The sequence below is a fragment of the Pelodiscus sinensis genome, chromosome 19, assembly GCF_052426305.1.
Source record: "Pelodiscus sinensis isolate ZL-2025 chromosome 19, ASM5242630v1, whole genome shotgun sequence".
Lineage (NCBI taxonomy): Eukaryota > Metazoa > Chordata > Testudines > Trionychidae > Pelodiscus > Pelodiscus sinensis.
In genome coordinates, this window is record NC_143070.1 from 21,838,234 (window position 1) to 21,890,678 (window position 52,445).

The 52,445-nt window shown below is 51.0% G+C and overlaps 1 protein-coding gene across 1 annotated transcript; it reads left to right on the plus strand.

The window, feature by feature from the left end:
• Nucleotides 1–5,618: 5,618 nt before the first annotated feature.
• On the plus strand, nt 5,619–26,094 carry LOC142821609 (uncharacterized). The gene is given in 4 exon segments (XM_075913115.2): nt 5,619–5,956; nt 16,779–16,972; nt 18,228–18,341; nt 18,623–26,094. Coding segments are annotated over 4 exon segments (2,052 nt in total). The 5' UTR covers nt 5,619–5,672; the 3' UTR covers nt 20,083–26,094.
• The last annotated feature ends 26,351 nt before the right edge of the window (nt 26,095–52,445 follow it).

Genomic DNA, 52,445 nt, shown 5'->3' on the forward strand with positions numbered 1-52,445 from the left:
AAAAGCAGGGTGCTTTGCTATGGAACTTTGGGTTTGTCTTGCCACCAACTCCAGAGAGGAATCCGATCGATCAACTGACTAAGGCCCTGCTCCCCCTCTCTGTGCGATCTAGCTGGCCACTAGATTGATACAGACTCTGGACTGGTAACTATGACATCATCTGGCGGGACTGTGTTTGCATGGTGTTTGTGTGTGTGAGTGATTGAAAAGCATATGCAACTGTTGTATTCTCAATAAATGCGGCGTACTGCCTTTTCCCCTATAGGGGTATGTCGTTAATTCGAGCTAGGTAGGTAAATCAGGCAACCGGAGTTGCATGTTCCTGTCCAGCCGCCATTTTCAAATCCCCCTTAGTTCGAACGAACTGCCTGCGGCTACACGCGGCAGTTTAAAGTTAATCCGAACTAAGTCCTTAGTTCGGATTAACTGTTACTTCTCATGGAATGAGGTGTAACAGTTAATTTGAACTAAGGAATTAGTTTGGATTAACTTTAAACTGCCGCGTGTAGCCGCGGGCAGTTCGTTCGAACTAAGGGGGATTTAAAAATGGCGGCTGGATGGGAACATGCAAATAAAGCCCGGGATATTTAAATCCCGGGCTTCATTTGCAACTCCGGTTGCCTGATTTGCCTACCTAGCTCGAATTAACGAGCTAGTGTAGACATACCCTAAGAGATCTTGTGTGCTTCGTTTAAGCAGATAACATAGCCACCTCCTTGAAGGTCACCGGCATCTGAAACAATAGGGGCCCCTCACTCAGCTCCTGCTGCCCCCGCCACAGCCCCACTAGTCACAATGGAGGAGGCCCAAGGGGCAGAATCTCACCTCGACCCTGTCCAGACAGGCCAGGAGGCTCCAGGGAAGACAGAGAGGAGAGCTCCTTGTGCCTCCCAGCAGATGCAGCAAGGCAGGGTCTTCACAGTCACCCACCTGCCAGCCACAGGCTGAGGTGGGAGCAGAGCTCTGTACAGGCAACAGGGACAGGAATCTCAGCACCTTCCTAGTGTATGGCAGCCTCTGCCTAGTGAGCTCTGTGTCCAGCATGAGAAATATCAATAGGAATGGCCAGGCTGGGTCAGACCAAAGGCCCCTCTAGCCCAGTGTCCTGTCTGCCCAAAGTGGCCAGTGCAGGTGCCCCTGAGGGAATGAACAGAACAAGGAATCCCCAAGTGATCCACCCCGTCGCCCATTCCCAGCTTCTTGTAAACAGAGGCTCGGGATCCCCTTCCTGCCCAGCCTGACTAGTAGCCATTGACGGATCAATGGAGACTCTGGTCAGTTTTCCCAGCCCTGTCCATGGGGAGTTTCCTTTTTCAGAAATGGGAGAACATTCATACACCCCCTTCCAATGGGCCTGTTCAGACCATTAGACCCTAGGCTGAGCAAGTCCTAGCATGTTTACCCCACCCTATCCCACCCTGTGTATTTCCTGCCCCTCCCCCTCTGCAATAACCCCCCTGCAGCTCCCCACGCAATCCCCTACCCGAGCCGGCTCCACCCCGGCCATTTCCCTGCACTGCCTTCTGCAAGATGGGACAACCTGGAGCAAAGTGGGGATGTGAGTCTCAGCCTGTCAGGGCGAGAGGAGCCTCACAGGGTTCTCATTCCCAAATCATAAAACAATTCTGTGGCAGGTGACATCAGGTGTGGGCACTGGGATTATTTACCAGTTTCCCTGGCCCTGGAGCACTGCTATGCCTGTGGCTATGTTGGCTGAGTGGTGAAAGTGTTGGACTTGAAATCCAATAGGGGTTTCCTGCACATATTCAAATCCTGCTTGCAGCATGTATTTTGGCCACCCCCTTCACCAGGGCAACAAGCTGAGACACTCTTCCCACACTCCCCGTCCCCCATCAATATCCTTCTGCTTCTTTCAGAGAGAAGCCTGTGATGGTGCCTCATGCTGGGTCCCTGACATCTCAGGCAAACTGTCAGCTTCCATAGCCTCTGCCCCTCACTCAGCACCCCATGACTCAGTTGTACCCCTGGGAACTTCTCTGCTCTAGAGTGTGATAGAAGCTGGGTGAGAGGCCAGGGAATCTGGGCCTGCTCCCAAAGGTCCATTCCTGCACGGGGGAAATTCTGGGGATGTGACACAGGTCACCACTCCCCAGGCACCCGGACCCCCTGCTACCTTCCCAGTGTTGGGAACGAAGGTCTAGAGAAGTCGCATGGGACAGGTGTTCCCTGCACTTGCTCTGCCTCTTCCCCCAAGGCCTTGGCCAGAGTTAGTAACAGAATATTTGTACAAGTTTAAGCACACATGGAGAAATACTGAAAGGAGTTTCTGTGGTGTAGTGGTTATCATGTTTGCCTAATTTACAAGAGGTCCCTGGTTCAAAGCCAGACAGAAACACAGCATCCTCTCTTATTGCCACTCCCCTTGGTGCCCAGGTAAGCGCAGCTCCTGCTGCCCGGCCTGTGCCTGGAATGAGCCAAACTCCACATGACAGAGGGTGGTGACATCAGCTGAGAATGCCTCTTGATGCCAGCCTAGGGAAGCGATATGAGTCGGGCCGGGCACCTGATGGAGGCTTGTGGCTGGGCCTCCCCTGGTCTGGGAGGCTGGCATATGGCTCTTCCTGCTGCTCCCTTGTGACTTGCCCAAGGAGGATGCAAGGCAGGAATGGGGCAGAGGAGGAAAGCCAAGCTGAGGGGGGCAGGGCAAAAGCTCAGCACCTCAGTGGGACTCAATGTGGTGAGCAGAGCCCCTCCCCCACTTGTTCTGCCAAAGCCTGTAGGGTGCAGCTGGCTGCGGGGAGGCAAGGTCCTGTTCCTTTCTTAGGGCATCCCAGAAGTGAGGGTGATGGGGCAGGAGATGGGATGGGGAGGGACACAATGAGGGGGTGGGATGCAGAGGGATGCTGTGAGGGAGGGTGGAGTGAAGTGGAGGTGGAAGGAATCCTGGGTTAGTTCAGGGCTTGGCAAACTTTTTGGTCCAAGGGCCACACTGGGAACAATAAATTGAGGGGAAGCTGTGACCCCCCCCTCGTAGAGCCAGACATCCTCTGGCCCATCTCCCATCCCTCCCTCCTGCCCCCTGAACTCCAAGCCCCCCATCCAGCCCCCATCTGCTCTCCACACCTGAGGACTTCCCTGCCCTTGGCCCCATGACTGCACCATGCCAAGCAGCAGGGCTGGCAGTGGGGCAGCCATGCCAGCCAGGCTCTGGAGGAACTGGGTGCGAGAGGGAGAAGAAGGGGAAGGGCTCAGGATGCCTCTCCAGGGAGCCTGGTCAGTGACCATCCCTGCTCACCGTGTTGCCCAGCAGCAGTTCCTGCCCTGGCCCAGCTGATGGGGCTGCATCTGCAGGCAGGGGGTGGGGAGCACATGCCCCCCCCCCATCTGCCTCAGTGCTAAGAGCCAGACATACTGTCTCAGGGCTTCCCCACAGGCTGCACAGGGGCTGGCAGGGAGCCTATGGAGCCACAAACTGGATGTTCGACAGCCTGGGCCAGTGGAGCTGCCTGGCACCTCCAGGAGCCTGTTGGGCCAGGGGCTTCCAGTCACAAACTGGACACCTGCCACCCTCATCTCTCCCCCTCGCACCCTGCCCCCAATCTCCTCATGGCTCCCCTCCCCCACCCTCGTAACTTCTGCCCCTCAGCTAGGGAGTCTCTGGCTCAGTCCCGCATCAGGAAGGCACAGGAGTGGACGAGGATCCCACATCCCAGGGATTCATGAGCCCATCCAACACTATGACATGGCTCCCCGTGATGGTCAGCGTGCAGTATGTATTGCACGGCTGCTCACCACAGACATGCAGCCTGGGTGATGTTGCCCAACCTGGTGCCAGCTCATGCTCAGTCCCCAGACCTCCCTGGGCACTGGCACATACTGGGTCAGTAGCCAGCTGGCTCCCCGGTATGTCCATGCAATTAAAACAGGCATTCGACTGGAAGAGATGAGGGCAGGGGCTGGTGTCTGGGAAATGCTGGGGGGTTGCTGCTGGTGCTGACCCCTCCTGGGACTGGCTGTACTTGTGGCACTGGGTGAGAGTTTGGTGCTTCTCAGGGGCTGTACGAGGGTTTGTTGTGACACCGGGAGCAACCCAAGGCCAGAAGAGGGGCAGAGCCAAGTATGCAACTCTGGTGTATCCGAGGAGGGAGGAACATCTCCTGCCTCGCACAGGAAGCTGCACACACCAGACAGGCCACCATGGAGCAATGGTTGCTCCACTCCTCCACATGCCCTTGAAGAGAAGCCAGGCCCCAAACCCTCATATCAGAGTGAGCTCTGGGGGAGGCACCCCCAGGAGGGAAGGACAAGGCAGGGCAGAAAGAACTTTCTCTCTCCCATGCTTAGACACTCGGGAAGGGGCAGGGAGCGAGGAGGATGGCGGAGGATAGGCAGACACAGAGGCATCTGCAGCTGTCCCATGTAGGCTGGTGCTACAGGACACACAGAGCTGGCGTCTCTGTTCCCTTGGGCCAGGCAGGAGCGCACCATGTGCATGTGTATGTCCGGCTGGTGCATTCATCCGGAGAGTAACTCTCATTCCCTTCTCTTGGCCAGTAAATCATTCATGACTGTGTCATAGACTGGCTGCAGGCACTGGATTTGCTTTCATCCCAGAGGTGCCAGTGACTTGGCTCCAGCTTCTGGCCAGGGTGGGGTGGCAGTGCCCAGGGGGAATGGGGAGGAGCAGAGGTGCCAGGACAGACTTGCCCATATTCAACAGTGGGAGGGGGCCCTTGGCCTTCTGTTCTGGTGCCCCCGAGGGGGATGGGCAAAGGTAGAGGTCACTCATTGTCACAAGTGTATCCTGTATCCATGGCAATATTGCACCTCTGCCCTAGGGGCTGGTGACAGGAAGGATGTGGCAGGGAGGGGCAGCAGCACATGGGGCTGGGAATGTCCCAGCCACCAGCACCTCCCAACCCTGGAGGAAAGGCTGGGGAGATTCTGGAGGGGAAAATGACAAACACCTACCCCATCCCAACCGCTGGGCCAGTCAGTGGGGGAGACAGGCCCCACTGGGGTGGGAATGTTCCAGCTCCTAGTGCACTGCCCAGGGGCTGCAGGGTGGGGGCTGGCAGAAGCAGCAAAGGGGAGGCAGCTCCCACCAGCTCCCACCAGCAACTCCAGAAGCAGGGAGACCTGGGGGTAAGAGGAACTGGGGAAGGTGGTTCCTGCAGCCCAGGGGTGGGACAGAGCAGCTGAGCCCAGAGCGTCTGTCTGCAGGGAGGGAGCCTGGGGGGAACTTTGGTGTGAAATCGACCCAACCCCCTTTGGAAACCTCCCCCATCGCCCCTCTCGGCTGAAGACTCACGTCCCCGCCCCCCTCCCCCGAGTGCCTGGTGGCCAATGGGGGCTGCGCCTGAAGGCAGCTGCACATGGAGACTCCCCCCTCATCCCCCTCCCCACCTAGGGATTGCGGCCAGAGGGGAGGTGAACCAGGAAAGTACCGCACCCCTCCCTCCTCCTGTGCAGAGCCTGCTCCCCGCCCCAGACCCTGTCCCTCTGCCCCCAGAATCCCTCCCACACCCACATTCCCTCTCAGAGCTCAACCACGCCCCCTCCTGCTCCCAGAGCCTGCACCCCGATCTCCTGACACGCCCCCCGTCCTGCCGCGAGGGGTATGTCCGGGAGGGCCGCGGGGGCAGCGCGCGGAGAGTGGTTACCTGTGAGATTGGGTTACGTGCGGGGGGAGAGTAATCGGGGCACGGAGCATGCGCGGTAGCGCCGCTGCCACTGTTCTCTACAGGCGCGTGTCCGGACGCTGGTACCGCGGAGAAAGCGGCTCCGGCCGCCCCTCCCCCCGTGCGTCTGACTGGGGCGCCTCCCGCCGGACCCGAGGGAACGACCCGGCCCCGCCTGGCTCCCCCGCTCGCCTCTGCCGGAGGAACCGCCCAGCGGCCCCTGGGCTGGAACACGGGGGGCGACTGTGGCCCTGGGCAAGCGCCCGAAGGGGGCGAACTCTGAGACCAGCTGCTGGTTCCGCTGCAAACCCGGGGTGCGTGCGTGCGGGGCGGTCACATGGGGGCAGAGGGGACCCCGGGCGGGGGGACCTATCCGTGGTGTTTGCAAACCGGCCCGTGGGGCGGGGCAGAGGTTTCCCGGGGGGGACATCTCAGGGCCCTTTCCAGGGCTGGGATCTGACGGGCACAACGTACCCAGGGCGACGCTTCCCTGCTGGGTGAGGGGAGCTCGCCTGCTAGCGGGGCTGGACGCAGGGAAATGTTTTAGCAGCAGCCTCTGCAAACCCGCAGTGGCCAAGCCTGGCTCTAGGGCTGGAAGAATCTCTGTTCGGTTTCTGGCTCACGATGTCGAGCAGGGGCAGGGAACCTAGGGCCCGGGGCTTGCCTGGCTCTGGCCACTGAAGCTCAGGGAACCCTCAAATATTGGAGAGCCTGCACTGGCTTTCACTCCTTGGGGCTTGGCCCACTCCCTGGGGTCTAGCCAATCAAAATCTACTAGACTGGACCTCCCCCTCCGCCCCCCCCGCCCCAGTGTGCTGAATGTGTGGAGTTAGGGGCCACATCAGGGAGGGTTTTACATTTTTTTCCTTCTCACTTCTTGGATGTGAGTGTGCAGCCCCTACCCCCCCCCCCAACTTTGTTTGTGGAGGGAATATGATGCATGAAATTGTAGGGGAGGCAAAACTTGTGCAGGGGCCAAACTGACCAGGTGGGTGTGGAGATCACACAACTGGCTGCAGAGCCAAGAGAGGGGCCAAAGGGTAAAATTAGGACAGGTAGCATGGTTAAAAACAGGATCTGCGCCCTGCCAGAAAAAAATTCCTGAAGGGGGGGCATTTGCAGTGTTTATAAAAATATAGGAGAGGAGACAGAAGGTTTTCTCCCTGCCAAGATGGAGGGTGGCAGCGCCCACCTCCCAGGGCTGTGTGGGTGGCCAGTGCCTGGAGAAGGTGCCTCTTCCCTTCCTGATAGGTGGGTGCTGCCCAAGGGGTGAGATTCAGTGGCTGAGCGCTGCCTGGGAGAGCTGTTGTTTTGCCTCCTGCCCAGCACTCTAGTTAGTGAGCAGACATCCCAGGCTAAAGGAACAGGGCTTGATTTAAGCCCGGCTGCAGGGTCCTGGCTTGTTCTTAAAATGGGTAAATTGTCCCATATTTTCTTTCTCCCTCCCCATCAGCAGTGGTGGGTCCTGCTGCTGCCAGATCCCTGCTCCCCAGCCACCCGCACGCCAGCAGGAAGTGGGGATTCCAGTGGCTGCTCCCCCAGTTGGTCCATCTGTACAGCCTCTGCTGGTTGTACTGATCTAGAACAACGTATCCTCTTCTCCTGCCCCCAAGCACCTCCCCTTTGCTTACGCTATCATAGAACTGGAAGAGACCTCAGAAGGTCATCAAGTCCAGCTGCCTGCTCTAGGCAGGACCAATCTCAACTAAATCAACCCAGCCAGGGCTTTGTCGAGCCGAGACTTAAACACCTTTTGGGATGGAGACTCCACTACTTCCCTAGGTAACCCATTCCAGTGCTTCACCACTCTCCTAGTGAAATAGTTTTTCCTAATATCCAACCTGGATCTTTCCCACCACAACTTGAGACCATTGCTCCTTGTTCTGCCATCCGTCACTACTGAGAACAGCCTTTCTCCAGCCTCTTTGGAACCTCCCTTCAGGAAGTTGAAGGCTGCTGTCAAATCCCCCCTCACTCTTCTCTTTTGCAGACTAAACAGACCCAATTCCCTCAGCCTCTCCTCATAGGTCATATGCTCCAGCCTCCTAATCATTTTGGTTGTCATCCGCTGGACCCTCTCCAATGTGTCCACATCCTTTTTGTAGTGGGGGGGCCCAGAACTGGACATAATACTCCAGATGTGGCCTCACCAGAACCGAATAAAGGGGAATAATCACATCTCTGGATCTGCTGGTAATGCTCCTCTTAAAGCAACCTAATATGCCATTAGCCTTCTTGGCTACAAGGGCACACTGTTGACTCATATCCACCTTCTCATCCACTGTAACCCCCAGGTCCTTTTCTGCAGATCTACTACTAAGCTGGTTGGTCCCCAGCCTGTAACAATGCTTGGGATTCTTCTGTCCCAAGTGCAGGACTCTACATTGGCAACAGCTTTTCATATGGACCCATGGGGAGGAGACCCACTGGATGTACTCACACTCACACTCACACTCACCAAACCAACCATCAACTTCAGCCTGGGCCTGTCCACACAAGAGATCTGCTTCCTGTACATGATAGTAGTAATCACTGATGGCCACATGAACACCAACCTATTCCAGACACCTACTGACTCCTCTTCTTACTTATATGCCTTATGCTTCCATCCAGGACACGTCACATGAGCCATTGTTTGCAGCCTGGCCCTAAGATCCAATTGGCTCTGCTCCCATCCCACAGACAGACACACCCACCATATCTTTACATGCATCTGACGAAGTGGGTCTTTGCCCACGAAAGCTTATGCTCCTACACTTCAGTTAGTCTATAAGGTGCCACAGGACTCCTCGTCGCTTTTGCAGATTCAGACTAACACGGCTACCCCTCTGATACTTGCCACCATATCTTTATCATCCATTCTTAACACTGACACGTAAGAACGGCCATACTGGGTCAGACCAAAGGTCCATCTAGCCCAATATCCTGTCTGCCGACAGTGGCCAGCAGCAAGTGCCCCAGAGAGGGTGGACCGAAGAAAATGATCAAGCGATTTGTCTCCTGCCATCCCTCTCCAGCCTCTGACAAACAGAGGCCAAGGACACCATTTTATCCCCTGGCTAATAGCCTTTTATGGACCTAACCTCCATGAAATTATCTAGCTTCTCTTTAAACTCTATTATAGTCCTAGCCTTCACAGCCTCCTCTGGCAAGGAGTTCCACATGTTGACTACACGCTGTGTGAAGAATAACTTTCTTTTATTAGTTTTAAACCTGCTCCCCATTAATTTCACTTGGTGTCCTCTAGTTCTTCTATTTAGGGAACTAATAAATAACTTTTCTTTATCTGCCCTCTCCACACCACTCATGATTTTATATACCTCTATCATATCCCCCCTCAGTCTCCTCTTTTCTAAACTGAAAAGTCCCAGTCGCTTTAACCTCTCCTCATATGGGACCCGTTCCAAACCCCTAATCATTTTAGTTGCCCTTTTCTGAACCCTTTCCAAGGCCAAAATATCTTTTTTGAGGTGAGGGGACAACATCTGTACACAGTATTCAAGATGTGGGCATACCATAGTTTTATACAGGGGCAGTAAGATATTCTGGGTCTTATTTTCTATCTCTTTCCTAATAATTCCTAGCATCCTATTTGCCTTTTTGACTGCCGCTGCACACTGCGTGGAAGTTCTCAGAGAACTGTCCATGATAACTCCAAGATCTCTTTCCTGATTTGTCGTAGCCAAATTAGCCCCCATCATGTTGTACCTATAGTTGGGGTTATTTTTCCCGATGTGCATTACTTTACACTTATCCACATGAAATTTCATTTGCCATTTTGTTGCCCAATCACTCAGTTTGGTGAGATCTTCTTGGAGTCCCTCACAGTCTGCTTTTGTCTTCACTATCCTAAACAGTTTTGTATCATCTGCAAACTTTACTACCTCACTGCTTACCTCTTTCTCCAGATCATTTATGAATAAGTTGAAAAGGATTGGTCCCAGGACTGACCCTTGGGTACACCACTAGTTACCCCTCTCCAATCTGAAAATTTACCATTTATTCCTACCCTTTGTTTCCTGGCTTTTAACTAGTTCTCAATCCAAGAAAGGACCTTCCCTCTTATCCCATGGCCATGTAATTTACACAAGAGCCTTTGGTGAGGGACCTTGTCAAAGGCTTTCTGAAAAGCCAAGTATACTATATCTACTGGATCCCCCTTGTCCACATGTTTGTTAACCCCTTCAAAGAACTCTTAACAAATTAGTAAGACAGGATTTCCCTTTTCAGAAACCATGTTGACTTTTGTCCAACAAATTATGTTCTTCTACATGCTTCACAATTTTATTCTTTACTATTGTTTCGACTAATTTGCCCGGTACTGAAGTTAGACTTACCAGTCTGTAATTGCCAGGATCGCCTCTAGAGCCCTTTTTAAATATTGGTGTCACGTTGGCTACCTTCCAGTCATTAGGTACGGAAGCCGATTTAAAGGATAGGTTACAAACCACAGATAATAGCTCAGCAATTTCCCATTTGAGTTCTTTTAGAACCCTTGGATGAATGCCATCCGGTCCCGGAGATTTGTTAACATTAAGTTTTTCTATTTGTTCCAAAACCTCCTCTAATGACACTTCAATCCGGGACAGTTCCTCAGATTCATCACACACAAAGGACGGTGCAGATTCAGGAATCTCCCCAACGTCCTCAGCCGTGAAGACTGAAGCAAAGAAATCATTTAGTTTCTCCGCAATGGTTTTATCGTCCTTGATTGCTCCTTTTATAGCTCGATCATCTAGGGGACCCACAGGTTTTTTTAGCCGGCTTCCTGCTTCTAATGTACTTAAAAAACATTTTGTTATTTCTTTTTGAGTTTTTGGCTAGCTGTTCCGCAAAATCTTTTTTTGCTTTTCTTATTACATTTTTACACTTGATTTGACAGTGTTTGTTCCTTTCTATTTATCTCACTAGGATTGGACTTCCACTTCTTAAAAGATACCTTTTTGTCCCTCACTGCTTCTTTTACATGGTGGTTAAGCCACGGTGACTCTTTTTTAGGTCTCTTGCTATGTTTTTTAATTTGGGGTATACATTTAAGTTGGGCCTCTTTTATGGTGTCTTTAAAAAGTTTCCATGCAGCTTTCAGGGATTTGGCTCTAGTCACTGTGCCTTTTAATTTCTGTTTAACTAACCTCCTCATTTTTGAATAATTCCCCTTTTTGAAATTAAATGCCAGTGTGCTGGACTGCTGAGGTGTTCTTCCCACCACAGGAATGTTGAATGTTATTATATTATGGTCACTATTCCCAAGCGGTCCTGTAATGGTTATATCCTGGACCTGATCCTGTGCTCCACTCAGGACTAAATAGAGAATTGCCTCTCCCCTTGTGGGTTCCTGCACCAGCTGCTCCAAGAAGCAGTCATTTAAGCCATTGAGAAATTTTATCTCCGCTTGTCTTCCTGAGGTGACATGTATCCAGTCAAAATCGGGGTAATTAAAATCCCCCATTATTATAGAGTTCTTTATTTTGGTAGCCTCTCTAATCTCCCTTAGCATTTCAATGTCACTATCGCTGTCCTGGTCAGGTGCTCGGTAATATATCCCTACTGCTAATTTCTTATTATTGGAGCATGGAATTACTATCCATAGCGATTCTATTGAACATGTTGATTCACTAAATATTTTTATTTCATTTGATTCTACATTATCTTTCACATACAATGCCACTCCGCCACCCACCTGGCCTGCTCTATCCTTTCTATATATTTTATATCCCGGTATGATTGTGTCCCACAGATTTTCCTCATTCCACCAGGTTTCAGTTTGTCAATCTTCTCATTTAATACGAGGTACTCTAGTTCACCCATCTTATTAGTCATACTCCTAGCATTTGTGTACAAGCACTTTAAAAATTTGCCACTGCTTATTTGTCTCCCTTCCCTGATGCATTGGATTCTTTGTATGCAGTTGTTTGTCTACTCTGGCCCATGGTTTGCCCTCTCCCCTCCTCTCTTTCTGACTACAGCTTAGAGAATCTCTATCAATGGATTCTCCTCTAAGAGAAGTCTCCCTCCGATTTACGTGCATCTCCGCACCAATCGGCTTTCCCCCATCTCTTAGTTTAAAAACTGCTCTGCGGCCTTTTTATTGTTTAGTGCCGGCAGTCTGGTTCCACCCTGGTTTAGGTGGAGCCCATCCTTCCTGTATAGGCTTCCCCTCTCCCAAAAGTGTCCCCAGTTCCTAATAAATCTAAACCCATCTTCCCTACACCATCGTCTCATCCACGCATTGAGACTCTGAAGCTCCGCCTGCCTACCTGGCCCTGCGCATGGAACTAGAAGAATTTCCGAGAATGCCACCATAGAGGTCCTGGATTTCAGTCTCTTTCCTAGCAGCCTAAATTTGGCCTCCAGGACATCTCTCCTACCCTTTCCTATGTCATTGGTACCTACATGTACCACGACCACTGGCTCCTCCCCAGCACTACACATAAGTCTATCTAGATGCCTCGAGAGATCCGCAACCTTCACACCAGGCAGGCAAGTGACCTTACGGTTCTCCCGGTCATCACAAACCCAACTATCTATGTTTCTAATGATCGAATCACCCACTACTAACACCTGCCTCTTCCTAACTGGCATTCCCTCCCCCTCAGAGGTATCCTCAGTGCGAGAGGATACCGCAACATCCTCTGGGAGGAGGGTCCCAACTACGGGATGGTTTCCCTCTGCTCCCATTGAATGCTCTGTTCCCTTGAGACTTTCATCCTCGTTAAGAGCACTGGGGCTTTCAGACTGGAGGTGGGACAGTACTACAGTGTCCTGAAAAGTCTCATCAACATAGCTCTCTACCTCCCTTAGCTCCTCCAGTTCAGCCACCCTGGCCTCCAAAATCCGAACTCGGTCTCTGAGGGTCAGGAGCTCCTTGCATCGGGTGTACACATACGCCACCCGCCCACAGGGCAGGTAATCATACATGTTACACTCAACACAATAAACAGGATAGACTCCACTCTGCTGCTGGGCTTCTGCCTCCATTTTTCTAATGAATAAGTTTAAGTATATACTGGGATTCTTTTAAAACCTCTGGACTATAGATTATTCTAAGAGTTATGTTTTAAAGTAGGTCAGAAGTCACTAGTGCCCTCTAGCCTCCCCCTCTAAACTCCCTCTCCAAACTCTCCTGTTAGCTGTTTCTGTTCGCGCTCTGAGACCAGGCGAATAGAAGTGGAAACACAGGAGAGGATTGCTAAAGCAAAGGCCCCACCAACTGACCATCCCACTCCCATGAATGTTCCAGTTCCTGTTCAATATCCCAGGAAAATCCAGACCCAGAGAGTAGAAAAACAACAGAGACTGTATCCTCCCAGGAGTTCAGTGTACAACTGGGTGGGTATGAGATATAATTGTGGCATGGCTAATATGTGTAATTGGGCTGGTATCTTCACCCAGCCCCAGAACATGTATGAGTGTAAATCTTCTGTGTTGCCTGTAGTTAACAGGGAGATTTGTGAAAGGAGTGAGTGTGAATCTGAGTTTTCTGTGGCTAGTCAGTACTATTGGGAGCCTGGCAGTTTGGCTGCTTGGAGGGGCAGTATGCCTATGGGGGAAGGGTTTCTTCCCAGTTCTTTGTCTACAGGAAGTGCCTGTCAGCTTGGGATGTCTGAGGAGAGTGCTGTGGGTCCAGATTTATTTCTGGAGACAGCTGAAGCCCAGAAAGGGGAGGACCTAGGTTTGTGTCTGCTGGGGACAGTGGTGCTGTAACTGGGGTGGGCTCAGTCAGTATCATGTCAGAAACTCAGGGATCAGACCAGACTGGTGCTTGTGTGTTACCTGTTGCTGGGAGGGAGGCGAGTGACTCTGTATGATCAGGGTACTACCCTAGCCAGGACACCCGGGGAGCAGCAGGGTGCGTGGGACCTACAGACAGTATGGAAGTGTGTAGTAGTCTAGAAAGCTTCAAGGGGGAGGGAGATGTGTCTGATCTCCCCCCAGATGAGTGTCTGTGTTTTCCTGAAAAGGGATTGTGTGGAGACTTGCCTGTTCAGGGGGTTAAGGAAACTCCAGGGGAGTTGATGATGGCTCAGCAGTTTGCTGTGCCTGAAGGGGGTGAAGGTGACTTGGGTATGGAAAGATCAATGTGGACAAGGGTGAGGAAGTTGCAGAGGGATTGGAGGTTGTTTCAGGTGGAGTGGAAGCAGCCAGGGAGATGAAACAGCCCTCTGGTGACCAAGTGACTGTGTTTGACCAGCTTGCTGGGAAGTGTGGGTTGCTGGAAAAAAAAGTGTTTCCAGTCTGAATCTGCGAAGGAACCAGAGATCCATAAGTCTATCAGGCCAGTAATCTACCCAGACCTGTTTCTGTGAGGCAGTGGCCTACTTGGAAAACTAGATTGAAAACAGCGGGGTGCCAGATTAATGTCTGGACTGCTTGCTTCATGATTAGCTGTGGGGAGCAAGGGAATTCCATAGCCATTGTGAGCAGGGGAGACACACTCAGACAGCCCTTTGTCTTTGGGATAGGGAGTTCTGAATTTGAACATACAGTGCAAAGGGGAGGGGCAAGACCTGCAACTTTTTAAATCTAAAAGGCCAGAATTGTCAGTGTACACTTGGGATGGATTTGTTCCTACTACTGTTAACTTTCATAACCACTGTACTGCTGGTACTAAGAATTGTAACAATGTCCATTGTACATAATCCTGTGCCAAAACCCTAGAAACTGTTAAGAAATGTACCCAAGGACACACTGTATGTTAAAAAGCCTTGTGACACTGGTATTTCACTGTTGATACCTGTACTTAGTTTTAGAGCTTCTCATCTGAGAAAGGGCATTCCAAAATTGGTGTGCTATGTGAAAGGGGAAACTGAGGCACAACTACATTTTGTTTTCATGGCTAAGTGCCAAGATACCTACATTATGGGGAATAAGGTTACATACATTGTCCCAGTATTAACTGGATTTCAAACCATTGCCAAAGCTGGCTCGGAGCAAGGGCATTGCTGTACCCACTAATGGGTGTTGGGTCCAAATTTTGTGAAAAGGGGCCCATGTAAGGTGTCTAATGAAAGCTTGTTCTCTGCTGATTCTATGTATGATACTTGTGTACATGTGTGATGTTTATATATTAAGTTATGGAATGGACTCTGTTCTTGTATATTATTTTTTTTTCTGTCTGGAAGGAAGCAATGGAAATGGACTGCTTGCATATGACCAGTTCCAGTTGGAAGATGCAAGGAACATCAAAGGGCCCTCTGAGGCTGACAATAAAGACTATTAAGCTAGATGTTTGTACTAGCCAGCCTGCATCAAGCACTCGGTGATTTATGTATGACAAGTGTTCTCATTAACAGGGCTCACCAAACCACGGCGAGCCCCGCTCGCCAGCCCCGCTCGCCAGCCACGCTCGCCAGCCACGCTGTCCGGCGATCTGCGCATGTGCAGATTGCCTAAGCCCGGCTCTTCCAGGTTACAATCTACTCGCCACAGGCGAGTAGTTTGTATAATTTGTAGAGCCCTGCTCATTAACAATCTTACTCTTAACCTTTTCTTTCTTTTATTAATATATCTTTAGAGTTTAGATTCTAAAGGATTGGCCCAGGGTGCTCTTGTGGGTAAGATCTAAAGTGAAAATTGGCCTGGAACTGTGGCTGAGTCCTTTGAACCAGGAGGATCTGTTTGGAGTTGGTGAGTGTGAGTTTTATAACCTCTCACCTGTGTGTGAGGCCTAAGTCTGATAGTGACACAGGGAAGTTGGGATGTCTAAGGGCTTTTGCTGGTGAGGCTTCCTGCTGGCCACAGTGTCAGCTGAAGTGCTCTGTGTTACTGGAGGGCTGCGTTGGGTAAGGACCCCAGTTGAGGGCAGTAAGTAGCCCTGGTTTTAAGCAATTAGCCCTGAGCTGATGCCCTCAGCAGTGCCAAGACCTGGCCTGGTGTATGATAGTGGTGTATTCCACAGGAGGCACAGAACCTAGTCAATTGAACTTTGGATCAGGACCTCATGCTACTCTACATTTGATTTTGAGACTGATAGTTTGATTGGTTAACGAGACGGTTCTGGACCCAATTACTTAAAACACTCTCTGTATGTCAGTTGTGATAATCCACAGATGTGGAAATACTTTTCATGTATTTCAATAGTCTAGTAAGATGTGCATGTACTTATTTACTATGTTTTATCTCAGACCTCCAGGAAGAAATCACATCCAGTGTAGCCAGAAGCTGTCCAGCACTGTCTGTGATTTGGTGCATGTGTCATGATCATGAGGGTTAGCCAGGAGCCTGGGAACTAAGGGGTTAACCTTACCTAAGTCAGGTAGATTCAGCCAATAGCAATGTAGGTAGGAATTTCAAACTGGGACAAAGGAATTTTTGGTTTTTCCCTCCTTTGTCCTGGGCAGTTCCCTCCAGCTACTGAAGGAGACAGACCTGTCTCTCTCTCCAAGAAATAATTCTTCACTCTTCTGTAAGTAGGGTAAAGTTTAAATCAATCCTTTAGGTTTTATTGTTTTATGGTTTGGGAAATGGGATCTGATGTCTGTGTACTTTAAAAAAATGTTTTAGCTTCCCTTTGTAACTAAGTTCTAGGCCCATGGTGGAGTTTCTCCATGAGTATTACTTTATTACTTTTCCATCTAGTCATTATGCTTGCAACAGGAATATTGTGGTGATAATAAAAGTTCTTTCTCTTTCCTTTTTATTAACCTGGTATTGTTAATGGTTGTGTCCTGGTTTGTACTTTAGGGGTGAGATTTCCAAAGTGATCTCTCCCCTGATTTTCATATCAATACTTGTGTGGTGGCAGTGGAGATTTTTATCCCCAAAATCTAGGTTGTTAAGATTTTAGGGAGAAGTTTTATACCAAAGCCTGGTAGATAAGGTTCTGGGGTACTTTTGCTGGCCTCCACTTCTGCATTTATTGTGCCAGAGAGGAGAAGGAGCCATGACAGTCCTACTACACTGTGATGCCAAAATCGAGGTTTTTTAAAATCAATTCTCTCTTTTTTTTTTGCAAGGCTCAGAGTACAGATGTAAGTGACTAATCAGGTAGTTGCATACCTGAGCAGCATATTCTTATCGGGTAGTCGAGTCACTGCTCAACTAGTCACTTCCCTCCCGCCTCGTTGCCAGAATGGGGCATGAAAAGGATTAAAGCCACTTCTGATATTTCTCTAATTCCCCTTCTCTCTCTAACAGGCTACAGCTGTCTGTCTCCAGCTCAGCCCCTGGCCTGCAGAGCCAGGGACAGGAAATGGCTGTGATGGAGCCGGTGACCTTCGAGGCGGTGGCTGTGTATTTCTCTGAGGAGGAATGGGCTCTGTTGGACCCAGGCCAGAGAGCCCTCTACTGGGATGTGATGCAGGAGAATTATGAGGCTGTGATCTGGCTGGGTAAGGATTCCTGTCCGCTTGGGTAACAGAAGCTGGATGGGCTCTGAGGAAGCTGGGTAGGGCTATGTTCAGGGTCCCCCATTGCCCCCACACCCAATAATCCTGTCTCCTGTGTGAGAGACTGTCCCCTCCATGGTCCCTCCCAGGGGAAACAGGTTCAGGGACATAACAGTGGTGCTGCTCTTCCCACAGCTAAGGTCTCCATGTACTTCCCCACATTTTGCCCATGTTGTGCCTTGGCCAGAGGTGTCAGTGGAAGGGTTCAGGCCGGAATGGTAGGTACCAGAGTTATGGAGCTGGGTGCGGCTGCTGTTAGTACTGCCGAGTCCCCTTTTGCTATTGTGCTGAGTCACTGGAAGGAAGATGCTGACTCAGAGTCCCTTCCTGCTTCTGGTATATTCTGTGCAGCGCAGAGGGGCACCAAATGGCAGGGTGCCTGGGAAACCACACACAAACCTGGGAAACCACACACAGGCTGCTGCTGGTACTGCAGAACCCAGGCTACCGAGGAGCAGCTGAGCTGCAGGGACACCTACAAGCAGCAGAGAAGCAGCACAGCCACTCTCTACCCTGTGCGACCACAGGAACTGCCCTGGTCAGATGTGGGGGCAACAACTGTTCTGAGCAGCTGGCAGGACCCACCTGGGCACAGGCAGTTGGGATCAGGAGTGCGGAACATAGGCAGGGCCTGAAGCAACCAGCCAAGGCTTCATTTTGCTATTCAGACAACTTCCTCTGCCTCCTTCTGGCCCAAGAGGAGCATCTGAGCTAAACAGCAGGGTGAGCCAAGCCCCCCAGCCAGGAACTTTGTGGACAGAGTCCTTGGGGAGCTAGAGCTCTGCTTGGTCCTTTCTCTCCAAGCCTAGTGACTTGCCATGTGGCAAGTGCAGTCTGAGTCCTGTCTGGGGACCTCAGAGTCAGACCTGCCAGCCCTCACTAGAACTCCTCTTCTGAGCAATATGTTTATGGCCTGGGATGGGGGGGATAGAACGGGTCATGAGGGAGACTTAGCTGTACTCTGGAGAGTGCAGCAGAGTGCTCAGCTCCCTTGGGAAACTAGCAGGGCCTTTCCAACGTGGGAGGAAGCATAGTTCCTGCAGGTGAGTGTGTCCTGGGTTCTTGTACCAGCCAGAGCTCAGTCTCTGCAAGGTGGGGAAGGAGCCTCTCTGGGTGGGCGACTCAGATCCTGGGTCTGGAAGCAGTAATGGCACAGACCTAAATGAACAAGATCAACTCTTAATTGCTCCCCAAAAAGGATTTCCAGACTCCAGAGCTCATGTACTCTCCTGGGTGGAGCGAGGGGAGGAGCTGCAGATTCCAGATCTCTAGGGCTGTGAAGAAGCGGAGATCATAAGTGATGCCCACACAGGTGAACAATCAACTAAACTGACTCTAACTAATTTCTGTGTCCTCAGAGCAGTTGTCACTTGTGCATTTTCATCACATCTCACCCTTCAGCCTGTCTTCAACTCCAGTCTGAGGGTGGTGATTGGGGAAAGGGTTGTGGGGAATGAGGGTGAACTCAGCTCATGATTATTCAATCTTTCCAGCTATTCTTTGGGCATGTTCTCCCTTTTCTAGTTCTCTTTTAGAGTTTTCTGTCAGCTCAGCGAAGGGAATGATTCCAGACCGGATTCTCTGTTCCAGCAGGTGATGGGAGGCCGACTGAGAGCCATAAGAAGAGTCTTCAGCAGGAAGGACTAGAGCGAATGGCTCCATGTGGGATGTTGTTGAGAAGAACTGAAGGGCATATTTCTCAAAGCCCTGAGCAAGGAGAGACCTGTGAGAGACAGCATAGCCCACAAAGGCAGCTGGGAAACCATCCAGGAGAGGGGCAGGGTAAATCCAGTCACAGAAACAGAGGGTTGAAAACAAACACAGAAACTGTTCAAGAGCAAATCCTCCATCAACAGTCCCTCTGCGCTTGCAGTAACTGTGCAACTCTTATTAAACATGGAAGAGCCCACACAGGAGAGAAACCTTTCAGCTGCTCTGACTGTGGAAAATACTTCAGTTACAAGTCACAGTTTGTTATTCATAGGAGAACCCACACAGGGGATAAACCCTTCAGCTGCTCTGACTGTGGGAAAAGTTTCAGTCAGAGCTCACATCTTCTTATCCATAGGAGAATCCACACAGGAGAGAAACCCTTTAGTTGCTCTGACTGTGGAAAATGCTTCAGTCACAGGTCACACCTTGTTATCCATAGGAGAACCCACACAGGGGAGAAACCCTTCAGCTGCTCTGTCTGTGGGAAAAGCTTCAGTGACCGTTCAGGCCTTGTTGCACATAGAAGAACGCACACAGGAGAGAAACCATTCAGTTGCTCTGACTGTGGTAAAAACTTCAGTCGGAGGTCAGACCTTGTTATCCATTGGACAACTCACACAGGAGAAAAACCCTTCAACTGCTCTGACTGTGGGAAAAGCTTCAGTCAGAGCTCAAATCTTCATATCCATAGGAGAACCCATACAGGAGAGAAACCCTTCAGCTGCTCTGACTGTGCAAAATGCTTCAGTCACAGGTCACACCTTGTTATCCATAGGAGAACCCACACAGGAGAGAAACCCTTCAGCTGCTCTGACTGTGGGAAAAGCTTCAGTGACAGTTCAAGACTTGTTGCACATAGGAGAACCCACACAGGGGAGAAACCCTTCAGCTGCTCTGACTGTGGGGAAAGCTTCATTCAGAGGTCACATCTTGTTAGACATAGGAGAACCCACACAGGGGAGAAACCCTTCAGCTGCTCTGACTGTGGGAAAAGTTTCAGTCGGAGCTCAAGCCTTGTTGCACATAGGAGAACCCACACAGGAGAGAAACCCTTCAGCTGTTCTGACTGTAGGAAAAGCTTCAGTCGGAGCTCAGGCCTTGTTGCACATAGGAGAACCCACACAGGGGATAAACCCTTCAGCTGCTCTGACTGTGGGGAAAGCTTCATTCAGAGGTCACATCTTGTTAGACATAGGAGAATGCACACAGGAGAGAAACCCTTCAGCTGCTCTGACTGTGGGAAAAGCTTTAGTCAGAGCTCAAATCTTGTTGCACATAGGAGAACACACGCAGGGGAGAAAGCCTATACTAGAGGTGGGCACAAGCCTCTCAATGGGTAGGATCCAGCCTGCCTAGGGCTTTGATCCTGCCTGGGAGGCAGTGCCAGGCACTGCCCTCCAATGGGCATGTGCTGCCTGGGAAGGAGCTTAACCCCACCCCTTTTCCTGCTGTGTAGCCAGTGGAAAGGAGGCAATGCTGAGGCTCTGCCACACGACCTGGGGCTAGCCCCGGAGGCTGGAGGCATGGTTGCCACTGTACCTGTGGCCTTCAAGGGCAACTCATGGCCACAGCCATAGAATCTTGTGCCTCTGGTGCCATGTGGCCATGGCAGGGGTATATCTGGGGCTGGCTTAGGTTGTGTGGCTGTGGCAGCGGCATCTCTGGCCCTGGGCCACATGGCTATGGTAGTGGTGTCACTGGCCTCTGTGGCTAGCCCTAGACTGTGTGGCTGCCACAGCAGCAGAGCCTCCCTCTGGGTCCACCAGGACAGTGTGTCTGGAAATGTTGCTGCAAGGGGGCACAAAGCCAGGTAATGTTCCCCCTCATCCCCAAACCCTCCCCACTCCACTTGTGTTCTACAGTTCTAATTTTATTGTTAGCGGCTTTACTTAAAAAAAAGAAAAAGGTTTAGTTATTTCGTTCTAGGTCCTAATGCAATACTCTGCTTGGACCTCATAATGCCTGATTCACCAGGTTTTAAGAAGTGCTCCCTTTGCCATGAGGCCATGCTGGCGTCAGATGGCCATTCAGCCTGCATTTGTTGTCTGGGAGAGGTGCATGTCCTACAAAAGTGGATGTATTGCTCCAAGCTAGCAGCCAGGGCACATAGGGACAGGGAGATCACCTCAAGATCTTGTTTGATAAAGCCTTACAGCCTTCAGATCCCCTCCACCCTCAAACTCAGAGGTGGGTATGGCACAGAAGCGAAGCGCTCTGGGGGTGGCCACAGTGAAGAGAGGCAGAGTGTCCCCCACCCACTCTTCACCTGCTGATCTGAGCAGCAGAGTCAGCAGAGGGGATAAACTGGGTACCTCCGGTGCTGCCCCATGGCTTCAAAAGCATCCCTGGCCACCAAATCTAAAAAGCTGCTGACCCCGTCTCCAAGTAGCAGTTCACCACCAGTGCCAAGATCAACACCGGCCCTGGGTACCCAAACTGAGACTCACTCCCAACCATCCTCAGCACCAGTGCTAATGCGACCATCAGCACCGCCCACATCTTTACTACTATTGGCACCAGGGCACTCAGTATCAACATTGGTGCCGCACCCTTTGGCGCCGCAGATAGCAGAACTGCAGACATTGGCACCAAAGGTACCACACAATGTGGGTGCAGGGTTAACTTCAGAGTGGCACCACATTGACACTGAGGAAAGCCGCTAATGAGACATACAGTCGTCAGTCCTATTTCCCCATCTCCGACTTTCTCTCTTTCTCCCTCACTGCCTATACATCATTCTCCTATACAAAGTTGTTGAAAAGGGATGTAGATTGTAAATGCTTTGAACACTAAGGAGAGGGGACCACCTCATAGAAGTGTAAAGGGTTTATTTATTAAGTTAAAACTGGGAAAAGAGGGAGATCTCACTCATATACTCAATAGTCTCAGGCAGGATGATAAGGCAAGCAGAAGGCAGTTCATGTTATCTGATCTTCCCATATTGACTCTTGAGCTGGTCCGCTGGCCAGGCGATCTGAGCATAGGACATTCTCTGGGAGGCTCCACTTGATGGTCAACCCCTTGTGGCTGTATCCCTCTCTCCTTTAAGGATTGGCCACATACAACTTCTGGATCCCTGGGCCTCTCAGGGCTGTGTGCACTGTTGTTTTCTCCTGCTGTTTACCTCAGAGTTTTCCCGCCTATTGTGTCCACCTCAGACAGTCTTCTGCACTCACTCAAGGAAGAGATAGGGGGTTAACAGATAACACTTTAAGGCTATGTCTACACTGGCAGCTTCTTGCACAAGAACAGTCATTCTTGAGCAAAATCTTGTCTGCTGTCTACACTGCACGTGCATTCTTGAGCCAGTAAATTTACAGTATAACATTGCAAAACAGGGCTTCTTCCAGAAGTTATTCTTTTCCTCACAAGGAATAAGCCCTCTTGCGTAAGAACTCTTCCACAAGAGGGCAGTATAGACAGGCAACATGAATTTCTTGTGCAAGAAGTCCCTATGGTTAAAATGGCCATTCGAGCTTTCTTGTGCAAGAGAGCTTCCACACTGCCATGGATGCTCTTGTGCAAAAGCACATGCCAGTGTTGACGCACTCTTGTGGAAGACTTTTTGCACAAGAACTCTTCTGCAAAACAGTTCTTGCGCAAGAAGCTGCCAGTATAGATGTAACCTAACAGTTTAGGGAGCCAAATAGCATCGTTAAAAGGTGAGAGAGAGAGCAGTGTACATTTTAACTCTTTCCTTGCTCCTCCTTTGTCTCCAACAGTAACTCAGGGACTCTGCTGCTGATCATGCAATAGAAGCACGTTGTGTTTAAACAGCTGCGGTATGAATGTACCTGAAAGTCATAAAGATCAGTGGATCTGTGTTAAAGGCAAGTGGCCCTTAATTAGAACCCCAATGTATGTTGTGTGCACACTGAAAGGTAGGAATGTGCACCAGGCAGTCTGATAATGGCATCTATGGTATGTTTGTAACAGGCTCCTGCCTATCTCCAGTCACATTTTCTGTCCCATATCCGAGCAATTTCCCCTGCCAATGCAATAGGCACTAGGCCATTTTTGCCCAGCTGGACATGGTTCCTGTTCTTCTGCACAGCACAGCACAGCCCATGGAGACCAAAGACCTGCCACTGGGCATTCAGATCACACCTTGGTTTAAATGAAATTAAAGAATCCCCAGACAATGGAATCCACTCTGTAATGGAACTGGAGAGGCAAATGTTCCTACTAAATAGACACTTGCCTAAGGGGGCACTTAGACTGCAATCAAACACCCTATTGCTGAGCTATACCCTCAGGCTACATCTACATTGACCTGTCTACACTGACCACGAGTACTTGTGCAAGAACACTGACGTTCTAATGTATAAAATCAGTGCTTCTTGCGCAAATACTCTGACGCTCCTGCTCAGGGATAAGCCCTCTTGCACAACTGTTCTTGTGCAAGAGGCCAGTGTAGACAGGGAACATCAATTTCTTGGGCAAGAAAGCCCGATGTTTAAAATGGCCATTGGAGCTTTCTTGTGCACGAGAGCGTCTACACTGGCATGGATGCTCTTGCACAAAAGCACATCTTTTGTGCAAAGGCACATGCCAGTGTAGACGCTCGCTTACTCAAATACTCAACACAAAAACTCTTGCGTTAAAGAGTATTTGTGCAAAATCTTGCCAATATAGACGTAGCCTCAGAGAATCCTCATTCTGTATCCAGTGTTGGGAAGTGGACAGGGAACAAGAGGCTTTTGTACACACCTCTGATAGGATGAACCCTTAGGCTATGTCTTACAGTGGTGGGTTCTTGTGCAAGAACATGGCAGTTTGGACACTCTCTTGTGCAAGAAAGCTCTGATGGCCATTTTAGCCATAGGGCTTTCTTGCTCAAGAAACCCCTGCTGTGGGTCCACACTGCCTTCTTGCGCAAGAGCTCCTGCACAAGAGGGCTTACACCTGTTAGAAAAGAGCATAGCTCTTATGCAAGAAGCCCTCTCTTTCCATGCCCTACTATAAATCTTGCACAAGAGTGGGCAGGCAGTGTGGATGCTCTGTGGAAGAACAGCCATTCTGATTTCAGACTGTGACTGGTCCTAACAAGGAATTTGTCCTGAAAAGAGCAGAACTGGGGCAGGACAGAGAGTCATGAGAAATGAAGCAGCTAGAGGAACACCAGGAGTACAGAGCTGAGAGTCACAGGTATCCCCCCAAAGGCATTAGCTCTAGGTCACCTGGTGTAATGGGCAGTACTTAGGACTCTGAATCCTGCAATGAGGGTTCAAATCTCATTTGGACCTACAAGGGCTTCCCCCCTCATGTTTTAAGGCTTCCTTTCTCTCAGGTTTAACAAATAGGTTTTTTTCTCCTGCTGGGTGTCTGAGGCCCACTAGAGCTTGATCTCCAAACTGAGCAGACTCATGTGAGGGGCCTGATGCCATCACAGCTGCAGGGCAGTTCACCCACCCAGCCCCTGACCTTAGCCCATGTGGGGAGGCAGCCAGACAGTGTAAGCAGAACAGAGTGTTGCAGGGAAGGGGCAACTCTATTGCTCCGCCCACCTTGTTGCTGAGCCCACAACATCCCTGCAGCTGCCCCAGGCTCCTTTCTGAAAGGGCCACTTGTGCAACTGTTTCCTGTGGGCTGGGTAGCTCTGCTGCCATGCTGATGGAGGGAAGAGACTGGGCAGCAAGACCCGGCTGGCAAGAGGGTTTTGCTGCTGCTGCTGTAGCTGAAGGAAAAGGGTCCCTCCTCCAACCAGCAGCTCCCAAGTGCAGAGTCCTGAGTCTTTGGCTGGGCGGGTCATTAAGCAGATGAGGGGCTGAGCTGCCGCACAGCTTAGAGGAATCTGGGCTCTGGGTTAGGAGTGAGGGGCTCTGTGGGGCTGGGAGAAACCCAGGCAGGTAGCAGGAGCTGAAACTCAGGAGTGAGGGCACCACAGGGCTAGGCTGGCAGAGGCTTCACAACAGGAGTCAGCAGCAGCATGGAGCTGGGGGTTGCCCAGGCATGGAGCAGGGGGCTGTGTATTGGGAGTGAGGGCACCACAGGGCTAGGCTGGCAGAGGCTTCACAACAGGAGTCAGCAGCAGCATGGAGCTGGGGGTTGCCCAGGCATGGAGCAGGGGGCTGTGTATTGGGAGTGAGGGCACCACAAGGCTGGACTGGCAGGGAAGCAAATAGCATCAGGAGTCTTTCCACCAGGGTCTAGCTGCCCAATTTCCTCCCCACGGTGCTGGACCTCTGACCACTTCAGCCACCAGGTCAGCCTGGGAGCTAAGGCAAGAATGGGGGGAGGAAGTGAGTCAAATGGGGTGGGGGAATGCTTGTCTTGCCTTTTTGGGCAGTGCATGACACTATCCCTTGTGTGTGGCATGGCTGCCAAGCACCTTGGACAGAGAATTACAGGCCAAGAACATCAACTTGTAATAGCCAAAGTAACTCAGATCAGTGTGCATTGTACTGAAGCTCTAAAGGTCCTTCATTCAATCCCATGTTTTGGCATTTCTCTAGGTGCAATAGCATCCTCTTCCAAAATTTCACTTGCTTGTGTGTGGGTGGTGCTAGTGCATTGTCTCATCAAATCACACATTTTGGGGTTCTGTGTGTGGCCCACCCAGAGACGGCCTGTGCCTATAGGCAAACTCAGAAGTGGCAGCCCTGGAGGAAGGCTTCCCTGTGCCACAGGAGGAGTGAGTTGTCCGTGGAGGAGGAGCACAGGGGAGGCACACACCGGCTTCCCCTGCACCGCAGAAGGGGAGTTCAGCCCCGGGGGAGGCACGCGCTGGCTTCCCCTGTGCTGCCGGAGGGGGGTTTGGTCCCAGAAGAGGTGGATGTGGGGGTTCCCTGCCCTGCATGAGGGGGGTGTTGGCCCCAGGGAGGCACACGCTGGCTTCCCCTGCGCCATGGGGGGGAGGGTTTGGCCTTGGGAGAGGCATGCACAGGGGTTCCCTGCGCCTCAGGAGGAGGGGGGTTGGTCCTGGGAGAGGTGTGCACCAGCTTCCCTTTGGGGGGGCAGAATCCTGGGAGGAGGTGAGTGCAGTGGACTCTCTCCCCACACTGGCACCCTGTTCCCTCTCCCCAGCCCCCCCCCCAGCCACAGAACTCCATCCCCAGTCCCCCTCTCCCGAGCCACAGAACTCCATCCCCAGCCTCCCTTTCCCCAGCAATGTAGTAATGGCAGTTAAAGCAGGATAGCATAATGGACTATTTTGGATTTGTAGTAATAAAAATTATAATTAACATTTGTAATGCATTTTTATTTGAAATTGTACTGAAATATCGTCTAACTGTTGTGTACAAATCTCTTCTGAAAATTTCGTGTTTCTATTTTAATCTGATCTCAGAAACATTGGTTGGATGGACAAACCGAATAATTATGCCTGTTTAAATAAATATGCTTAAAAAACATTACATGGAAAATAGAGGCAAAATGTTTCCCAGTTTATGAAAAACCTCAGCCTATATCTGCCATTGGGTGTGTGTGTGTGTGTGTTGATTTCATGGTTTGCCTAGGGCGCCAGTTGCTGGCAGCTAGTTTAGGGCTGCCCCTGGGCCCACCAGACTATATTTCTTTATTATTATACACATCAAAGAGAAGACAGATTCGAACAAATTACAGGCCCCAAAGGCAGGGGCTGATTTGATGCTGAACCCCCTGGCTCAGCAACAAGACCCCCGAACTTCCCCTGAGCTCTGGGAGCCAGGTTTGGTGTTTGAATTCTGTGGGGCAGGTGACTTTAGGCTGGAAAAAACTGAGCCCCCATGTGTCCCTGGTGGTCTAGTGGCTAGGATTTAGCATGGTCGTTGCTGTGGTTTGGGTTTGATTCCCAGTCAGAGAAAACAACCTCAGGGTATATTTACTCAGCATGCTCACTTTGACAAAATAAGTTATTTTGAATTTTTTTTATATAGTGCATGCACACTACAGGGAAGCCTCAAGATTAGTCTGAGGCAGGCTCCCCTAATGTGGATGCACTATTTAGAGCCCCAGAAAGCACTGGGGTGTTGTTACTTTCAATTGCCCTAGATAGGAGCTATTTTGAAATAGCAGCAGTAGAGTGTCCACACGACCACTATTTTGAAATAGCTATTTTGGAAGAGGCATTATCCCTCGTGCAATGAGGTTTACAGATTTTGAAATAAACCATCCGCTATTTTGAATCTATTTAGAATTGGTGGGTAGACACTCACATTATTATTTCTAAATAACGCTGCTGTGTAGTTGGGGCTGCCAGGGAGGGGCCTCATTGCTAGAGCCTCCTGGGCAGGTTCTTACTACAGAGACTTGTCCCAAAGCAGGATGAATGCTCAGTCCAACACTGAGTGTTGCTCAGCACTAGGGTGAGACAGGGAAGAACAAAAGAGTCTAACGGTGCCTGTAGCCTTTCAGGACAAACCCTGGCCCCACCCCCAAGTACCAGCCCTTCTCTCCACCCTTAGTCCTGGGGCTGCCCCTTTCCAGAAGTGTGATGGTGAAAAATGCTACTGCCACTTTGCTACCTCTGCCTCTCACTGACATTCATAGATGTTCTTTTCTGCTGTCCTGTCTCTGGTCTCTGCGTCACCCTTTTCCCATCCCCTGGTCCTGTCTGGCTCTGGCTCCCTCCCAGCTGTCTGGCTGCCTCCAGCATGGGCTGAGCTCAGGGGCTGGATGGGTGACCTGCTCTATGAGTGCCTCCCATCAGCCTGCTCAGTCACTCTCAGGGCACTGATTGTGCTCAACTGGCACTCTGCCAGCCAATCAGCTTTGTAAAGATGAACATGGAAGTGGAAGCAAAGGGCCAGGGATCTTGAGTTACATCAGCAAGGAAGCAACCAAGGCCTCACCCCTAGGGAGCTAGTTGGAGATCATGTGGAGCAAGCCACTGCCTCCCCCCTGTATAGCAGGCACTTTCCCAGTGGGGCAACTCTGCCCCCCTGGGGCCTGTCTCCATCACTCCTGTCACTGCCAGGCAAAAGGAGGCTGAGTCTTAGCAGTTTTCTGCCCCGGCATCGCTGGCTTTTGGGGAGACCAAGTAGAAAGAGGGAGGAAGCTAGTGGAGGCACTTAACCCTCTGTCTGTCTCTGCCTGTGAGAAGGAAAGTGGGGATTTCCCCTATCACTGGAGAATGTGGGAATTCATTCCACTGCCTCTTACATGATACGCAAGCATTCTACCACTGGAGCTAATTCCCCTGCTGTAGAATCACCAGCTCTCTTGGTGGTTCTTACCTTCTCCACAGGGATGTCTTGTCTTCTAGGTTAGTTAGTCATAGGAAAGGAGAATGCTCCAACAAGGCGCCTCCTCACATTTATGATTGTGACCCTAATTTTCTCCCTGGCTTCAAGGGCAACTCTCAAGAAGAAGACTCCCTGCAGCAAAGTCATGGGGGTCTCTGAGGTTGCCCCTGCTCTGCAGCCTGTTCCACCTGTCCATTGTCATGGACTCCCAGTGAGGTCCTCTTGGGACTCACCAAAACAGGCCCGGTGTCCAGGAACCCCAGATAGATGTGCACAGTCGCACACTAGCAGCAGCTGTTGTGGGACTCTAGAAATCTCCCCCTAGATCTAATTCCCCATGTGCAAGACACCAGTCAAAGCCAGGACTCCAGAGAGTATCAAACAGAACATGTTGGGTGGATACATGTCTGTTTGGGGTAAGTTCTTCAGGCCCACATCCCAGGCACATACTGTAGCACAAAGACACTGAGGCTTTGTCTACACTGGCGGCTTCTTGCGCAAGAATATCTTGCGCAAGTGTTCTTTCGCAAGATGTCTTGCACAAGAAAACGTCCACACTGCCATGTGCGAGCTGTGCTTTTGCACAAGAGTGCCCATGGCAGTGTGGATGCTCTCTTGTGCAAGAAAGCTCTGATGGCCATTTTAGCCATAGGGCTTTCTTGCGCAAGAAATCCCTGCTGAGCATCCACACTGCTCTCTTGCACAAGAGCTCCTGCACAAGAGGGCTTACACCTGTTAAAAAAGAGCGTAGCTCTTGTGCAAGAAGCCCTCTCTTACCACGCCGTACTGTAAATTTACTTGCGCAAGAGCGGGCGAGCAGTGTGGACGCTCTGCAGATTCTTGTGCAAGAACGGCCATACTTGTGCAAGAAGCCGTGAGTGTAGACATAGCCAAAGTGTGTTGCAGGGATAAGCATTAGCCCTGTTCAAGCACTGCCCTGCAGAAGAGATACCCCTGGTATGGAGCCCAACAAACTCAGAAGCCAACAACTCAGGATCCCCAAGCGCACTGACACAGACTCCCTGGCACAGGAGAAACCCAAGTCTCGGTTCTGCCGGCCACCAGTTTCCCCTCTTCCATTTCTTGTCAGCTCACTGCAAAACATGTCGCAACTGTAGGTGAGGGTGAGTGTGGATAAGCCCAGCTGTGCTGTAGAGTGGCTGTGAGGTAGGGAAAGAGAGGTGCTCCCTTGGCCTCTCCAAGCAACTCACACATGTAAGAAAACTAGTTAAAAATACTAGCATGGGTGTCAGGATGGCTGAGTGGTCTAAGATGCTAGACTTAAGGGCCTGTCTTTCCTGCAATTGTGTGTTCTGATCTCCAAATCCCACTCCTGTCACAGCCTCTCTTTTCTAGCTAGAGAAGTGATCTCATTTTGTTGTCTCCTCTGACATTGTAGGAGCACTTCCTCAGCATTTCTCTTAAGGCAGTGGTCTCCAACCTTTTAAGCACGAGATTGCTTTTCTGAATTTAACTGCAATCCAGGATCTACCTCAAACCCAAATTCCCTTGCCCTTCCTCCTTTATGCCCCTTCTCCAAGACCCCACCCCAGCTCCCTCCCCCATCCTTCCTCCCTTTCATCAGGCAGGGGCAGAGGGTTGGGGTGCAGGTTCTGATCTTGGGCTAAAGGATTTAGTGTCTGAGCTGAGTCTGGAGTTGGGAGTGCAGGGGGGAGTCAGGGTACAGGCTCTGTCAGAGAGTCTGGGTCTAGGAGGGGCTTAGGGCTATGACTGGGGCTTGGGATGCAGGAGGGAGTTTATGACTGGGGCAAAGGTTCAAGATGCAGGCTCCACCTGGGCACTGCTTACCACAGGAGGCTCTTGGGTGGTGGTGCAGGGGACAAAGGCAGGCTTACTCCTGCCCTGGCCCTGCACCACTCCCAAAAGCACCTAGCAAACTCCCTCCATCCCAAAACATGTTGTGCCCACTCTGTTCTGTAGGGATAGACTACAGGAGGGGAGAGTGGTCATCACCCTGACATCAGCGCCTCCCCTCCTCTCCTGTCCCTGCCCTGCGGACAGCTCCACAGAAAAGTGGGGGGAGGGGCAGCTGAAGTGCCAACATTTGATAGCCTCTTGGCCAAACCAGTCAAAATCACCCATCAGAGGCTTCAAGATCCTGATCTACTGGTTGGTGACCACTGTCTTAAGGTATGTCTACATTGCATTCCTCCTTTGAGAGACGAATGCAAATGCAGACAAATGAAATTGCAAATGAAGTGCGGATTTGAATTTGAATTTCTTGCACTTCATTTGCATAATGGTGGCCAGCCGCTTTTCCGAAATAGAATATTTCGAGAAAAAAAAGGGTTATTTCAAAAAGAAACCCTTCCTTTGAAATAACCCTGAGTTGGGATTGGTCCTGCTTTGGGCAGGGGGCTGGACTTGACCTTCTGAAGTCTCTTCCAGCTTTATGGTTCTATGACTGGTATACAGAGCAATTCCATTTTTCTGACTTCTGTGAAGTTCCATCCAGAGCAATGGTCTGAGGAGCCAAGAGGTTTCCAAGCTCACAGGCAAAGGCAAAGCAAAGTCTCAGCCACTTCCCACATAGCCCATCAGGGTCTTCATGTGACCCCCAGACCTTTTGCTTGCCGTTGCCCAGGCACAGGAGCCCAGATTCTGCAACACTCACAGGCCCCACAGGAGGGGGCTGGTTTGATGCTACATACGAAGGCACAGCAACGAGCCCCCAAACTTCCCAGCTACATCTACACTGGCATGATTTTCCTAAAATGCTTTTAACGGAAAAGTTTTCCGTTAAAAGCATTTTTGGAAATGCATGTCTAGATTGGCAGGATGCTTTTCCGCAAAAGCACTTTTTGCGGAAAAGCGTCCGTGCCAATCTAGACGCGGTTTTCCACAAAAAAGCCCCGATCGCCATTTTCGCAGTCTGGGCTTTTTTGCGGAAAACACTACTGTGCTGTTTATACTGGCCCTTTTGTGCAAAAATCTTTCAAAAAAAGACTTTTGCCCAAACGGGAGCAGCATAGTATTTCCGGAAAAGCACTGACAATCTTACATGAGATCATCAGTGCTTTTCCGAAAATTCAAGCAGCCAGTGTAGACAGCTGGCAAGTTTTTCCACAAAATCATCTGATTTTGCAGAAAAACTTGCCAGTCTAGACACAGCCCCCCTGTGTGCTGGGAGCCAGGTTTGCTGTTTGAAATCTGTGTGGCAGGTGAAGTCAAGTCTGGGCACTGGGCTTATTTACCAGTTTCTCTGGTCCTGGGGCACTTCATTGCTCATAGCTGTGATGGCTGAGTGATCAGGTGTTGGACTTGAAACCCAATAGGGTATCCCTGTGCAGGTTCAAATCCTGGTCACAGTGAGGCTTGTGCTTTGGTTGCTGTCCTTGCTGGTGTAAGCATGCTGCCAGGGCTGCGTTTAATATCTGGAGCTATGTCTACACTGGCAAGATTTTGCGCAAATACTTTTAACGCAAGACTTTTTGTGTTAAAGTATTTGCGCAAGAGAGTCTGCACTGGCATGTGCTTTTGTGCAAGAGATGTGCTTTTGCGCAAAAGCGTCCGTGCCAGTGTAGACGCTCTCTTGTGCAAGAAAGCTCCGATGGCCATTTTAGTCATCGGGCTTTCTTGCGCAAGAAATTTATGTTGCCTGTCTACACTAGCCTCTTGCGCAAGAACACTTGCACAACAGAGCTTTTTCCTGAGCGGGAGCATCATAGTTTTTGTGCAAGAAGCACTGATTTCTTACATTAGAATGTCAGTGTTCTTGTGCAAGAATTTGCAGCCAGTGTAGACAGGTGGCAAGTTTTTTGCGCAAAAGCACTTGTTTTTGCGCAAAATCTTGCCAATTTAGACGTAGCCTAGGAGTTCCTTTTCATCCATCTCACACAAAACTGGCTCAAGCCCCCACCCAGTAGCCTGGGAAATCCACACACACCCCTGGGCAGCCTTGGGGGGGGGGGGTCAATGCTTTCCCACTCACCAGCACAGAGTCTGAGCATTGAAAATAAACTTTTAATGAAAGAGGGCAAGAAGTAATGTGACATTACCTTGGGAAAATACCACAAGCAGGGTTCAAAATCAACCCACAAGTGGATTGAACAATGTCCTTTGCCTCTTGGGCCCACAAGTCCAGCAAAGTAAGTATCTAATTCACATGTTCAACCTTCTTCTAAACTCCACTCACAGTTGCTGCCCTTGCTCAAGGCAGATAAGAGCTCAAGGGCGATTTTCAGCGCTTACCTCCCACCCTGGGAGAGGATAGGAGGAGTTACACAGGGTAAATTTATGAGTCTTTTAGTCAGGGAGTTTTCAAAATGGAGTCTCTGATGGGTTTCATTTTGTGTGACCATAAGAAGCAGGAAGGGGAGTTTTCCCGCCAGAGTCAGTGTTTGCACTCATTCCTCAGCTTTGCACCCCGTTCAAACATTGTGCACACCCCCCCCCCCCCCCAGAAACTGAACATCACCGAAGATTGCACATAACCCTTCATAGGTGCACACCACCCTGTGGAATCTTTGCACATATCACAAAGTTATGAACCCAACACTCATGGACCTTTTCCCACCCACATGTTAATAAAACCTCTCTTTGTCCTTTCTGTTCTGGTTCTTTGTTCATTTGTTTCGGTTCTGTCGTGTACGTGTGCTTGTTCGGTTCGTCTACCCTGTCTTGTCTGCATCTATGTACGTATGAGTGAGTGAGATTGGTCGAGTTTTATCATCACTGTGAATGTAGTAGTGTGGGCTCAGCTTCATAGCTATCTAGTCCCACAATTGGGAGTCCCACATTTGGGAGTTGAGACCAGGGATAGTGATAGTTGGACTATGTGTCACCGCCACCACCATCTTTTTGGATCACGTGGATGTACTGAAGGGTCCAAGGTTGTCATAGCCAGGGGTGGTAGTGGGGATAAGCTCCCACTGTCTATAAAGTACCCCTATACGGCGTGCGTCTCCAATAGCCTCTGACAACCAAGTCCAGCTCCTGGCCTTCACGTGCGGTTTAGCTTGTAAACCCGGCGGAACTGTTTTAACTGACAGGAGAAGGGGCGCAGGCGGGTCACTGGCGCCTTATAACCAGTTGCTTCGGGGAGATGATACTCGTCAGCCTAGAAGGCAGTTCATCTAGGGGAAGGAAAACCCTGATTTTAAACCTCCGCTGCCTTGCGGCTATATTCTTCCATGGAAAAGGCTTCAGGAGTAAACCTCGAGGAAAAATCCGGAGTCGGAGTCCCTAAGACAGTTCGACGCTGCTTGCAGCCTCGCTCTGGCAACTCCTGCGACGGCGCCGATGCCAAACTGTAGCAGCCCTGCTGTTCCTTTGGATCCATCGACGACGTGGAGAGGGGGGACCCGCTACGTGGGCAATAGCCTGTTCCTCCATATTACATCGCCCTGGCTAGTATCCGACTACCAACATATCTCGCAACCCTGGAGAGGACACTCCAGCCTCGCTAGCGCTACTAGCGCGGAAACAACACGGGGAGCAACAGTTTACCGGTTATAAGCCACAGCTCAATTGGCGTAGAGCATGGCGCCAGGGGTTGTTCCCGACGGTGGGAGGGATCTTCGGGTCTCACTGGGCAGTTACCGCCCGCCTCAAGCTGGGCAGCCCCCAGACAGTCAGGTACTGCCCCGCCACAGTCTGCTTTCCTCACTGGGTGCATGGGGATTAGGAATATTCCGAACGGCAGGCTGCAACCATCGCACCAGGCAACAAAACACTGAGAAAGAGACCACCTCTTAAACTGGGATGTTGGAATGTCCGTACAATGTTGACGGGCCTCTCCGAAGACGTTTGGGACATTGACGACCTACGAAAGACAGCAGTCATCAACAACGAACTTCTGAGGCTGAACGTAGACATCGCCGCCCTACAGGAAACACGACTGGCAGACTCAGGCATTCTGAAAGAAAAAGACTACACCTTCTACTGGCAGGGAAAGGCCCCAGACGAGCCCAGACAGCATGGCGTAGCTTTCGCGGTGAAAAATAGCCTACTGAGTATGGTAGAACCAGGCAGTAATGGCTCAGAACGACTCCTCACCCTTCGTCTCAACACCACCACGGGCCCTATCACCCTCGTCAGCGTATACGCCCCAACTCTGAACGCAACATTGGAAACTAAAGACCGGTTCTATGAGAACCTAACATCTGTCATCAACAGCATCCCCGACAAGGAACAACTCATCCTTCTGGGTGACTTCAATGCCAGAGTAGGTGCGGACAATGACTCATGGCCTTCGTGCCTCGGAAAATTTGGCGTCGGCAAAATGAACGAGAACGGCCAACGCCTGCTCGAGCTCTGCGCTTTCTACAACCTGTGCATCACCAACTCATACTTTCAGACCAAGCCCCAGCATAAGGTCTCCTGGCGACATCCGCGCTCGAAACACTGGCACCAGTTGGACCTTATATTAGTTCGCCGCTCAGCTATCAATTGCGTCCTGCACGTACGCTCTTATCATAGCGCTGACTGCGACACAGACCACTCCTTAGTGTGCTGCAAGATCAGGCTGAACCCGAAGAGGTTTTATCGTTCAAGGAAACAAGGAAATCCTCGCATCGACGTCAGCAAGATGTCGCAGCCTGACCTGACGCAGAAATTCGCAGAAGCGCTTGAGAAGGAACTTGACGCCACACAGACAGGAGACTCTGCCATGGGAAAGTGGGAAACACTGCGGAACATAATGCACTGCACTGCCCTGGCAACCTTTGGAAAGAGGACCACAAAGACGCACGACTGGTTTGAAGCAAAGTCCTCTGTGATGATTCCAGTCATAGAAGCCAAGCGCGCCGCCCTGGCAGAATACAAGCGGTCACCAAGCCAGAGGAACCTACAAATTCTCAGGGCTACTAGGAGCAAGGCTCAACAGGTTGCCAGACACTGTGCGAACGAATATTGGCAGCAGCTCAGCAACGACATCCAGAAAGCAGCCATATCAGGGAACACAAGAGGCATGTACGACGGCATCAAGAAAGCGCTGGGCCCTACCAAGAGCAAAACAGCACCCCTCAAGTCATCTACTGGAGAAATAATCTCCGACAAGCAACAACAGTTGGGGAGATGGGTGGAACACTACTCTGACCTCTACTCCAGACGGAATACGGTGACCTCCGCAGCATTAGATGCCATTGAATGCCTGCCAATAATGGAAGAACTTGATGCAGAGCCAACAGTAGAAGAGCTCAGCAAGGCTGTTGATAAACTGGCCTCAAGAAAAGCCCCCGGCAGCGACGGGATTCCTCCAGACCTGCTGAAACAGTGCAAGTGTTCCCTACTGCACCCTCTTCACAAAGTGCTCTGTCAGTGCTGGAAAGAAGGAGCCGTACCGCAGGATATGCGGGATGCTAAGATCGTCACCCTCTACAAGAATAAGGGCGAGAGAAGTGATTGCAACAACTACAGAGGCATCTCCCTTCTTAGCATCGTAGGCAAAGTATTTGCTAAGGTCATCTTGACCCGACTGCAGAAGCTGGCTGAACGTGTCTACCCGGAGTCACAGTGTGGTTTCCGCGCAGAACGGTCAACCGTAGACATGATTTTCTCCCTACGACAACTCCAGGAGAAGTGTAGAGAACAGCAGATGCCCCTGTACGTCTCCTTCATTGATCTCACCAAAGCCTTTGACCTGGTCAGCAGAGACGGACTCTTCAAAATCCTTCACAAGATCGGCTGCCCACCAAAACTGCAGAGTTTGATTGAATCCTTCCACACAGACATGAAGGGAACAGTGCAGTTTAACGGCAGTTGCTCCGAGCCTTTCAGCATCAGCAGCGGCGTCAAGCAAGGCTGCGTTCTTGCCCCCACATTGTTTGGGATCTTCTTTGCCCTGCTCCTTAAGCATGCCTTCGGCTCAGCAACGGAAGGAATCTACCTCCGCACCAGATCGGACGGCAAGCTATTCAATCTCTCTCGCCTCAAAGCCAAGACGAAGATACGCGAGACGCTGATCAGGGACATGATATTTGCCGACGACGCAGCAGTCGTCACACACACCCAGGAAGAACTACAGTCGCTGATGAGCCGTTTTTCCATGGCCTGCAAAGACTTTGGGCTGACTATCAGTTTGAAAAAAACAAACGTCCTAAGCCAGGACACTGTCACTCCACCAGCCATCACAGTAGACGACTACCAGCTTGACGTCGTCCACCAGTTCACGTACTTGGGCTCCACCATCACCGATAATCTCTCCCTTGACGCTGAGCTCGACAAGAGGATCGGGAAGGCAGCCTCTACTTTAGCCCGCCTGACAACCCGAGTGTGGACCAACCCCAGGCTGACAACCGCAACAAAGATGGCAGTGTACAACGCCTGCGTCATCAGCACCCTGCTGTACGGGAGCGAGACATGGACCACATACGCGAGACAAGAGCGGAGACTGAACGCCTTCCATCTACGAGGTCTGCGCCGCATCCTGGGTATTACCTGGCAAGACAAAGTCTCCAACTTCGAAGTTCTGACTCGAGCCGGCCTCCCCAGCATGTACACCATGCTCCGACAACGTCGCCTGCGTTGGCTTGGCCATGTACGCCGCATGGAGGATGGGAGGATCCCAAAGGACATCCTCTACGGGGAACTGGCATCTGGGAAGAGAACCACAGGGCGCCCGAACCTGCGATTTAAAGATGTCGTGAAGAGGGACATGAAAGCCATCGACATAAACACGCAGTCCTGGGAAGACCTCGCAGCAGACCGCCCAAAGTGGAGGGGCACCCTGACCACACAGCTCAAGTCAGGCGAAACGAACATGATGCGTGCATCAGAAGAAAAGCGAGCCCGCAGGAAGTTACGCAACAACAACAGCCAGGGAACCACCTATAGCTGCGACTTCTGCGGCAAAGAATGCCTGTCCCGGATTGGCCTTTTCAGCCACCAACGACGCTGTCCCCGACGCTGTCCCAGACAATTCGACACGAACCAAGACGAGAACTAGGATACGTCATCCATGGTCAACTGACCGACGGAGGCCAACAATAACTGAAGGGTCATTCGCCCCTGAATCCAGTGGAGAGCTACAGTCCAAGAGGTCAAGGATTCCTAGACAGTCCTGTGTTGGAAAGGCCTTGATACCAGTTTCAAGGAATCTCCTCACTGATCCTCCACCAAGGCTTGAAACTAGCCGTGGTGTAGTAGGTCGTGAGCATGAGCTGTAAATCAACCATTTTGTATTGTATATTCCTATTTGTTTGAGGGATTTTCTGTCTTCTTTCTTCTAAGATTAGGGTAGGTTTATATTTCTGGTTTGTCATTTTCTGTGTATGCTGTTCCTAAATTCTCACAATATATGGTTTGGCCCTAAAATTGGTGTCTGCCTGTTTGTAAAGAAATCACCGGTGACTAGATACGGATTTATCAGGCGTTCCTCGCTTCTGAATCCAGGGACATTTAACAGCTTATCAGTCAGAGCAAACCTAGTTTATTCTTAATCCGGTTAAAATTAAATGTTGCAGCGTTCCCTGTGCAACAGAGGCATCTCACCTACTCCATTGGCCACTTGCTGCTGCTCTTACTGGTGGCTTGCTGGCCACTCCTGCCAGCCATCCTGCTGGCCAGCTACTCTTGCCAGCAGCTGCTTCCATGATGAGTCTGGCTCTGGGCCAAACCTAGGCTACATCTACACTGCACCTCGCTTGCGCAAAAGCCTATGCAAATGAAGCATGGATGAGCATATTGTCACACACGAAAAGTGGGTGCTTATTAATTATGCAATTAAGGCTCTGCGATATTCCACGCTTAGCCTCATTTGCATGTTTCTAATGCAAAATGGATGCAGTATAAACATAGTGCCCGTAAAAAAATAAATCAGCAGAAAATATGCAAATGAGATAGCAACTCTTGCAAATGTGTCCCTCATTAGCATATTTTTGCCAAGAAAATTCATAGGCTGTGTCTAGGCTGACATGATTTTGCGGAAATACTTTTAACAGAAAAGTTTTTCCATTAAAAGTATTTCTGCAAAAGAGCGTCTAGATTGGCACGGATGCTTTTGCGCAAAAGCATCTGTGCCCAATCTAGATGGGCTTTTGTGCAAGAAAGTTCCGATGGCCATTTTAGCCATCGGGCTTTCTTGCACAAAAAATTAAGGTGCCTGTCTACACTGGCCCTCTTGCACAAGTATTCTTGCACAAGAGGGCTTATTCCTGAGCAGGAGTGTCAAAGTATTTGTGCAAGAAGCACTGAATTCTTACATTAGAATGTCAGTGCTCTTGCACAAATTCAAGCAGCCAGTGTAGACAGCTGGCAAGTTTTTGCACAAAAGCAGTTGCCAGTCTAGATGCACCCATAGTGTAGACATAGCCTGAGGCAAAAACTTGCCAGCTGTCTACACTGCACGAGCATTCTTGTGCAAGTAAATTTACAGTATAGCATTGTAAAACAGGGCTTCTTCCAGAAAAGTTATTCCTCTCCCCATGAGGAATAAGCCCTCTTGCACAAGAGCTCTTCCACAAGAGGGCAGTGTAGACAGGCAACATGAATTTCTTGCACAAGAAGCCCCTATGATTAAAATGGCCATCAGAGATTTCTTGCACAAGAGAGCGTCCACACTGCCATGGATGCTCTTGCACGAATGCACATCTCTTGCGCAAAAGCACATAGCAGTATGGATGCGCTCTTGTGGAAGATTTTTTGCTCCCAGACAGCGACCCGCACCTGATGGGGAGAGGGTTACACCTGTCCCCCAAGGAGTGCTGCTCTCGGGGCAGCCTGTGTGCAGGGCAGGGGCTGCCCCACACTATTGCTTGTGGGACTGGCTGTGAGTTGCTGCCCAGGGCTGAGGGAAGCTGCTGCCAGCTTCCAAGGTTTGCAGATAGCTGGGGGCTGGGGTTGAGGCTGAGGCTGGGCAGTGACATGTGGCGAGGTGGGGGGAGGGAGGCAGCTGGGTGCTGCAGGGGGCAGGAGGCTCTGAGAGCCAGAGTGAAGGGAGGGGGAAGAGGGGTGCGGGGAACCACAGGGCCCTCCCCTTGCCCCTGCTTGTGCTCCTTCCTCTGTCTCCTCCTTCCTTCCTCTGGTCTCCTGCAGCCCAGCCCCTTCCTGCTGAATCCCTGCTCACCCGCCTCCTGCCTTCCCACCAACTCCTGCAGGGAGAGCAGGGAGCTGGCCTGCGGCCTGCGCGACACCCACCTTGCAGGGAAGGGCTGGGGCTCAGCAGACAGCAAGAGGCTTCCCATCTGGTGACAGTCAGGCTCCAGCCAGTGTTGTGGAGGTGCAGCCCTTTGAGAATCCTCACCCTCCGGGGCCCCTCTGTCCAAAAAACCCTGCCCTCTTCCTGCTGCGGCTCTGGCTCCCAGGTGGGGCTTGCTAGCAGTGCTCCCTCTGGCTTTGCAGGGAAGGGGTGCATCCACTGGTCCCATGTCCATCTAGAAAGAGAGAAAGACCAACCTGCCACTAGTGCCATGTTATTACTGGCTACTCTGCTTATGCCAACCCCCACCCCCCCGTCTGCTCTATCCCCCCAGCACAACTTGTCTGACAACGGCCGTGTGTGGGACAACCACAGACTGTCGTTATTGGTCAATACAAATATGCTAACGTGCCCTCACCAGCCCAAATGGTCTAGCAGGCAGGGGATGTTGCTGGGGCCGGGCACGAGGCGGGGCTGGGGGTGAAGTGCACACCAGGCACTGCAGGGGCCAGGCATGGGGAGGTGTGGGGGCAGAGTGGGTGGGGGGCACTGTGGGGCCTGGGACAGTAATGGGGAGAGGCAGGTACAGAGCAGTGGGTGGGGAGCGCTGTAGGAGCTGGGGAGGGGGAGAGTCTGACAGGTTGCAGCCGTGGGGGCAATGAAGGAAATGGACAAGGGCAGGCAGGCATAGGCAGAGGGGAGGTTCAGGGAATGGGCCGGGCTCAGGCAAAGCACCGATGGCAGACATTCTGCAGGGACTGAGGCAGTTTTAGGGAGGGAATGAAGGTTCAGCTGGTAGGGGGTGCTGCATGGGCTGAGCAGGGTGCACAGGGCGGGGTGCTGCAGAGGCCAGGCAGGGTTCACAAGGTGGGGGCTGCAGGCACCAGGCAGGGCAGAAACGGCAGGGGATGGGCAGGGTGAGAGGCTGCCATGGCTCCTTCCCCATTCTGGCATGATAAATGAAGAAGTGGAGGCCAGCAAAAGTACCCCAAAATCTTGTGTCACATTACTGGATTTTGAGGGGAGCAGCCAGATCACTGATGCACCCCTAGGGGGAGGTGTTGGCCCCAAAAATGGTATAAAAGGGGGCCATGTGGGGTGTTGAATAGAAGCTTACTGTCTGCTAATCCTATGTATGCTAGTCATGTGATTGTATAATGTCTGTGTGTGTAGTTAGGAATCTGTAATCTGTGTGAATACTGAATATTTCCCTGCATGTGGTTGAGCAGTGGCCAGAGCCTGGCCTATGGACATGCTAATCAGCAAGGTCCTGTGGGACAATGGCACTCAATGGGCCAAGGACACACCTAAAGAATGAGTGGTGACTCATACCTAAGGGCTACCAGCAGGGGACACAGGAATAAGCCGTGGGCCAGGTGACCTGCTGTAGCCAAGAAGAGACCAGGAAGGAGGGATAAAGAGGCCATGTGGTGGACTCCATCTTGGTCTTCAGCTCAGCACTTCATCCCAGATGCAGCAGTGCAGGGATCGAAGAGCCCGGAAGAACTGTGGACCCATCCTGATCCTAGGATGCGCAACAAGGACTTTTAAGCCAGCAGATGTAACATCTCTGCTAGAGCCTGCATCGAGAACTGGGCGATTCGATGCATGTAATGTACTTTCCTTTAACAACCTTACTCTCATGCTTTTCTTTATTGTAGTAATAAACCTTTAGTTGTTAGATGCTAAAGGATTGGCTCAGCGTGATTTGTGGGTAAGATCCAGAGGGTAAATTGACCAGGGATCTGTGGCTGGTTTCTTGGAACCGTACAGAACTTGTCTGGGGTAGGTGGGATTGGGTTCTAAAACCCCCCACCGGTGTATAGGCCCAGGGCCATCTGGGGCACGGATATTGCTGGGGTGTCAGAGGGGTTTTGCTCGGGAGGCTTCAGGCAGGTAGCTGAAGTGCTCTGTGGGACTGGTTTGTGGCCTGTTTAGAAGGGTCACCAGTCTGGGGGCTGTAAGGAGCCCTGAATTTGAGCAATTCGCCCTGAGCGGACGCCCTCAGCTGTGCCTAGACCGGCCTGGTCCGTCACAGTGGCGTAGTCGGCAGGATCCACAGATCTTGGTCAATTGAGCTTTGGGATCAGGACCCCACACTGTCTAAATTTGATTTTAGCTACTGAGAGTTTGTTTGGTTAAAGAGCAGCTGCAATGAGTCAGTTACAGTATGAAAATCTGGACAGAGAGGCTCTGGAACTCTTGTGCTTGGAAGGAGGCATTGCCTTTAATGAGGAAGTTTCTAATCTGGAGCTGGCATTTTTGTTAATGGTCAGAAATGCTACAGAAGAAATAAGGGTATGTCTACACTACAGCGCTAATTCGAACTAACTTAGTTCGAATTAGTTAATTCGAACTAAGCTAATTCAAACTAACGCAGCTAGACCTAAAAACTAGTTCGAATTAGCGTTTTGCGAATTCGAACTAGCGCATCCACACTGATTAGACGCAGGGGCGCATTTAAGGGCACCTGAAACCGGTTCTGGCAGGGCATCAGGTCAGTAGTTGCGTTGTGTGGCTGCTGTCTGAGGCTACCTGAGGCTCGTGCTTGAAGGGACCCCCCTGGACAGCCGGTTCTCAGCTTTTCCTTCTTGCTTGCCAACCTCGCCGAGGGACAGCAAAGCGTTGGTCTCTGTGCCCGTGTGTGTCGGTGCTTCCCTTCGGGGATGCCGCCACAGGTGGCAACATGGAGCCAGAGCTCGCCCTGCACCTTCTGGTGCACTTTCTGGACTTGCTGCTGCAAGCCTGCCAGCAATGGCTGGAGGCTGCCTGGCACCACCTGGTGCACATCAGCCCCCTGCCTCTCTGCCTGGCCGCCCTGGAGCGCTGGGAAGACCGACAGTGGACCCAGAATTTCAGGATGAGGAGGGACACCTTCCTGGAGCTCTGCAAGTGGCTCGCCCCTGCCCTGCGCAGAAGGGACACTCGCATGAGGCCCGCCATCCCCCTCCAGAAGCGTGTGGCCCTCGCCCTCTGGAAGCTCTCCACACCGGACAGTTACCAATCCGTCGGGAACCAGTTTGGCGTGGGAAGATCCACCGTCAGAGTGGTGCTCATGCAGGTATGGCACTCACCGGCCACTGGACCGGGCGGGGAAGGAGGGCTGCAAGGAGGGGATGGGCTGCCCCAGGGCAAAAGGGGGGGGAGGGAGGAGGTGAAAGTGCCCCGCACCGGTCTCTCCCAGCCATACTACACGCCACCCGGGGCGGTTGCTTCCAGGAGTGGGGCATGGGGCACTGCCAGGGCACGAACACTCCCAGCCACCCGGGCGCCCCACTGATTTACGCTTTGCTGTGTCTCTCCACAGGTGGTCAGGGCCATCAACCAGGTGCTGCTCCGCAGGGTGATCCACCTCGCCAACCCGGACGCCATCATCCGGGGCTTCGGCACCCTGGGCTTCGCCAACTGCGGGGGGGACATCGATGGGACACACATCCCCATCCATGCCCCGGAACACCAGGCCTCCCAGTACGTCAACCACAAGGGGTATTTCTCCGTGATCCTGCAGGCCGTGTGTGACCACCGGGGACAGTTCACGGACATTAATGTGGGCTGGTCCGGCAAGGCACACGACGCACGGGTGTACCGCAACTCCTCCGTGTGCCAGAGGCTGCAGGCCGGGACCTTCTTCCCCAACAGCCACATCAGGGTCGGGGACGTGGACATGCCCGTCTGCCTGGTGGGGGATGCCGCCTACCCCCTACAGCCGTGGCTGATGAAGCCCTACACAGGGCACCACAATCCTTCCCGCCAGGCCTTCAATGCCAGGCTCACCAGGGCCCGCATCGTGGTGGAGGGGGCCTTCGGGCGACTGAAAGCCCGCTTTCGATACCTCCTCACCCGTCTGGACCTCGCCGAGCACAATATACCTCCTGTAGTGGCAGCATGTTCTGTGCAGCACAATTTGTGTGAGAGAAAGGGGGAGGCTGTCAGCCGACGGTCAGGGCAGTGAGTCCTTATGACCGGTTGAAGTTCTTTTAAATTGTGCTTGGTTCTGTTACAGCAACTGAAGGAGTCAGGTTAAAGCTTAAACAGTTACTATTTTATCGTTACAGGGTAAACTTAGTTGTTAACTGGGGTGTTGGGACAAGGGCTATTAAGCGGTTTAGTCCCATGATCGTAGACAACCCTGTTGTCCATCGTGTTGGGTAAGCAAAATCAATTCTTGGAACAATTTCTACTCCAGTTAAAACATACTTCCACCCTTGCTTACTGGTGGGTGGTGGACCAATATACTTGCCAGGTTGCCCATAGTATTTTTCCATCTCTTAGCCTGGCAAACTGTTGCCCTTCTGTTATATGTTTCCTGAGCTCAGCACATAGGGTGCAAGCTTGTACCAGATCTCTGGCTTGTTTGTGGGTGATAGGCCAGCCCCTGGCCTGTGCCTGCCGCACCAGCTCATCGCTTTCTGTGTGTTCCAAGGTTTCATGTAGCCAAATGTACAGGCATTCCCAATCCACCTGGGCAGCAAAAATTTGTACTGCTGCATCTGCTAGGTTATTTAGCTGTGCAGTCAGAGTGTTATTCTTTTGGTGAGCTGCCACATGACCTATGCTTACGGCATTTTGGGTTGCATACTAGTATATCCATTTCCAATATTCCAATCTCCAAACAGGCTTTCCCCCCATTTCCCAGTTATTATTTTTCCAGTTAATTATTCACTGGGTGGCTTCAGCCCATATAGCATAGGAGTTAGTGTAGATGGTACTGGCCCCTGCCTCACAAGCTAATTTGATTGCTGCCAGCTCTGCAAGCTGAGCTGTTCCTTCTATGTTTGTGGTCAGGGGTGCAGTGGATGTGTCTGCTGAAACAGCAACAGCCTTCCCTGTCCACTTTCCTTTGAAATAGCCAGGCAGCCTGTATTCACATATAATGTTGAATTTAAAAGCAAGCCAAAAGTGTTATCAACTCAGCCTTGAAAAGAGACAGTGAAGTTTCAAAGCTTGAATTTCTAAACTAATAATTTGGTTTCTAGAAAATTAAATTTAACCTTAAGAGTTGAATGCCCAACAGAAGCACTAACCAATTTGTGCCTTGTCTATTTGCAATTTTAAGCAAGAGGACATTATCCAAAACAAAATAAAACTAGTTCATTTGAAACCCACAAAATAGAGTTACAATATAGAGAGCTCATTCTTTTATGCAGTTAACCAATTAAGTTTCAGTAGAATCCCTAATTTTCCTTTACAGATTTAACAAAGGTGTCCATAGACAAGTGTTTACATTTGATTGTTTCTTTGCCTAGATGGTTTGCACAGTGCTTAAGGAAGAGGCTGCAAAGAAACAAGATGTCATTTTTAAAGCAAGTTTCCCTTCACATATTACTACCATTGCTTAATTCTTTCCACACTCCCACGGAGTCCACCTTTTATCTTCACATTCCCTCAAATCACTTGCTTTGTCCTTTCAAAGAAAATGTTTCTCATTCCTAGTAACTTTCCAATGTCTGCTCTACTTTCCTTATTCCTTCAACTATGCCCATAGGGCTCCAAACCTTTTGCCTTCCCCTTTTTACATGCTTTTTCCTTCTTATGGTCCATCCTAATTCCTGCTAAATGACTTTTCCAATGACACAGGTTTGTCTACTATTAATTTGGTAAGGAGGGTGAGCTTGTTCACTAAACCTCATACCTCCTGGTCCTTTCTTAAGCATATTCCTGAGGAAAGAAAAAAAAAATAAATCTGAGAGTTGCTTTAACTCTCAGCACCCATCCTTAAGGGAATCTAGCTCGTCTGGGTACTGAGGGTCATGCATTTCTACCTCTCCACTTCTGCAGCAGAGGCTTTTACATTTTTGCAGTTTCATATTTGCATTCTTATATTCAGTCAATTTTGAAGAACACCTCATTACAGGGTTTCCATAGAAGACAAGCTGGAGCTGTTTCCCTCTCCATTGGAGCCAAGGGTTTACATATCCACAGGTAGTTAGCCAATTTGTCTTCTAGGTCTGAAATTGTATGAACAAGCAGTTAACACTTGATCAGACCATGGGCTATGCCCGAATCTTTGCAAGATTTTGTTCAAAAGGACAACATCTTTTACAAATGCCAATTTCTCAGTCTTCTCTCTGCCTTCTTAAAAGACTCCTTACATTTAAACTTTTTCTAGTATACCCAACCTCCTATTGGGACTAAAATAGCAATACCAATACCTCCTTTTTCTTTCTGGAGGGCTACAATTAGAACTTTCTGATTTCAGGTAGTTTGCTGATCAAACTTAGCTATTGCTAGGACATTTGCATCACAAAGGAAATCACAACATGTTGTGGCTCCTGGATCCTCCACAGCATTTGAATTTGTTTGCAGTTTTTACTCATTCTATAGTATACATGGCATGTTACAGGAAAATGTGCAATCTTTGTTTATAACACTACTTAGCCACATTAAACTTTGCATAGGATGTAACTCTTTTTTATGCTCACAGTTTTCCTGTACTTTCATTAAACAACTTGGACTGAAAGTAAACCAAACCAATTTGTTTTAAACCTACAAACAAGATTACTGGACCTTAAAACTTCATTTATTTACACTCTCTCTCTCTATATATATATCTACACACAGATACACATACATTCTCTCTGAACCTTTCTTACACTATTTCTACATAGCTGTACAACAATTATATTCCTTTTTATTCATTGGGGTAGTTCAGTTCCAATAGAACTCCTTCCCTTAAGAGTTCTTTTAGCAGACTCTCTAATCAAATGTACAGATTTGAGTCAAATTTGCCTGGATTATTTACAGACATTCCTTAAGAAAAAGGGCCCATTTTTCCTTCAGAATGACTGTAAAGAAACCACAATTTTCTATCTACACCATTTTAGCATTTGCACAACTGCTCAATTCTCTCCATTCTCTGTACAGTTAAATTCTCTGTGGGTTTTTCTTTTCTTAAAACTTTCTTATCTTTAAAATTAAAAAACTGGCCTTGTTTCTGATATTACTCTTGTAAGTATGTTTTAAGGATTTAGATTTCTAGTACTTGTACTTACTGCCTTTTTCTCAGTTCTACCACGAGGCCTTCAATCTAGCTGTTGCCTGCCTGCTTGTCAGGGCCTGATCCTGTTTTCCTTGCTAAATGGAAAGTGGCCCCTTTCCACAGACTCAGGCTTTGTCCCATTCTTTAACTTGCAGGCAGTTCTATACTTACAGAACTGCACCCACAACTCCTCAGGACTTCCCCAATCCCTTTCTAACATTTCTCTATCCCATTTTGGGTTGCCCCAACCTTCCTGGGCAAACCCTTTCTCTATACCACTAAAATCCATGTCTATCATGACAGACTTCATGTTGCTGTATGTGAACCAGTAGCACAATCCTGCCGACTACGCCAATTCTGATTTCAGCCGACGGTCAGGGCAGTGAGTCCCTTATGACCGGCTGAAGTTCTTTTAAATTGTGCTTGGTTCTGTTACAGCAACTGAAGGAGTCAGATTAAAGCTTAAACAGTTACTATTTTATTGTTACAGGGTAAACTTAGTTGTTAAATGCTACTGCTGTGTTACAGATAACACAGCCACTACAAAGGACAGGACAGAAATTACACTAAGAAGTCACTTACAGGTACCATGAAACCCCTTTGGTTCTCTGAGCTCTTATTAAATGCATGCAAAATAGACACATAGCAAGTATATATTCTTACCCCTGCGTTCCAGACTTGGCGTGGCCAGCATCTTTCTCTCAATCCCTCGGGAAAAAGTAGGGCGAGGTTGGGCGTCCCACAGACCTCGGGAGACAATCAATACCTGCCAGCAGGTGTAGATGATTGAAGCTCAAATGGGGTGGGCTACTGAACCTCTTTTTATACTCCTTGGGTCATGTAGGCTTCTTCCTGGGCTCAAGTGGCCAATTAGAAAAAATGGCTTTGAACACCAAGTTTCCCACGAAGGGTGCAAAGCATAATTTACACCTGGGAAAATGCAGACAATGGGCACCTCTGGTATGTGTTGGGCGAAGATTCCTCTCCTGGGACAGTGCAGTTGTGTCAATTACTGGTACTAGCCATCAGGGCGACGGGAGGCCCCGGGTCGTCAGCTAGCCCATTTACTGTCTGGTTTCTGTTTATGGTAGAATCAGGGACAGGCAGCACACCTGCGTTCCCAGGGCTGACTGCCTTTCTCTTGCTCTCGGGGGGGGGGGGGGAAACAAGATGGGGTTCGTGGAAAACCAAGATGGGGTTTGTGTCTGGCTACAGAGGCTTTCCTGCCAGCCTATATGGCTGAGGCTGACCGCATGGCTGGCCACTACGCTCAGCCCCGCACCGCCGCTGTCCGGGAAGCCCACCGGGGGGCCGTCCGGATCCAGGAAGCCCTGAGGGAGAGCTTCCTGGTGGAGGAGGAGGAGGATTGAACTCTCCCTGCATGCCCCCCTGGGGCCTTCTTCCACCCCCCCTTCCCCTTTCCCCTTCCTAACCACCCTTCCTAATGTCAAATAAAGACACCTGTTTTGGCAAACAACCTCTCGTTTTATTTAACATAAGTGGGGTGGGGGACGGAGGAGTGAGGGTGGGAGACAAGAGGGGGAAACCTGGGAGGAGGGAGCTGGAAGGGGAGGGAAGGGAGGAAGGGAATGGAAAACTCAAGGGTGGGGTTCTGGCTGCCTCTCCCATCTTGCATCACTGTGGGTGTGGGGGCCTCGGGGAGGAATGGGTGTGGAGGTTGGGGCAGGAGGGACGGGGGCTGCGGAGGAAGCAGGAGCAGGGGAAGCAGGGGGAGCAGGAGCAGGAGGAAGCGGGAACCGGTCGAGGAGGCTCTGGAGGTGGCCTCTGAGGGCACGGCTCTGCTCCTCCAGCGCCTCCAAGCTCCGCTGGCGCAGCCGAAGGTCCTCCTGGATCCAGTGGTCCTGGGTGCGGAGCTGGTGATCCAGGAAGTGGAGGTGCTGCCGCTGGTACTCCTCCTGGTTCCTGGCTCTCCTGCTGGCCCGGGCGCAGGTGGCTGCTGCAGGCGGGGTGGTGTGCCCTGCAGGCCCAGGTGCTGCGGCTGTGGTGAAACAAGAGCAGCGGTCAATTCTCCCTGGGGCCCAGGTGGCTGAAACCCAGCCCCCTTCTGCAAGGCCAGGGCCCCTGCATGACACCCAGCTGCTGCTCTGTGGTGGGCAAGGCCCAGGCGCACGGTCCCTGGGCTCCCTCTCCCCTCAGCCCTTCATACACATAAGGGGAGCATGATGGTACTCACATGTGGAGGCCTCCCCGGCCTCGAATGACACAGGCTCAGTGGGGTGCCTCGGGGGTCCTGGTTCTGGTGCAGGCTGCCGCCAGGCTCCTGGCTCTCGGTGTCCTCCTCCTCCTCCTCCATGTCAGGGAGTGGTCCCTCTGCCCTGGGATCCATCACCACTCGGGGGGCAGGGACAGCATGATCCCCCAGGATGCAGTCCAGAGCCAGAAAGTGGGGGCAGGCCTCCTGGTCGGCCCCTGGCAGGCAGGCCTGGGAGTAGGACTGCTGCAGGTCCTTAATCTTGCAGCAGACCTGCTCCCTGCTGCGGTGGTGGCCTCTGGCGGCCAGGCTGGCAGCTATGAGGCCATAGACGGCCACGTTCCTGTGCCTAGTGCAGAGATCGTGGACATTGGAGGATTCCCCCAAACCTGGATGAGGTCCACGATCTCCGCAGTAGACCACGTGGGCGCCCGCCTCTTGCGTCCCCGGGCAGGCTCCTGGGAGCCGCCAGGCTGGTCCCGGGAAGAGGGGGAGGGCTGAGGGGCATCGGGTGGCTGGCTCATGGGGTGTCAGGTGCAGGGTCTGCTGGCAGGGTCTGCTGGCAGCCTTGCAACTGGCACAAACACTGTAGCCAGCCAGTGCCCCTTTAAGGGTGGGAGGGGGGCAGTAGAGTTTGCCTGGTGTTGGCCAGAGTGGCCAGCAGGGCAACCTGGGAAGGGCTAGCCTCCCACTAGTTCAAACTAAAGGGCTACACAGCCCTTAGTTCGAACTAGTAAGTTCGAACTAGGCGTTAGTCCTCATGAAATGAGGTTTACCTAGGGCGAACTAAGCGCTCCGCTAGTTCGAATTAAGTTCGAACTAGCGGAGCGCTAGTGTAGTGCCTATCAAAGTTAATTCAAACTAACGTCCATTAGTTCGAATTAACTTTGTAGTGTAGACATACCCTAAGAGTGCAGGATCCAGTAAGGAGAATGCAACTTAGATGTAAACGAGAAGTGGAGGAGTTTCGTCTGCTATCACAACAGAGAATACAGAGGCTAGACCGAGAACATGCAGAGAGAATGGCAGAGTGGGACAGACAAATCAATCAAGGCCGGGAAAACGCTGCCAGATTTGAACTTCAACCCAAAAGAATTGAAGCACAAAAGGAACTGTGTCCTCCTGAAAGTTCAGTGTATGACCGTGTGGGCATGTTAGGTAATGTTGTAACACAGCCCCGAAGCATGTATGAGGTTTGTGAGGGGGGTACAGGTAACTCTGGGAAGTTTTCTGGGGCTAGTCAGTTTTATTGTAACCGAAAGAAAAGTGTCTCTAAATGTTTGCCTGTGGCTGTTAGCCATGAATCTGCGAGTGATGCTTCTAAGGGCCTGTCTAGTGCCTCAAAGGCGAAGCTGAAATCAACACCAGGGTGGAAAAAGCCCAGAAATCAGAGAAAGTTTTCTGGGGCTGGTCAGTTTTACTGTAACCAAGGGGAAAGTGTCTCGAATGTGTGCCTGTGGCAGATAGCTGTGTGTCTGTGTAGGGGGGCAGTGTGCCTGTGAGTGAGGGACCCAAGGGCCCATCTGATGCCTCAGAGGTGAGGCTGGAATCAGAAACAGGGCAGGAAGGGCCCAGAAATCAAGGAAATGTTTCTCTGGGGCAGTCTGGAGTGGCTGGCCAGAGTGAAGTTTTAGTTGAGGAGTTGGTGGCTAGTGAGGTTTGTAGAATTGAACCTGTACAAGGTGAAAAGGAGTGGTGTGAAGCACAGTGTGTGCAAGCTGGAAATTTGGCTGGTGGAAGTAGCAGTGGGGCAGTAAAGGAAGCCATCTCAGTGTCTAGCTGTATGCCTGAAATTAGCCAGGGGTGTTGGGACAAGGGAGAAGCTGTCTCTGGTTGTCTGTCTGTGCGTGGGGAAGAGTTTCTTCCTTTGTCTGAGGAAGGTGCCCCACAGCCTGTGATGGCTGAGGGCAGTGCTGTTGTCCCAGAGTTGGGTCTGGACACAGAGAAGGCCCAGAAAGGAGGTGGCTCTAAGTTTGTGTCTGCTGGGGAGGAGGATGCTGTGACTTGTGTAGATCCAGTCAGTGTTTTGCCAGAAACCCAGAGATCAGACAGTGGTGACCCTGATGTTGTGCCTGATGCTGCTGTGTTGCTGGAAGAGGGGGGAGTGACTCTGTGGGACCAGGGTGACCCCTTAGCCTGGGCACAAGGAGAGAATGAGGGTCTGCTAACTCTGGAGCCTAATGATGGTGTGGAAGTTTACAGCCATCTAGAGAGCTGCAAAGGGAGAGAAGGTGCCTCTGACCCTGTCTCTTGTGAGTCTGTCTGTGTGCCTGAGAGAGAATTGTCTGTGAATCCACTGGAGGGGCCAGAGAAGACTCAGGGAGTAAAGGAATTGCAGGAAAAGTTGGTTGTGGCTCAGCAGGGCAAGGCTGCTGTGGAGCCAGAGAAAGGTGAACTGTTGCTTAAGGAAGCTTATAGGGAAGAGAGTCCTGGCAGTGCTTGTAGCAAGCAGTTTGCAGTAACTGAGAGAGGTGAGAATGCCTGGCTTAGAGAAGTGATAGAAATGTAGCCGTGTTAGTCTGGTGTAGCTAAAACAAAATACAGGACTATGTAGCACTTTAAATACTAACAAGATGGTGGGGAAGGAAGGTGAATGCCTGTGAGTTAATGATATTAGAGGTGGGGAAGGGTAGATGTCTGTGAGTGAATAGTGTTAGAGGTGATAATTAGGGAAGCTATCTTTGTAATGGGTAAGATAGCTGGAGTCTTTGTTCAGCCCCCCCCCCCGCAGAGAGTGTCGAATTTTAGCATGAATGCCACAAAGAAAAAACAGTTGCTTGCCATTTCAACCAGAAAGAACACTGTCTCAATGACCTACTCACCTGCATCCTACTTCAGAAGACATTCAAATCTGCACTTGAAAGAGAATTCTCTGAACTGGCATTCATGCTAAAATTCGACACTCTCCGCGGGGGGGCTGAACAAGGACTCCAGCTATCTTACCCATTACAAAGATAGCTTCCCTAATTATCACCTCTAACACTATTCACTCACAGACATCTACCCTTCCCCACCTCTAATATCATTAACTCACAGGCATTCACCTTCCTTCCCCCCGCCCTGCATTCCCCTTCTGTTCTGAAATGTGATTTGTCCTTTTCATATGTGCTCACTTTTTTTTAATTGTATCCTTTGGTATATATGGCTGTGACTATTTTCTTCCACTATTTGATCTGAGGAAGTGGGTCTGGCCCACGAACGCTCATCATCTAATAAACCATCCTGTTAGTCTTTAAAGTGCTACATAGTCCTGTATTTTGTTTTGGCTTAGACAAGGCATTCAGGAGAAAGCTCTGCCTGTAAAAGGCAGCAGCTTGTTGTGAGGGTGTTGGGTCATGTACACTTGCTTGGATGTGCCGCCCTGGTACCCACCAGCAGCACTGCCTCCGAGAGCCTCTCCCAGTGCAGAGACCTCCATCCTGGCCCTCCCTTGTTGGCCCCCCGAATCCTGTGTGGGGAGGACAGACCTGCCCCAAGAAAGTGCTGCTTCTGGGGCAGCCTGTGTGCAGGGCAGGGGCTGCCCCAGGCTGCTCCCTGTGGGGCTGAAATTGGATCCCTACAGGGGCAAAGGGAAGCTTCTGCAGTCCATTGTTTGTAGGGAGTGGGATTCAGCAGAGGGCAATGTGAGAGCAAGAGGGCGGTGAGGGGGGAAGAGGGGTGTGGCATAAGTCCCTTCTAGAGTGCGCGCCTGCATGGGCTGCACAAGTAAATGTAACCCCGCCCATAGCCAGAACCTCCTCTCCACTTTCTTGCACATGGCTGGGCCGGGGACTGGGTGGGAGAGTGGGGAGCCAGGGCCACGTGGCAGTTGCGTAGCTTCTCCAGGAAAGAGGCTGGATCGGGGGCTGGCTCTGGGCCTGTCATACAGCTGCTTCTGGGGCCAGAGCCTCTCACACCCCTCTCCCCCTCCCTGCCCTCTGGCTCTCAGAGCCCCCCGCCCCTGCAGCACCCAGCTGCCTCCCCCACCTTCTGCCTCCCCCCGCTCTCTACAAATCCTGGGGGAGGCAGCAGCTTCCCTCAGCCCCTGGCGGCAACTCGCAGGCAGCCCTGCAAGCACCAGGTGGGGAGTTGCTGCCTGTGAGCAGGGCTCAGGCTCCCTGCAAGGGGGGGCTGGGCTGGGGTCTCTGCGCTGGGAGAGTCTCTCGGGGGCAGCACATCTGAGCAAGTGCACATGACTCACTATTGGGGCACAAGACAAAACTCACTACGCTTCTGGGTGGGAAATCTTAGAGGGAACAGTGGGTGCAGAA